Raw genomic sequence first — 55,741 nt, forward strand, 5'->3', positions numbered from 1 at the left:
GTACTCACTTTAACTTCTTAAGTCTAAACTCCTAGTTTATCCTCAACGCTCCTCCCCCACCCCCCAGCACCCTTTCACTATTTTCATCCTGGGCACAGCGCCAGCAGGGGTGACAGTGCCAGAGCCACTCAAACACGAGGTTGGCGTCCCTCTTCTTCTCCTTCACATCTTCCTCATTTTTCTTCTCCTGAGCACTCACCCTTCCCCCCCCCCTTATTTCTTCGTCCATACCCCCCCCCCACCTCTTTTCCTAGACATCTTCGCGATGCCGTGTTTTTGAGACACCTACGTTCAGAGTCTCGGTACGTGCGCCTGCTGTGGACGCGCACACCAGTTCTAAATTTGGCATTCGTGTTCTCCTTTCAGCCATCACAGCGCCACCCTTCCCAGTCCGTGCCGTCAGAGCGTGTGACGGAGAACTCTAATGTCAGTCAGACCTCGACTATGAAACCTCTGGAGGTGAGTACTCTCTCGTTTTCATTCTTTGTTCAGCGTTAAACGTCATCGTCGTTTCGAGTAGTGGTCTTATAACGATGTGATTGAACTCTTAAGTTTTAGGTAGAATTTGACTGACCTAGCTAGCGTTTAAATAAAAAAAAAAGGGGGGGGGGAACTACGGTTTGACCAGCAATGTCGATATCCTGTGTTCTCTAGGACCTGCGCGACTACCAGGTAGAGAGCAGGAGTGAGTGCTATGTTGTGACGATTTAGTACACACGTGTTAGTCCTAGGATAAAATAGACTTAAGAAATTACTTAGTACAAAATGTATTCACTTCAACTATTCCAAAGTACATTCTAGTGTCACATACAAGTCCTGTGTTCCAGTTAAGAAATAAACTTTTGAAACTTTAAAAGAGGGAAAAACGGAAAGAGAGGAGGGGAGAGGTGGGGTGGGGGGAAAAGTTTTTCGAACTTCTGTTGACAAGAAGAGGGAGCAAGACGCTTGGGTTTGGCATCGGATGCCAGAACTCAGAGGCCGGGCGCGCGGTCTATTTTTAGCTCAGTACCTTCTGTTCGGTAGCCGTTGCACGCGCGATGGGCCGACTAGCGCCCGACGCAGTGAAGCAAGCGAACGCTGGCCAGATAAACGGCTAGAGGGGAGGGGAGTGTTAAGACGAAGTCGGCCTCGGTTCGAAATTAAAAAGTAGCAGTCAGGGTGTCAACGAAAACCAAAGCGTGTGGGTTCGATCCTTTAAGAAGCTTTAATTTTATTAGCCATCTTTTTCTTTTCTAATGCATCCAAGAAATTGTGTTAAGACATAGCGACATTGAACAACTTGAGCGTCTGTAAGAGAGAGAGAGAGAGAGAGTGCAGTGTTGGCCAAGTAGCTATACGAGGTCGCTGTTGCCTTGAAGATAAGTGTGTCGTTAAGACCCCCGGGTAATCGGCACATCTCTCAGCATATCTTATAGTACAGTAACATTAGTTTGGAGATGTAGGGCGGTACCCTTTCTTTAGAGTCACAGATATACAATCTGATGAGTACGCTGTGAATGTGGAAATGTTATTTTAAAAAAAAATCGTAGTCTGCTGCGTTATAATTGCATCAATCATATACTTGAATAACAAAAAATATTTTTTTAAATAGCTTAGGGAAGAATTCGAATTTACAATATATATATGTAAATTCGGATGTATATATATATATGTGTGTGTGTGTATACAGTGCTTTTTTTGTGACGGGGGATAAGGGATAAGAGGGATATATTTAGCCATAGCTCTGAATACTTTTGGTATCAAACAAAATAATTAATTATCAGTAATTAATTAAATAGTTTAATTTTATTATTGATTCCTGTTTTATCTTCCTCAATAAATAATTGTGTAAGCTTTCAACTTAATCCGACAATAAGTCTGGGAGAAAAAACATGTTTAAACCTATTACCGTACAGAGTTAGATATAAGCTTTGTATAATGGCTGTAACTTTAAAATTGATTATCCCAAAGCAATTTATATGAAAAAGAAATAAAAAAATACAAGATAATAAGTGAGAATAAATTTGACTACTTAATAAAAATAATTTTATTTTTAAGCGCTGTTAGCAAACAAAATGTAGGCTCAAGGCGCAGTAATAACATTACAAACACAAACACAAGAGCTAACATGACAAACTAATCTACAAAAGTTTTAAACAGGTAGGTTTCAAAGTTCTTACCCCCCCCCCACACCAATTTTTGCCCATTGCCCTCAAACCTGACACGCTACCGCTATTGGACGTGTAAGAGAGAAACAGGAGAAGTATTTCACTGGCCCATAGGGTTCACTACTTACGGAGATAAATCTGGGTACCCTCTTTCTATGCTTACTTGCAGTATTTCTTTCAATCGAGAGTACCCTCTACCGATAAAGATGGACATTAATCAGAAATAAACCATTTCACTGTTAATTTAAATATTTAAAACTCGAGATTTACCCAGAATCATCATGCTCAGCATTTGAGGTTCCAGAACTGTCAATTTTGAGACGTGGAAGACAAAACTATCTGCCTGAGAGAAGAATTAATTTTGAATTTATTTGCTGTATAAGTTCTCTATAAGTTCTCTATAAGTTCCTTTCACTTTTTAAACTAAAATTTTACAAATGCGGTAACGATGAGTTTTTTTTTTTTTTTTTTTTTTATTTAATCAATTAATATAGAAGAGGAAAAGAATTTTGCAAATAAATGGGGATGAAATTTTCTGCTGAGATTCTGTAGTTTGGCGACAGATTCTGTAGTTTGGCGACAGATTCTGTAGTTTGGCGACAGATTCTGTTGTTTGGCGACAGATTCTGTAGTTTTGCGATAGATTCTGTAGTTTGGCGATATATTCTGTAGTTTGGCGATATATTTTTGTAGTTTGGCGATAGCTTCTGTAGGTTGACGATAGATTCTGTAGTTTGGCGATAGATTCTGTAGTTTGGCGATAGATTTTTGTAGTTTGGCGAAAATGTTTTCTACTTATTTTCTTTCAAAGCAAGGATTCATTGAATCAATTAAGAAAACAGAAAATATGGTGAGAAACGTTTAAGTTTAAAGGACACCCTTAAGCCAGTTGACATTTACTAGAACTCTTCACCATCTTCACTGGTACCAGATACTAGTTTTGAAATGAGAGAATTAATTATGAAAAGTTAATATACCCGTTTTCTTTTTCTTCACATGAAGTATTTATTTACTGAAATATATTCCATTCAATTTTCCTCTCTTTAAAACCAAATTCAATCATTATAAATCAAAACTATTTAATGTTACATCACCCGGTACACGTGTTTAATATTACTGTAGACTTAGTCTAGAAAGTTGAAGCGGCAGTCCAGAGTCTTTTTTCCTATCATATTTACTGATTTATAAATTTGTCTCCCATGGCTTGCGATGACGTCACGACTCTCCTGAATGGTGAAATATCTAGGTGTTGATGAGACGCAAAATGAGAAGGGGGAGGGGTGGGGGGGGGGGGTCATATCGACTTTACACATCTATGTGATCTGCAATGACTTTAGTGTGAGTTCGTCACGGCTTTGAAGTCAGTATGGGTGTAAGGTGGTGCGAGAGGAGGGGGGGGGCGCACGGAGGAACAACTTTTAGGCTAACCGTCAACGATAACAGACCGTTCAGATAGGTGACGGGGAGAGGGGGTGGAGATGATTTGGATTGGGAGGGGGGGGAGGGTAGGTCGTAGATAGAAAGGTAGGCGAGCGAGGAGTCTGTCAGACAGGTAAACGATGGAGACTTCTAGAGAGCTGGTGTGGGGGGGGGGGCTGTTTTCTTACTTCCTACCCGGCCCAGCTCTCACTTTGGTTCTCACCGTTTGATGGAAAGACACGGGTGTGACGGATGGATGGAATCACGAGTAATCAGGCACGAGGTGAGGCGGCGGGACGGTGTGTGTGTGGGGGGGGGGATGCTGCAGAGATATGGCACTGAGACACAAGTAACGATCCAAAGTAATACGCTCACTCTCTCTCAACATAAGGTGCTCACTCTCAACATAAGGTGCTCACTCTCAACAGTAGTTCTTAAGTTTTGTAATGGTCAAGAATGTGTCTGCATGGACGCAATATTTATGTCGTATTGGCTTTTGAAAGCGGGAATTGGGCTTCACGGCCATTTTGTTTTAGACTTAATTAAAAGTAACTATGGCAGTTCAATATTTCTTGTAGTCGACAAAGTTTTGTAGTGTCTACCACGCTTTCTTGTAGTCTACCAGGTTTTGTAGTTGTCCAGTGTTCTCTGTAGTAAATACTTTCTGTAACGTGCCATTCTTTCATTCTCTGCTGACCAGAACCTTTTAGATGAAGTGTTTCCACTATCTTAGTGCTTATTTCTTCTTCCTCTTTAAAGCACTTAAAAAACAAAGCTATCAACTTTATCGCTTGCTTTGTGCTGTTTTATCATTTAATTTCTTATTATCCGAAACTAGACCCCCACCCTCCTCTTCCTCAATTTTCATTTACTGTCTTGGGAACTCTCTTCTACCTCTCTGACCTCATTTTCTCCTCTTACAACTCTTTATATTGCCCCCTTCTCTCTCTTTCTCCCCCCCCCCCCCCAATCGTTTCCACTGAACATTCGGAACTACAACAAAATTTGGCGAGTATTTTGTCTCAATTATCGGGATTTTAAGTGTTCTCCCCCGCCCCGCCCTTACAACTCTCTCTCTTTTCCACTTTCAGGACACCTCTCCATTCCCTTGCAGCCCCCCCCCCCCCCCCCGATCACCCTCACTCTCTCACACCCCGTACTCTATTATTTTAATGAGCGCGAGCGCTGCTTTGTCCTAAGATTGCCCATCACCAACGGGACGAGTACATTTCACCGTCCATGGACAGCGAGTAGAGAACTCATTCCTACACCCCCACCCACCCCCCACCTTTTTTTTCCTACGTTCGAATCTCTCTCTACCCCACCCTCTTTTTTTAACATCAGCGGAAACTGATATGGACTTAAGTCGATAAAACCACGGCAACTCCTGGCTTGAACACTGCCTTGTGGGAGGGTTCTTCTGTTTGGACAAGTGGAGAGTGATTACATTCTTAATAAGTCAGATCGTCTCTCATCATCTAGACGACAGTCCCGTATCGTTCAATAGGGACAAACATGAACACAGAATCAGATGGAATGGACAGCTGTATGAGAACATTGTCAAACTTTAGTGTTCCTGGCGTGACCATGGCAACAAGGGCTGTAAATCGCGACATTCTTTCAGATTGTGGGCTAATTTTATTATTCGAGTTGACGCTGTTTGGGCCATTGTGCGTGAGTTAGTGCTGTTTGAATTAGCCAAACAAAAGTAGTGTTTCTTGTTTGTGAGCAAGGTGAGACGATGTTTCACTCAAAGACGACGCTGCATTTCTAGTGTTGCATGGATCTTTCTTTTGACATCAACGTGATAGATTATGCCACACTGTCATGTGACAAACATATTACTGACATACTTAAAACATCATAGAGTTATCCTCAGTACTTTATTTCAAAACTGACTTCTATAAAAACTTGAGCATTATACAGTCTTCGTCTGTGTTAAAATTAATTGACTTCAAATGCTAAATGCAATGTTATATTTACAAAAATATAATAATCAAAATTTTCTGCATTTAGAACTTCGAAAATTTGTCACTACTTTTGTATTTTGTTTTTAAACATTATTTTTAGAAGTTGTCAATATGAGCAAAACACTACACATTTTATTTGTTTATAAGTATGTACTTGGCTGTTTGGTTTGAGGACATTTAGGGGAAATATGAGTGTCCACAAAACCTAAAGAACTTGACACTATGAGTCGAGGGTATTCTGACTTGCACTGCGCCACCAACGCCGCTACGATGGCCTGGTGCAGCAGCAGAGGCAGCGTAAGTGGACACAGTATGAGGGTCAGTATGAGTGACCTATACACAGGTTTGTTCCGCCTCCGGCACACCATCTCACGAGAGCTGGTGTCGAGGGAAACCATTTCCAGACTGTCCTTCACTGGTCAACCGCCTTTGTTATTGTTGCAGGCCATCCGGTGCACCCAAGCAGGTTGCCCCTGCGAGTGTTTCGCCCCTGGCAAGCAAAGTCTTCGCTACTGTGATTCTTGTAACCATGGATGGGTCGCCCATGGTAAGTAACTTTTAATTTTTGTTTCTGATCTCGTTTTAGTCAATATTTTGTTATGTTTATGACTTTTAGAAAGACTTACACTGTCTGTCAGTCTTATGTTGTTGTTTTACATGTTCCTTACACTAATTATTATTTTTACTCTCATTTCTGATGTTTTATATAATATAATATAATATAATATAATATAATATAATATAATATAATATAATATAATATAATATAATATAATATAATATAATATAATATAATATAATATAATATAATATAATATAATATATACTTTATCTCGACAATGGTGCTAATTATTCACTTAAGATTTAGTGAAGTTGTTTTATTTTTACATCACTGGTGGGAGGGATCTTTCGGTCCAAAGCCTTGAGCAGAATTAGTATTTCGGGGCATTACCGAGCAGGTACGACAAATCATATAGATATTTTGATTATTTCGGGATATAGGCCGACGCTAGGCCTTGGGTGGTCGAGCTTTACAATAGCCCTTCCTGACTTATCAACGGCACTGTTGATCTTTGTTTTTGAATGTCCGAATCTACGTCCTTAGGTTACATCAACTCAGGACCAGATATGGCGCATGTTGAGTTAAAGCTGGCGCTTAGGGGCACTGTAAATTGCACTACTTGTTGTACACCTTGTGACGACAGAAAGGTCCCACCGAACATGCAGGCCCCATCCCCGCCCCCTGCTATTGCCGCCCCTGAACTACCACAGACAACCCCTTATATCGAGTAAGATCAGAAGTTCACATCTAGTATCTACTCTTCCAAAGTGCAAATTCAGACAGTGACTTTAACGATTGTAGTCGGCCTTGCTCAGACGCACTTTTATTATATAAAGATCTATATAAATACATGTTTTTATTTAGCAACGCGTATACTAAATATTATAAAATATGCATAGCTTAAGACATATATTTGTCAGTTGTCAGTATAAATAACGTATTCAAATGGGTTAGACTGACATATTATCATTATTTTTCTTGCTGTGTTTTTAAGCACTTTTTGCAGCCAAATATTTTAAATTCGTTTACAGACAACTCCGTACTCCAGCACTGTGATCATGCATCCACATCCAATCAACTCAAAAAACATTATAAACACATTTTAATCGAAACATGACTGGCGTGCATAGGTCTGCATATCAATCATTTATAGATGTTATCCATTCATATAAATGTTCAACTAGTGGCGGCCTATCCCGGATAAGCTGATATTTTGGTTTTAAAATTAATGATAACACATTTTGAAAAGGATAATCCAAGTATGTCAATGTCCCCCAGGCACGACGCACTGATCAACAGCACCAATCTACTGCAGACTTTGGACCAATGCTGTATTTAATTCATTTTAAAATCTGCACTGACATACGAATTCAATTATGCGATACTTACTACACTGAAAGCACTAAACTATCGATTAGCTTGTCAGTATCTGCAAGCATAAAAATAATGTGTTTTTTTTTATTTCACTTTAAAAAAATTTAAAGTTTTTTTTTAATCTTTTTATTAATTGTTTGTCAAGAGGCGCTTAATAACCATTTAGAATATATTATTTGTATATGTTTCTTATTTTAGAGATAGTTTGTTCCCACTAAGTAAAGCTTGAATATCCAGACTATATCTCCTCGTTGGGCCTACTGCTGTTGTCTTTCAATGAACCTCATTCACCAATCGTAAACACCATTGAGTCACGTGCTTCCTAATCTATTCTATACAGCTTGCGACCCAGTTCGAATCACATGGATATCACGTGACCGTCGTTTTGGCGAAAGAGGTCCATTCATTTTCATATTCATTGATACAATAACCAATTTTTTACCAAGTCAAAACTATTATCAAAACAAAGACTTTGCAGGTAATAATGAACATAGAACAGTTCTGTTAATACTAAAACTAGATATTAATATACAGTTGGAACAAACTCACTTTACAATTCATGGTAACGTCCCCGTCAGGTCATATAACATTTCAGTTCGATCTATAGAGAATGGAAGGAAATTTGTCAGGCATCGCTCTCTCATTAGTATTGTTTAAATTGAGTTAATTGAGAGGGCAAACACAATCGTAACAAACAAATACAATCAAACATAAGACTTGAAACATTCAGATTGATTCTGTAGTTGGACGAGAATGTTTTGTTTTGTTACCTAAAGCAGGGATTGATTCAAATAGCACAGAAAACAAGGTGGGGGGGGGGGGGATGATATGTCGCGGATATCCATGAAGCAGCGACTGATTTGAATATTGCAGACGATATTGATTATTGCGACAGAACTCAAAGACCATATCGTCAAAGAGATTATAGGGATGGCTACGAGTCACGTTGAGAAAACTCCGACACCGAGACTAACAAAACAAAACAAAAATAATTCCCTGACATCTTAAGAGTTGAAAAGAGGTGACACAATTTCAAAAAAAAAAAAAAAAAGCGACATTTAGAGAATTTGTTGTTTTCGAAAATAAAAAAAAAAAAAAACAAAAAAAAATTGGTAAAAGTGAGCAGGGTACTGGAGACGTTTTTGAAGTTTTTGTTGATGGCTATAAAATGAAATTCATTTGTTCTCACCCTGTAAACTACATCAGCGCTGCTCGTAGGCGTGTGAATACCATCAAGATGTCTGTGTAAATTTCTGTCATTACTTTTTTTTTTTTTTGAAGAAATGCTCTTTTTTTTTAATAAAAGCCTTTGTAGTTAGATCACATTTCCATTTAAGGGATCAATAAATCTGTCGTAGTCCTAGTTCCCCTGGTAGTGGTAAAATACACGAGACGGGTGTTAAGATAAGCCTCTAAATCGTTCCGATCTGTCCAAGATCAAAATCAAAATGGACATGTTGGTTCGTGTACTCTTCTTGAACAGTTTAAAATCAATGAATGGTCAATGTTAAAGTGAAGATCTATTTGGTTAAGAACAAAACACAGCCGCTACTAACACTTGTTGGCCAAGTTTAAAGAAATACTTGTAATAAGGCACATGTTTTCCTTTGCAAAGATAAGTTAAAATGATGTATGTGAAGTGACCCAGATGTGACCAAACTATTTAGTTACATCTAACGCAGACAAAACCGTTGTAGCCTTGGGCTATTTCAATTCTCTTTTTTAATTAATGCTTGTCTTTGGCGATAGTTTTTCTTTGATCTCTGACTCTCAAATGTATGTGAAGTGATTTCCAGAGTAAATATAACACACACACACACACACACACATATATAATATCACGCCATACGTTATATGTATACAATGCTACCAATACTTGCTTATAGTACTTCTAATACCGCTCCCAATTCTCTCTATTTATTTTTATATGATGTGGTGGATAATTTATGGAAAATAAAACTAATTAGCCACAACTGGCAAATTCTGGTTTGACAGTTATAAATGTGTAAATAATTAAATTAATTAAATCACATCAAAATAGTGTCTGTGACGTCAATTACCTCGCCAGGCGAATTGCCAAGTTTTAAGGAAGAGTGAAAAAAAATGAGCCTCGCATTAAAAAAAAAAGTAACTAATGAAAACTATTTTTAAGTCTTCGTTGTCTCACTATTTCTGTAGACATTATGCCCTTTGATCGTCTTGTCATGCCGATGAAATGTTTGATAGGTTCTAATCAATTATCATTTATTTAAACAGTGGCTATCCAATTTATTAATGTTCACTATTTTAAATTTATTTACTTGGAAACGTTTTTCGAGTTAATGTCTACAAACATTTGAAAACCAAAATGTTTTCTTTTAAACTGGTCCCAACGTTCGCCCCACGGGTCCCTGCTTCCCAACGTTCGCCCCACGGGTCCCTGCTTCCCAACGTTCGCCCCACGGGTCCCTGCTTCCCAACGTTCGCCCCACGGGTCGGAGCGAAACCGTTCGTTATAGAAGGCCTCAACACTGACCAACGTGACTGCCTGTGGACAGTTTTGACCAATAGCTTGTTGCCACGCCACAGGTCTGTACGGTCTAAACTGCCTACAGGTTGTTACGTTGCAGGTTAGTGTCCATGCCTTCTATAAAGATTGGTCTGGGTTGGATATGGCTTTAAATCCGACCCTTTTGTAAGACTTCGCATTATTCTTAAATAATTGTTTGACTCTGCTGGTGTGTCCAGTATTTCTTATCCACGTTTAAGCTCTTCCCGTACGAGGTTTGTTGCTTTGGTCCACTATTGTGATATAAGTTACACCTTACAGCCTTAATCTCACTTCAGCTGTTGATTAGTTGCCTACGAACAAAAGGGTAGCTGTACTAAGTCTTAAAAAGATGTGACTCTTACAATATTGTCATCGACGAATCAAGATCTTATCTTATATAATTCAGACGATACTTCAAAAAAGAATATGATTACGTCCTGCGCGTCATGCATATTAACCATTGACTTAAATTCTGCTAATTCACTGGTTTTCTTGGCTGGCTCAGGCAACCATTCCATGCTCTAATAGCAATAGGGAAGAACGAGTATTTGTACAAATTTATTCTAGCATATGGGATGAGATTCTGAGAAAGAGTTGTTAATGCTATCTATACTATAAAGCAGAAAGTAAGGCGTATGTAGGGTTGTATGTATGTGTGTCCCTAATAGAAATCACAACAGTTTGACTAATCTTGATAAAACTTGGTATAAATGTTCCTTGGGTACTAACGTGAACCGTAACGTATTTTTAGTAACCCTAAAACAAACTTAAGACCCTCAAAAAAAAAGTTGCCTAAATCTATGAAAGTATTACTATTTCATGGATCTAGGCTATGTTTACATGAGACAAGATCGGATCGAGATCTAGATCTAATTTTAAGAACTACACTTTGCACAGATAGTTTTTTACTTATACAAAATATAGTCTACTGATTTCATTATTTAATAAAAATTAACCTTTACATTTTCGTTCCTTATATCTGCGAATCTAGACATCCTGACGTACATTCTTTCATTAGACAAGACTGAAAGGTTAATTATGCGCAGAACTTAAAATCTCTCAAACCCTAGGCCTAGGTCTAATTCGACTCGATAGATGATTCGATGATAGAACTACTCTTCACAAAGATAGTATTATACTTTAACACATGAACATACTAAATATAGTCCATTCGTTTCATATTTTAAAAAAAATTAACCTTCAAATTTGTTTTTCTAAAGCATTTTTGCACACATTCTTTCGCTATAGCTGCGAAGCCGTGTTGACATACATTTTAATAGTTCCATTCATGTGTCGCGAACACCTTACATGCGCAGTGTAAACACATTGTGATTGGACATGCAAATGAGGCTCTGGGTGATATTAAATATTCTAACATAAAATAATTAAAAAGCTCAATAAAGATTCTATGTGCAAACAAATCTTTTTAGCAACAAAAAATGGATTTTGGTCGATTAGCTATTTTAATAGCACTATTCATATTATTTTTTTACATTTACGCATTCTCTTTACTTATAACATTATCATTTGTTTAATTGTTTCTAATACACTATATCAACGACACGCACACCAAGACCCGCGGGTAATATACGGTTAGTTTTAAATATATGAAAGCCGTAATGTTCAGACGAAGTCTTTCATTAAGTCATCAACGCTTACATTTGATGCGGTGAACTGTGAAGTAACTGGTATTCCTTAATTCTATGGCGATCAGGTGGCCGATAAATGCATGACTGATTTTTTTTCTTCTTTTTTTTTGAAGCTGGTTTATTTGTATGGTCACTCGGAAAGGGAAAACTTATCCATAATTTGTTTTTGTGGAAGTGACATGTTTGTTTCTTTTACATGTTTCGGATGTTCTTTCAGAGTTGAAGTTAACGTAGACCTACATACTAGTCCAAACCTCCCGAAGGACGACGGGGGATGGCAGTGGGCAGGGTATGATTTGAACCCGGGACCACAGAGACGACCGAAAGAGAAGTTCAGCGCGCATATCGCTCGGTCAGACAGCCATCCTTGATTATGTAGACGTCTTTGGAAACAAAACTGGATTTGAGGATCGGAATCATCGCACAATTCAATCACATTTTTCAATCATTATCTCAATCACACATTTCAGTCGTAAATTTGGAATGTTTTGAGAACAAGTATAAAAGGATTTAAGAAAAATTGGTTGTCGTCATTTCCCATTTTATTCTCAGTACTTTAAAAACATAGAGTATCTGTTCATAAATATAAAAATATCCTCCTAGCTTTTATATATCTTTATACAAGATGGCCACCTGGTCGTGGGGCATGCGCCTCGGACGACATGGTACTCCTGAGCCTTGCACGCTGTCCTCAATACTAGACAAGAACAGTGTTGTCTTTAGTGCAGTGACGTCCACTGCTCGTGCAACGTTTCTTTCATTATTTAACTTCCATGTAATCATTTTCATTGGAAACAGCTTCAACATTCTACATTTCCTGAAAGGGTATTCAAACAATCTGTAACGAGGCTCTAACAGTATTTTAATACATTTAAAGTTTGGGTTATTGTGTAGATTTATAGGCTGATATCTACTGGTAGATCTGGACGTTAGTGTAGCAAAGCTACTGTAATCACTGAAGTATGTGGTAATGTTGGCTATGTTAATTAACATGGGTTAAACAAACACCGACTCTGGCGATTATTAGTTCACTCCTTGGTTTATATTAGAGCCTACTAGAACGTAGGGCACAAGCCCCAAATCAACGATCTAGAGTTTGAATCCCAGAGTTCATTTGATTAAAATGACGTAATTTCACGTGTCCAAGGATCTTTAATGAGCAGGATCAAAAGTTGGGAGAAACAGGGACTCCTCAGGGATACACGAGAAACAGGTTTGTCAAATGTATTCTATGTTTCTGATGGTCCGTTAGACTTGAGGATAGATACATCTTAAACCAAATTCTCCCAGGAAGACGGGGGAGGACAGCGGGCTGCTTACGAATCCGGTACTAGACAACAAAATGACAGTTCAGAGCGCATACCACATGACCAATCAGCCATCCAAATTAGCACTTAGGCAACAAATATAAGTGCAATTCTCTCCTTGCCTTTTAGTTGTGTACGCAATATAGAAAGACTAACACTAAAGTTTTTTGTTTTTTTTTAAATTGCCTCCGAGAATGTAGTTTAGCAGATAATTGCTGATAAAATATATTCAGCAATAAATAATACCATAATATTCACTGAAACGTCGATGTTAAGTCTGTGAGAAGAATTTATTCTTTATTACTTGTTGCGTTAACACAGTGGCCAAACGGAAGGCAGGATTAGTTAAAATATTGATTTTAGATTACAGGAAATCAATTTTTGAATAGTTTTGATGTTTTAAATGACGGAAAGCTTAGTTTGTTGTTTGTTTGACATGTTTCGGGTGTTCCTTCAGAGTTGAAGATAGTTTACTTCCTAGTCCAAACCTCCAGCAGGACGACAGGGGATGGGAGCGGGCAGGGTTTGAACCCTCGACCGTCGATAAATCCGAACGACAAAAGAATTCGATAACTCTGTCTTTAGACAATCTTAAAATCGAAATATGAGCGTTCATATTGTTCCCTATGTGGGAAGTTTGATTTTTGTGTGTAGACTATTTCTGAGGCTCTTTCTTTCTTATTTTTTTGGGACAGAGGGATTTCTAATTGCTAGTTTTCTACCAAACTATTCATTAAAAATGTTTCGAAAAGTTATTTGGATGACGTCCTTAACATTCATTAATTTCAATTACACTCTCTGAGACTATGTGAGAAAAAACGGCATAGAATTTATTGACAAATTTATCTGCACCATAGACTTATATATATATATATATATATATATATATATTGTATCTAGACTGGACATGGAGTTCTTTTAAAACTACAAAAAATGTCGTGAAATTTTTTTTACAAAGTTGAAACAAGGCGTTGTTTTGTAAAGTTTCTATAAGACGCAAAGTTGCTTTTTTCCACCCTAACCTATGTAACATATAATTTAATTTTTAGATTTAGATCTAGTAATTGAACATCAAAAATAAGAGTACTCTCGTCTCATAATTATTATTTTGCATTTTTTAGATATAAAATCTAGAAAGATCTAGTTAATCAGTCTATTTAAATGAGCATAAGATTATTAAAATCAACAGACATGAATTATTTCGATCTAGGATTTTTGAAACATTATCTCAATGGAAACTAACAGGAAATTACTGTTTCACATATTTGCGTGAATATATAGTTCTGTGATTAATAGCCCATTCTAAAGAAAATCTGAGAAATGATTTTGCATTATTTCTAAACTTTGAAAACTAGAGATCATTACTTTTCTAAGACAGAAAAGATTGACTTGGGCGACTCCCCTTAGAGCTTGAAAAAGAGTTACGTACATAAAATTTATATATATATAGGTCTGTGAATCGATCAATTGCGGATAAGAATTTGTTTTCCGTTTCCAGTCTAGATATAACATATAAGTCTATGATCTGCATTTAATGCAAAGATATAATTTGCAGATTTTCACAATAGACTAAGTAATATCAATGACTCTAAATTGAGCATGTTACCAAATTAGTGTTTTAAAAATTGAGTTACAAACGGAATGGCTTAAAACAATGTTCATTCAGTAGTGCTAAGATATGCACCCAAATTATCAGTTAAAAGCTTAGCTTATAAACACGGTACACACCAGGGGCGGACTGGCTATATGGGCAAACGGGCAAATGCCCGGTGGGCCGGCACAAAATGGGCCGGTCTGGTCACAACCAAAGAAAAAAAATCTTTTCAATGCAGACAACCTTAAAAAAAAAATTGACAGCAGTAAGTCACAGATGCCCGAACACGTTTTCTTGTTTTTTTTTTGTTTTTTTTTAATAACCTACAATTTAAAAAAAAAAATTCAACAAGAATATAAAAAAAAATGTACACTATATATTGTACGTATTATCATTTGCAAAACGTTAGACCGTACTTTATGCTATGCTATGATATGACATGCCATGTGTGTGCCGGTTTATATGGTAATGCCCGGGCCGATTTTGATACCCAGTCCGCCCCTGGTACACACACACACACACACTAAATATTTATACATTTCCCGTCATAGAAGAAAATGTATGATAGAAATAAAAATTGAAATTATTTTTATCCATTTAATCTCTTAGTTTGATTATTATATTTAATTTCAACGTTAAGATTCTTTGACTATTATACTGCTGCATTATAAACTTATGAACAACGTTTAGACCTGCTCAAAATTTGCATAGAAAACGCGCACATTGTAGTTATTTCAAACAGCAGGCAAGAATCTAAAATGAGTCGTATTTTTATTTTACAACAGTATCCTAAAATATAACAATGCAAAAATGATTTCTTATTCAAACTAAACAATTTAATATAGAACATCGGCTTCCGTTTAGTTGATATTTGCAAATGTACGGAAAAAAAGTTTTCTGCTTATCCTTGTTGAAGTCAATGCAACATATTTGTTTGTGACGCTTTGAAACTAAAAGTCAAATTAGAATTTAATTAATCAAATTAGCTTCGTTGCATGCAGTCTACTCGCTTTGCTTTAGACATGTCTTACAGTACACAATGTAAAGAGTTGGATCTATCACTTGTTAATTGTTCGACTTACTCTTAATGTCATTAGATGTCTCAAGTACAAAGTCGGTCATTAATGTGACGCTAATTAATATGATGACAATTAATGTCACGGTAATTAACACGACAGTAATTAATTTGATTGTAATTAACATGACTGCAATTAGTGTGACAGTAATTAATGTGACAAATCAATGTGATTGCAGTGACTATAATACAATTAAATGTGTGTAATTAATGTGACTTAATTTAGGCGATGACAATTAATGTGACGGTAATCAATACGATGGTAATTTATGTGACTGTCAGTAATGTAGATAATAAAGTGGTAACCAAGGTAAACATCGTGGACGCAGTGACTGAGTGGTTAAGCTGTTGGTTTCCGATCCTGAGGTTATGGGTTCGAATCTCGGTGAAGACTGGGGTTTTGAATTTCGGGATTTTTAGGACGCCCCTGAGTCCACCTAACCCTAATGGGTACTTGACTTAAGTTGGGGGAAAGTAAAAGCGGTTGGTCGTTGTGTAGGCCACATGACACCCTGCTTGTTAACGCTTGACCAAAGAAACAGATGACCTTCACATGATCTGCACTATAGACCGCGTGGTCTTGAAGTGAAAATTTACTTTTTTTTTAAGGTTAAGATCAATGCAGGTCTTTTATTTAGACTTATCATATTGTAACTAGTGTTCATCTTGTTTTGAATTAGGGTCTTAAACCTCCAATTGACGTTCTCATTTCATATTATGTTCGCCTTTGCTTTTTGTTCCTAATGCAACTTGTATAAATAATTCACCAATTGTTTGTATTTATTGCTAAGATATATTGTACTTTTTTTTCCCCTTTTCCTCGTCATCTTTGTTATTCTCTCTGTAATAGTTTCCTTAAACATCCAATAAAATGTGAGATCTAACATCACATCATATCCGCAGCCTCAAGACGAGTTCTCCCAACGCTCATCCACCAATTTGAAATTGATCTTCATATATGTACACATATATTGCTCCTTGACTACAAATGCGTGATTATTTCCAGGTTTATTAAAAATCTATATACAATTTTACATAATCATTACACACCTTTTCAATCTCTTTAAAGAATTGAAGAATATCACGCTAAATGGGAGGCTTCTAATAAGAACTATTACGACATCGAATGAAAGATAGACCACGATTGGTTCTATTGTTTCCTCTGTGTGTGTGTGTGTGTGTGTTTGTATGTGTGTGTGCATCGTTTGTGCGTCTTTTTCACCCACACTTCAGCGTAATACTATTATTACTGTCATAACAAACAGTTGAACGTTAACTCATGTGGCCAGTTTGTCTCGTTTAATCACGTCTGCTAAAATGTTCCAAAAGCTTTTTTTTTTCCTTATGCCAGGTAAGCTGTTGGAATTGTGGGGCACCGAAATAATACATATATATATATAAATATAAAGCGCGGGTTTTATTTTTCTTGCATCAGGTAAACATTTCGACATGGTTTCTTTGAACTGTCGTAATATGAGAGGACCTGCCTCAACAATTTCTCAAATTTTTACCAGGCTGGCACCATTTGTTTTCCCCTTCGCCCCCCCCCCTCTCCCCTACATCTCCTGATTAACGACATAGAGAGATTATGGTTGGCCATTTTCCTGGTTAGAACTGGCGTGTGCCTTGTAAGACAATACTCTCCAACACCCAATACTAACTCCCTGCTTTAAATTAGCTTGCTGCTTAGGAATCGAGAAATGCTGAGATGTTGCCCCGCCCCTCCTCCCCCCCCCCCCCAAAAAAAAAAAACACCTTTTAAAAACAGTATGTGTTAATTTTTTTTTTTTCAAAATGCATATTTAAGAAAATTGCAGATTTCTCATTGCAACACGTGCATCTCGAGTCGAGTCCCTGCATCTCAAAACAAGAGATGAAAATGGGCGATCGACAAGGGGCGAGGGGCGGATACAGGGAAGGGGGCTGGGATAAGTCTCAGGTAAACTTCCTGTCTTGACCAGATTTCTGCCCGCAACCTGTCTATGTGGGGGACATTAATCAGTTGTTTTTCTTTGGCCCCAAAAGAAAACTTATTACCTCCACTTCTGCTGAAACTGTTGAATTTAAATTTCTTTGTTGAAGTTACTCCACACCCCGCACACACACACACACACTTTCCAGCTAACGTGAAGTTTTAATTTTCAAAAATAAATCCCCCCAACCCTGTTTTCTCTTCACCCCATGCACACTTTATTTTAACGAATTACATTTTAACTACCCTGACGTCTGCTCTGCCAGGTTGGACAGACGAAATTAACGAATTAATGCTTTTTCTTACCTGGTCATCTCACCTTTTTCTTTTCCTCCCACCCCACCCCCACCCCATCTTTTACATTTCGTGTTATCGATTTAAAATAATTTCTTACCTCTATTGCAATATATACCACCACCCCTCCACACGAATGATGGGTTTGGATAGGCCTGGTCTCAATTAATAAGTAAATCCTTCTTTAATCATTTTTCCTCCCCCCCCCCCCCCATGACCGGAAGTAGATACAACCTGGCCAGACGGTCTTTAATCACAGCTGATTTTTACACAACATCAAGTTTTGTTTTCTTCCCATGCTCCCTTTCGCGAAAAGTCTGGCCACAGACTTCAGACTTTGCTTTCACACAAACATTGAACTCTTGTCTGCGTGTCAATCATTTGGGCCGACCTTCACTGAACAGACAGGCCTGCAACACGTCTGCCACTGTACCATACTTATCCATTTCTGAACACATGCCGTTTAGGAATTTTTTTTTTTTTCTGTTAGCACACAGCCCAATCATTGTCTTTTTTTTTCTTTCTGGAAAGACCAAACATAACTTGATTGGCATTGAATTTCTCGCCCATAATGTAGCTTAAAATTGTTTTCAAAGAGCGCAAAAATAGAAAGTTGGTTTTAAAATAGGTCGATGTGAAAATCTTTAAAGAGGCTGCGAGGCCAACCTGTTCCGAGGATGTTTAATTTTGAGAGAGCAGAAGTTTTAAGCATTAAGTTTCGTTTCCTTCACTGACCGGTTTGACCATCCAATTGTACGGAACTTTGAATTAATATCATTATTTATTTTTGCAGGCATAAATTGAGTGTTGCACTGAGCGTAACGCTATTTTCTTTAATTGGCACGCTTATTTTGTCTAATGATACTGCTCTGTGAGAGAAGTTGCCAATAGCGGATTCTCATAGCCAAGTTAATCGCAGTAGTCTTCTCTTTGTTTACATATTATAAGATCAGGATTCTCCTTTATCTTATCGTATCTTATATATTACAGACATTACTTCCAAAAGAGGATAATAACATCCTACGCATTTCATGTGTCAATTTAGACATACGTGTTAATCAATGACTTAAAGATCCCATGGGGGCGATAGACTTTCGAAATAAATCAGTTATACAAAATATGCTATGTCAACGCTTAAACAATTACTTGGTGCAAGATATCCACTTTATTTTCCAAAAGACACATTGCAAAAAAAAAAAAAGAATTTTATGGTATCACAACAACAAATGTAAAAAACTTTGTTCAGAAATTGTTCATAGTTCTTGCTTTCATTTGCTTGTCCTTTTTCCTGCCCTAGACGCGTGACAGTCCGCATACAACCCACATGGGCTTACAACTCACACAAAAGGCATGAATTTCAAAGTTTGGAAGGTCAATGTCTTTATTCACTAGTAAAATCCAACAGTTCTGGGACACAGACACACACAGACGTTTTTATGGAGAGTGTGTTGTCAGTACTCAGTCATTCTGAAACTGTGGGGGAGGCTTGTGTATACAGGCTCTGTTATCTTGTAGTCGCATAAGCGAGTAGTAAAAATAAAATTGTTTTTCATGTTCATTACAAAGAGCAACATAGCGGAAAACGTAGAGATGCTATTTGGCAAGTTCTAGAAATTAAATTTATGACATTCATTGCTTATTAATACTTCCATAATCTGAACGCAAATATGGTGAATATTAGGATGTTTGTATATTCATTTATCAATTTATATAAACTATTTATGAAATTCACCATAGGACTTAATCATTTCCTTTGAACTTTTCTTTCCCTTCTGTTAATTTATAAATTGACACAAAGATAAAGGCACATCCCATATGCTAGGACAAATTTGTACAAATACTCCTTCTTCCCTAGTGCTATTAGAGCATGGAATGGGTTGCCTGAGCTAGCCAGGAAAACCAATGACTTGGCAGAATTTAGGTCATTGGTATGCATGACTGAATGCATGACGCGTCTGTATTATATAAGATAAGAACTATAATCATTTTTATCGGATTTATCAAATAACAGAAGTGTATAGAGATGTTTGGTTACACAGGACCAAGTAGGGCCGGATTCAAGTAAACGGAGACCCTGGACAGAACTTTAAGGAGGCCTCTACACTTTTTGTAAAGCTTTAATTAAGATCCATTCATTAATAATAATACTTAGATCTAAAAGCATGGCATATTTAAGAAGGAAAGAAATTTAGTACTTTTTTTTAAGCAAAAATTTTGTTTGCATATTTGAGCCTAAAAAAATAGTATAATTTTGAATTTTGAAGGGTAAGGCCCTGGGTTAAAGCACCGACATAAATCTGGAAGCTGCATCAATATTTCACGAGAACACTACAACCAGACACTTCTTAACAATTACAGCTTTGCCAACCGTAAGATTTCGAGCATTGTCTGTAAATATGCGAAAAAAGTTCGAAAAAAAACAACAACTAAACGTTGCTGAAATTGAATATTTTTAAAAGTCTTTAATGTTGGGGGGGGGGGGGGGGGGCCTCTCTTGTGGAATCCTCAGGGAAGTAGCCCAGCCTATCTTCCGCCAAATGGCCCTTGTACCAAGATATTTCCCCTAAAAGTATCCAACAAAATAAATTTCAAGATTAGGAAAACAAGAAAAAATTAAGCTTGAGAAACTAAATGACTAAAAGATTTTATAACTGTTTACTACAATTCCACTACAAATGTTCTCCTTAGATATTACAACTATCATATACAGGCCTACAAAATATCTTCATTGTACCCAACACGCTGTTGTATAGGCCTACAAAATATCTTCATTGTACCCAACACGCTGTTATACATGCCTACACATACTTGGAGTCTACATTCAAAACCTCAAACATATGAACAAAAATCCTCCATTGTGACATCTTGGTATTCTTCTAAACCAGTGTTTCCCAAACTGAGTTCCAGGAGGCCTGAATAGGTGTTATACGAGCTACTGAAATAATTAACTAGTAGGGCAACACATGAATTAACCTCTCTAAAATGTGCGAAGTGTTCCGTTAAGGAAAACGTTTTGGGAAACACTGCAAGCCTAGACTATACCTTGACCATGCATTTGTTTTCAAACTGTTTCTAGCATGATAAACTTTTGAAGTTATTCCAGTATCGACATTTACCCTGCTATAAACCATCGATATTATGCTAAATGTTCTGTTAATAATAAAATTAAGTATTTTTTGCTTTCAACAAACTGAGGTATTTGATTGTGAAATATGTGCACACTAATTTGGAAATCATGCTCAGACTTGTTGGCCTAGGATTATTGGATCTCTTGAGCCCTGACTTCATCGACAAGACAGCATACAACTAAAAAGCCCGGGTGTCACCAAATAAGCCATATATCCATAAATCTAGAACAGCTCGCCTTGGCCAAGTGTTTGTCTTTCATTTGAACTGTGTGAGAGCAAGACGTCTGTAGATATTATAGCATGTCACACAAAGTCAACAAATACAAGAGTGAATCGCTGTTTTTGTGGGAGTTTTTTTTGTTTTTGTGTGCACATTTTCACTGTCGATTCCCTGGGCATGTGGTCCAAGGAAGCTCCTGACCCCCTTCGGTTCATCCTTTTCCTCCTCTTCCCTCTGTCTACATCCGAAGTGCACTTCTGCTGAAGATCGGAACAAACGTCAACACATTGGATAAAAGGCAGGATGCGCCGGCCGGGGACGTCAGGCTCCTTGGTCTACTAGATTGCTTCTGTCACCAAAGATTGTTATGGCTCCAGAAGCCTGTCTAATAAGAGGACTCGTACCTCCTCGCTTCATTCTGGAGGACAAGACTGGCGGAGAGAGAAAGGAAAGCGGACGGGGTGGGTGTGGGGCATTGTTTGGACAGACGCCGCCCGGGAAATTTTGTCTTGTCTGCACTTGAGGGCGCCGTTGTCTTTGAAAAAAAAAATTGACATCGTTGTTGGGTTGGAACTTTAGGCGGGAAAAAAAAAAGTCTTAATTATGCATGGATTGTGTTGACATTTGTTGTCCGTGCCTCCAATGCTGAACTTGCCAAATATGTGAGCACTGATTTGGCACCGGGTTCACATGTCCACATTACAGACTGTAGAGTTGTAGAGACTACGCATTATTGACTGTCTTATATTCTGTATATAACCAAAGCTAAAACATTTTTCTCAATAAAATTTTGTTTCCTTCATTGCAAAACGTTGTAAAAACTATACGTTTTATTTTATTTTATTAGATGCATCTATTGAATTCGCAAGAAAATAATTGAAATGAAATTGTTCCTAATATACTCTCTTTTTTATTCCTTTTCAATATTATACATTTATTCTTTCTTTTAATGCCTGATTTATCCCAATAATAAATGTTTACAACATTGTTTCCTTAACGTTTTCCTTATCGGAAAACTTCCGCACATTTTGATTATTAAGCGGAACACTTTGCTTATTTTTTTCATTCGCGTGGTGGCCTTCTAGTTAATTATTTCAGTAGTTCGTGGAACACATATACAGGCCTCACGGAACACTAGGGTTCCGTGGAGCACAGTTTGGGAAACACTGGTTTACAATATATAATTTTGGACTTGGCCAAATCACATTTAAAATATCTAACATGTTTTTAATACATGATAAAGATCTGTATTTTCCAATTTAAAAATTTAGTTATTTATGCATATTTACAAAAGATGTTATTGAAAGAAGATTTGTCCCTACTGGCATATACTTTCCAAGCTTTACTTAGCTATACATATGTCACCCTGACGAAAGAAATACGAGTTTTCATAATTTAAATATTCTAAATATAAATTATATTAATCGTTTTATTTTGACAGTTTGTCACAAATTTTAAAACAATATTGACAATGTCTGATACTATTAATTCATTTTTTTACTGTGTATAAAGTTGACTTTCTCCAACCCTCATTCCCTCTGCCCCCCCCCCCCCAATATTTTACAAACATAATGTGAGCACTGGTTCTCGAGAGACTTGTTTAATTATGTAAATTGTGACAGCGACCGATGAATATATTACATTATCAAGTGAAGGCTATGTCATAGAACTAGCAAGAAATGTTGAATTGGTCTTTGCTTTGAGAGGTCATAATAGTTTCAATGATCTATTGACTCACTTGTGACTATTGACCCTTGTGTGACCCTCGTGCAACGGAAACGTGGCCTACAGTCACACTAAGACGTGACTGTCCAGCTATTGACAGACATCGACTGACTAAATGATGATACCTGAACAAGATCACTTGGCGTCCTTCTCTGGGGAGAGACCAGTGCTTCCATTAAATTCATCGATTAAAATAGCTCCCGAGAACTCAAGGTTTTCTCTGACCCCATTATGTCAGAAGTCACAGAAGTAAAATAGCTCTCCAGCGGAGAAAATGTGTGAATGATAACAATTTGCACACCTCCGAAATTGTTATTATTTCGATTATTTGTAGATCTAAATGCAGTGTTATGTTTTGGTTTTTATCCAAAGGAATAATTCTCAGATTAACTGTTTGATTCTGTATTTCAGCTATACTCTACGAGAACTATAAATATCATTATTTACCCACTGACATACGTGTTCCGCAAGATGTCTTGCAACTGTAGAGTCCAGAATTTTAGCGGCTAATGCCAGGGGCGAATCGGCCTTATGGGCATTTGGACAAACGCCTGGTTGGCCGGTACCGAAATGGGCGATGGGCTTATGTCAAAAGGGTCGCTTAACATCGCAGTAAGGCCCTTTATGCACAAAGGATTTTAGACTATTTTCTTTACAAATGGGCCCACGAAGTGCGTGATTGGCCTTTGTATTACCTTTTCATTCAATATCTTTACAGACTTTACTGTGCAAAATTAACTTAACACATTATTCGTAACGATGTAATAGCTTATATCCGTATTATTTACTTTAATTAAGCTTCATTCCCTTATAATTATCTCTTGTCATTTATACATAGACCTATGAAGCGATGAACTAACAACGTAAGGCCTCTACTTCATTAAGTCACAGCGCGTTCAAAGGAAACATCAAGGTGCATATATGCATTGAGATAATACAATCCTCCCTACATGTAGAAATACAATAAGTTAAGAAGCCCATGCATGCATGAGTCCAGTTTTCGATGCATTTTCAAACGTAACATATAATGTGGTAGACCCATCATTACTACATGGCAAGCTTTTTGTGGGCCGGATTGTATGGTAATGCCTGAGCCAATTTTAATACCCTGTCCGCCGCATGCTGAGGCGTATTGCAGCGATGCCCAACCGCTTATAGTTTTTATTTCAATACTATTAAAATATGAATTAATTTTTTTAAAAATACTAATGCAACGGATTTTTATCTTTGAAAAAACAACAAAAAAAAAAAAAAAACCGCTGTCTTAGTGCGCTGTCTCAGCACCTTTACAAACATAAACCTTGGCTGCACGGGGTTCACATTTCTCGCTTATGTTAATTTGAGATGTAGGAAAAGATTTTTGATAAAAATAACAAATAGCGACGTGTGTATGTGTCATCCAGAGTAAATGTGTAGCCCACATTTCCCAAAAAAATAATAATTTACTTTTAACGAAATAAGTTTAAAATTTTTATTTTTTTTATTGCTGTTGAATTATAACGTTTCGGGATGTTTATGTCCTCTAATGTGTCTTCGTTGACAGTTATTATTATTACTTTTATTATTATTATTATTATTATTATTATTACAAAAATACTTCGGCTCGCGACTCATTAAAAGAGAAACAAAATTCATTCTAGTCTGTGTGTCCTCTGGTGAATTATTTTGTAATATGGCAGGTCTGCAGCGGTACTGCCCTCTGACAAGTACCTCACAGAAATCTTCTTTAGTTTGCAGGCTTTTTCAGTGTTCGGACCAAATGTATGGATCTCTCTCGGCTTCAGACAACCTGCTTCACAGCATTCAAGAACATTAAAGACCTATCTGTTCAAAACTTCTTTAGATTGGTTTGTCATTTTAACTCTTCTGTTGACGTTATTACAGCGCCTCGAGCCTACATTTTGTTTCTTAACAGCGCTCTATAAATTAAATTATTAGTATTAGTAGTAGTATTAGTAGTAGTAGTAGTATGTTGAGGGCCTCAGTGACACATGAAAGTAGAGTTGTCACCATCCATTCTACTGATATCACAAAATGTAACATGCTTATGATGTGTACTTTTCTTAGCAGTTTGATCTTCAAGCGTATGTTAGGCTGTAAAACAGTGATAGATCTTCATAAGTATTGCGTATTTTCTTATAAAGTAGACAAATGAAACCTAGATCTAATGCCTGAATACTTATTACAGGTGTTTCCTAGGAGTGGACATATTTACTTTGATAGACTCGAGTATCTGTAGCATGGAGGCGCGTAGCTTGCTTTTATTTCATTGTGAGAAGATATTTTGAAGTTTAATCTTCTGTGGAAAGATATGTTTTAATTTCATTTTAACCAATGGTGTGCATGGTATAATTTTGTAGCACACAATCGGGGAGTGGGGGTTATAATCAACTTAATTATGGTGAGGGTGAGCATGAATATTGTTGTGTTTTTGCTTTCTTGCGTGTTTATAGATTTTTTTTTAAAAAAAGGGGGGGGGGTGAAAGATGACTAGTTCGAGTGGAGATAAAAGTATTAATCACTTCGTATGTTTCTTGTTTTTTTTTTCTCTGTCCTCGTTCTTGGTTGTACTTGTAATTTCGTAGAGGCACCAAGCTGTAACTAATATAGTTTGTACTTGTTATTTCATAGAGGCACCAAGCTGTAACTAATATAGTTTGTACTTGTTATTTCATAGAGGCACCAAGCTGTAACTAATATAGTTTGAATCGTTGCCAGATTCCTTTCGGCACTTTTTGTTTTGACTAAACTCTTAACAGTTTCTATATTAGTATGGGTATAATATACATTGGAGAGAGGGGATAAAAAGGAGTGATGAAGCCTAGAAAAAGGCAGTAGATTTTAGAAAGATCTCAGCACTTAACCCTATGAGCAAGGTTCTCACTGGATAAAAACATTCATTCATACAAATATAGTGTGGGAAGGGTGCGTGACTCTCGTGAAGCTCAAACTTGTGGCAGCATGGTGTTTGCTTTGTTGTTTTTTTTGTTTTTTTCAAAGAATAATTGGTATTGGTGGCTGGGGGATATAGCTTGACTTCCGAACCGAGGAATCTCATGTTTGAATTCCGGAAATTTGTATTTCGGAATGTTTAAGACCCGCCACCTTCGCGTCCACCCAACTCAAAGGGGTGTCTGACATTAGTTGGAAAAGTAAAGGCCGTCCTTTGTGGTGCTGGCCACATGACAACTGCGGTCTACCGATTTAACCTTAAATCGCAAGCTCTACTTTACTTTAACTTTTATTATAATTATTATTGGTGGCATTCGAGCTGCATAAGACATTATACATGTTGCATGGACCTTTCCTTCCAAAACAGCAAAATGTATAGATTCTAAATTCTTTACTTAAAATAATGTTATGAGCGTGAGGCCAACACAAATTGACTACGACCCAATAACAGAAATATTCAAAATATGAAAGATGGTTAATAAACTGAAAATAGAAATAATGCCTAATTGAAGTAACCTCTATGTAGTACTGTACTCTTTAGTCGGATGAAAACATCGAATGTATAAACCAGAAATAATAGAAGTGCATAAGTTGTGTACAACACAATACTCTTAATAAATAAGTCATTTTATAGTGTAGATATTTCGTATGTTTGCTTACAACTTTATCAATCGTGTGCCTTTTTTTTTTTTGTCGTGTTTTCCTGGTACCCACCACACTGCCCATCGGTGTCCGGAGGTAAAAGGTGATGCCTGCAAGCGCCCTGCACCTGATGTCAGTTTCCACTCCCCCCCCCCCCTTTCCTTTAGTTCTCCTTACCTCCGGGCGGACGGTGAGCTCAAAGCTATCTTATTTACCTTATCTTCTGGTCCACCACCACCCTGCTTCACCCGGCTCCTGCCCAGCCCCCCCCCTCCCCAAAGCACGCGCCCCTGCAGCCCACACCAATGTCAGTCCGGCTGTGTTTCTCTCCTCCACCAGATCGCTTTCTTACCTTTGTCCTCCTTGACACCCTCTGGTTACCATGGTTACTTATCACCAGTCTACTGCTATCGGGTGATCTCAAGAGTCCCGTTGTGCCATTTTTTTTTTATTTCATTCAACCGGATGGCGTCAACCCTAACCCCCCTCCCCCCTCCTCCAAACCTTTCAGATTGCAACAACATTTGGCTGTCTTTGTCTGAAGATCAGACTTATTGAACCACTCGTTTCCTTTTTTTTTATTATGATTTAACTTTTCCCTCCTTTTCTATCAACTCATTTCCTTCTGGCCCCCACCCGGTTACAACTCCTTCCCCCCCCCCAACTCATGCTTTACTTGTGAGCGACTTCAATCTAAATCGGCAAGATGTCTGCTCAACGGCGCTTTGGTTTTGGAGCTGTTCTTTAACGACATCTTCCTTGCAAATCTCCGTGTCAAGGCTTCCACCGCGGCACCTTGCTCTGCCTTGATCGTTCCCCATTATTTCTCCACTTGCTTTTCCTTCTTCTTCTTCTTCTCTCTCTCTCTCTCTCTCTCTCTCTCTCTCTCTTTATATATATATATACATATTGCAGTCGTACGGTTTGTAGGCGACAAAGCTCGCAACTTCTCTTTGTGATTGAGCCTTATCTCAGGTTTATGTTAGCTTCCAGCGTCTGCTAGTTTATGGTCAATTCAAGTAGCGCATTCTCAAGTCTCGGTTCATTATCATCTGATCCGCGCCTTTGTTGTCGTCTGGGATCTAAGTCACGTGCCAAGTCGCCCATTCGTTACAAACCAATTGAAATCATAAATTGAAAACTATTATTATTATTGAAACAAAATTCATTATTAGTAGTAGTAGTAGTATTGATGCTCAGCTGTTCTTCCCTATTCTAAAACATTTGAAAATCTTCTACAATAAAAATCACTCACTGATCAGTAATTCTCCCAATTACCGTGGACCAATATTACGAAAATTTGTTAATACTAGAAATAATTAATAAACCATTTTCACGATTAAAATCGCAGCTGTTAAATTTACCAAAAACGATTTTTTTTAATCGCAATCTAGACTTATTATGTTTTTGAAAGCCGACAATTAAATGTACAAAAACTATAAATCCTTCCGCTGGAAGCACTGGTGAACACTTTTTTGTTGTTGGTGCGTAATTGTCTTTTGTACCATTTTTTTTTTAAATTTCTACACAGATCTAGAACTTGAATCTCATTCTCCTTTCAATCGAGATAGTTGGCAGAGTGACTATGAGGAATCATTCTCCGATCATTGTGATTATCAAATTTGTTTTTACAAAGAACACCGACCATCTGTGTGGAAGTGTGTGTGGAGACAGTGGCTCAAGTTTGATATGGAAAGACTAATTAATGATAATTCGTGGCATAATTTTAAAAGGACTAGATCTTGACCTACACGCTGCCTCTATTCTAAATCCCAAATTAAAAATTAAAAAAAAATATCACAGTGAATATAAATATATGAAGATAAGAAAGGCTTAGTAAAAGTGAATCAAACCTTTTAAAACAACGAGAACAATTTAAAAACTATTTCAACATAATTATTGCCACAAAGAACAATCATGCTACAAAGGCAGTCACAAGGCAAGAAAATATAAAACATGCTTTTTACAAGTCCTCTGTTCAGGTATCACTTTCGTGGAAATAAATGGATCCTAGTCCCTGGAAAAAAAATACATGGACAAGGTTCTCGAAAACGACTCTAACGATTTACCTAGAAATTTGACAGATGATGTATATCTCTGGGAAAAAATATAAGCTCGTTGGCCACTTGGGAAAACTCTAGTTTGACAGTTATAATTTATCTAAGTATTAAAAAAAATGTAATTTGGCAAGAAGACTAGAAAATCGTTATCTTAAAAAGATTACATCTTCGGATTTTTCTGCATGTAGGCCCGATTCCTTAAAGAGTTTATAAATAATAGATAGGATCATTTTGCGCACCGTCTTCGAAGTCTAGATCTATATAGACCTAGCATTAGAATGTTATAGAGTATTATGCGTTTCCTAAACCAGGATTTTTTTTCTCGGGGAGTCAGAGGGGGGGGGAATAGGACGAATAAAAATGTTCTTTTTAAAACAAAAAAAAAACATTCCTTATATATGAAGGACAACATAATCGCTACTTTATAAGATGTATAAAGTAGGAGTTCTCTTCTTTTTTTTTTTTAAATATATGTAATCTTATATTTTTCATGTTTAAAATTAAGACTTAACAGTCACGTCCAAAATATGGTGGAACATGTAAAAGAAGTTTAGTTTAGATACATACCAGAGAGCTTAGAGCCGAGCCCATACATGTATACGTAGGTTATGTACGTTTTGTTTAGTGTATGTGGATATGTTATATGTATATAAAAAAAATTGAAGCTCTAGGATGTCTTCTATTACTCCTAGGCCTTCTTTCAGCGATCAAATTTTAAGTGTATCATTGGACTCCCGTGTTGACTGCAGTAGCCTACTCTAATATCAGTGACTCTAGTCTTACCCCAGTGTTCCTCTAATAAATTCTAATATCAGTGACTCTTTTATCCCAGTGTTCACGAGACCCTTGTCTTAGATAGTAGACTCAAATCTAACTTATGAGTTGAACATAGGCAGCACTGTCCGACACTGTTAGCATCAAAGGTTTGGAATTTCTAATCCTAACTCACGTCACGTTAGGGTTTTGTTGTTCTTCCTTGTCATACCTGAGGGCGTTTGGGATCTTGGGATGGAGGAAGGTGCTGGTGCTAATTGTTGACATTGCTGGCGAGGAAGCAGGCGAGGGGCAGGAGTGGGAGCGTACTCCCTCCCCCGTTACCCTATGCTAATCATTTACCAGCACGCACTGCTGCAAATGAGGTTGATGTAGGTCACACTCAGATGTCTGCATGGCGTGGAGACTCATCCAAGGTGGAGTCTGGTACAGTCTGGAGGACGATCTGAGATGAATCGGTTGAATTTCTCCAGCTTTGTTTTTTGTTTTGTTAAATATATTTTTTATTATAATTATTTTCTATTTGTTTTCAAAATTTTATTTTCGTGTTTATGTTTTTACAAGTAGCTCATGTTTTATTGTCACAGTTTGAACCACTTTCAATTTAGATCAAGTCATATATGTCAGTTTGGGCTATACGTATGTTGCAATATGGGATATCTCATATATTTCAGCTTGGAGTAGGCCTATATTCCAACAATGGGGTATTTATCCGCTCAGGGGACATTTTGGGTGTGGCCATTTTTGGGTTACGAATACCGTGGAATGAAAAGTTATATAAATGTCAAATTAGTTTAAGAAATCGTAATGTTGTTTTTTTTACAGTTTTCGAGATTTATTGAAATTATGTATATTTATAATTACCATTTTCGACCAGCGTTTTTTTTTAAACAGATAAACATATATGATTGTAAGATTGTAGTTGAACCTCCACAACCAGATTATGATGTATATATTACTTTAGAATGTGATGTTGTAACTTTGCGATTGTCCCCCTTCAAGCCTATGATACATCCATACTTTTAAAAACATTTTAAAATATTTTGTTTCCTAAGACAAGATGTCGATGTGGTAGTGGAATCGTTTGGTTGATGACACTATCTGACCCACACGCTGGGCCAACCCTCGTCAGGGATCGTCTGGAACACTGTTTGTTGTCTGATCCTTAGAAGTGCTACCTCGGGCGTTGATCTGCTGCCTGGTTTCACTACCTCCTCTTGATTCTCGCCCCTTTGCTCGCTCGTACATGTTGACTCCACAATCCTCTTGTGCCCTTTGGCTGTATCGCCATGTGTAGTCTGTGACATGTGATTGATAGGACCCAGTGTGGTGTGTACAATACATGTACTCACTCACTCACTCTATCTTTCTCTCTTTCTCTCTTTCTCTCTCTCTCTCTCTCTGGTCTCTCTCTCTTTTTCTCTCTCTCTCTTTCTCTTTATTTATCCCAATGCTTCCCCTCTTCCATCTCCCCCACCCCAGGTCACAATTCACATGCAGTACTGTCAGAGACAGCATCAGGTAGTTTTGTGAACTTGTGTTTTAGAATACTGGTGTGAAACCCAATAAAAAAATAAAAAAAATCTGGATATTTTAAAATAAACTTTGCGAAACAATTAACTCAACTGTTTTTGTTTAAATCAAAAGTTGTCAAACAGACGCCATAGAAAAAATAAACATAATTAAACAACATGTATACAACCGTTTTTTAAACTAATATTCTTAATACTATTTATAATAATAAGGCTTGTCTTCGACACAACAATCACTTGGCTACGCAGCCCTAACTGTGACCTATTTTGCCACATCCAGGGCAAGCATAATACTAGTGTGCTTGAAATATGTATGTTATTGTATATAGAATAAAATAATTTAAGTCACATAAGAATTGAACAACAACAAAAATAGCCATCTGATCCTCTGCTTTCTCCTCTATACTATTTGAGTGGTTTAAACAATTCGTCCTATTTCTTTGCTTTAGTCTGGAGACGGCTACAGTTTGACCAGTCTCAACACTGAATTGCAACGTTTCTCGTTAATGATAAAAATCAATCAATCAATCAACGTAAGATTGCAAGTCCTTTTTTTTTGTTGTTGTCGACTTTTGTTAACGACGAATTACTGCCTGTACCATGTCAACACAGAGAATACAAAATGATGATATTCTCGTTTAAATTTTTTTAGAAACACCCAGACCTATCTATTGACATTAATTCAGTACCTTTGAAAGTCATAAATCAGTGTTGCTAGGAAGATATACTTTGTTTAGTCGTAATTCAGAAATCTTTCAACTACACACCAGATTACTGTCAAAACTTGGACTCTGCTCTCCCCTCCCAGGCATTACTTCCCCTTGTTTAGTCAGTTCCATCTTTAATCTAAGCCATGCCTTTAAGAGGACTAATTACTTCTTGGAAGAGCCTCCTGACCCCTGTGTTGTTTTCCAACGAAAGAGGTCGTCCAGATTTCTCAGACTGCTGGTGAGCTAGATTGGCTTTTAATGGCCTCCATGAAGTGGTCCAGCACATCTGGGAAAACGTTTTTGATCTGAGCGTGATCAGGACACAAGAGTTCCTTGTAGACATAAACTGTAAGGGGACCTCTGTGGCGGCGCAGCAGGGCGCTTCGATAGGGCGCTTTCAATTCTTAGGACTGTGTGGAGAGATATCAAGTAGAATTTTTTTTCTTGCATTTCAATAAATGCCCTAAGAATATTTTTTTTCTTGCATTTCAATAAATGCACTAAGAATATTTTTTTAGCAAACGAAACGCTACGTTGTTATTTGTTCCGCCTACTTCACTCCCAAAAACAAACATATTCCTCCTCCTCTTCGACATTTTTTTTTTATTATAAAGACATTTCTTTCACATTTTTTTTTATTATAAAGACATTTCTTTCACATTTTTTTTATTATAAAGACATTTCTTTCACATTTTTTTTTATTATAAAGACATTTCTTTCACATTTTTTTTATTATAAAGACATTTCTTTCACATTTTTTTTTATTATAAAAACATTTCTTTCACATTTTTTTTATTATAAAGACATTTCTTTCACATTTTTTTTATTATAAAAACATTTCTTTCACATTTTTTTTTATTATAAAAACATTTCTTTCACATTTTTTTTATTATAAAGACATTTCTTTCACATTTTTTTTTATTATAAAAACATTTCTTTCACATTTTTTTTATTATAAAGACATTTCTTTCACATTTTTTAAATTATAAAGACATTTGTTTCACATTTTTTTATTATAAAAACATTTCTTTCACATTTTTTTTTATTATAAAAACATTTCTTTCACATTTTTTTTATTATAAAGACATTTCTTTCACATTTTTTAAATTATAAAGACATTTGTTTCACATTTTTTTATTATAAAGACATTTCTTTCACTTTTTTTTTTATTATAAAGACATTTCTTTCACATTTTTTTAATTATAAAGACATTTCTTTCACTTTTTTTTATTATAAAGACATTTCTTTCACATTTTTAGCGGCCCCCGAAAGGGGAAAAGACGCTATTAGTTTTGTGCGAAATGTCTGTCCGTCCCGTTTAGATCTCGTAAACTAGAAAAGATATTGAAAATCCGACATCACAATATTTTAAACCATTCAAAGTTGTGATGCAATGGCTACTTTTTTTTTCCGAAAGCGAAAAATCTAATTTTTAAAATCAGTTACGCAAGCAGTTTTTTAAAGAGAAAAAGCTAATTAGTATGCATTATAAGTTAGACCTAAATTAAAAAGAATAGTAATCTTGTAAATGTCATTTTCTTGAACTTTCCTTTTTATTGCGAGAATATACATATTTTTTTTTTTTGGAGCATTCGAATAAGAGTTTGAGCCTTTTCAAAAAATTACATCAATTATAAGACTTCAGTTAGGCCAGGAGAGGCGCGGTAGCTGAGCGGTAAAGCGCTTGGCTTCCGAACCGGGGGCCAAGGGTTCGAATCCTGGTGAAGACTGGGATTTTCTACTTCGGAATCCTTAGGCGCCTCTGAGTCCACCCAGCTCCAATGGGTACCTGATATTAGTTGGGGAAAAGTAAAGGCGGTTGGTCGTTGTGCTGGCTACATGACACCCTCGTTAACATTAGGCCACAAAAACATGAATTTTACATCATCTGCCCTATAGACCACAAACTAGTTAGGCCAGGTTCACATCTAACTTTGCATTCACTTGCACCTATTCTTTGATCAGCTGTACCGTTGGGGCACTACACAAGATCTGTCAACCTTCTTTCTCCATTCTTATTTCTCATTTGTCTTTGATATAATTTCATTTGGATGTTCTTTCTGAAAATATTGAAGCCTGCCTGGGTGGACCACTTCGGGGGCCGATTTTGAGTTTGTGTCTCCACACAAACTGTCTTTGTAATCTTGTTTTTATTATAAAGACATTTCTTTCAAATTTTTTTTTATTATAAAGACATTTCTTTCACTTTTTTTACCTGGCCAACGGACAACGAATCTGTTGTATCGCCATCACTACATCCACTACCTATTATGAGCTTGAGCTCGGAGACTGACATTACTACTATTAAAAAAAAAAAAAAACAACCTCGAACTTCGAGTTCATCAAATAGGTTTAGGGATTTGGGAGGGGGGGGGGCTAAAGCTCATAATCTTCATGTCGCTTTTTTCACCATGAGCCCCCCAAAATACCAATAAAACCATTTCTTTTTCATTTAAAGTTTTTAAAAAATAAATTTAAAAAAAATCATTGAACGATGAAACTCTTATGTAGACTCCATTAAACTGTTAAACTCTATGTAGACTCCATTAAACTGTTAAACTCTATGTAGACTGTATTAAATTATTGAACTTTATGTAGACCAGTGATGCCCAAACTACGGCCCTCGGCCAGATCCGGCCCGCGAAGTGTTTCCATCCGGCCCGTCTAAACCTCGGAACAAAGTGAAGAAATTTCTTAAAAGTTTGAAAAATGTATTTTTCCTACGTTAGGACTCTGTTTTTCTTGGATGGATTTCATTCTAATCTATGGTATTCATATTATTTTTTTTTTAATGAACACGACATTTTTTTTTTTTTTTGGTGACAAGTGTTGACAGTTGTTTTAGGTTCTTGAATAATTCCGCTGCTGTCTTGAGCAAGTTGTGTAATATGTTGTGTGTAACACAGGGAGTCAATTCTGCATCAGTTTTTTGGTAAAGTTCTTTTGATATCAAAGAGAATGGTACGTACCATTTAAATATTTGAGCGTTAATGAAATGAGAGAGTCATAGGAACGAAAACTAGAATGTGAATGTAGAAACTTCGGGAAAAAAGTGAAGATATCTTTGCTTTTGTGGAAAATATGCCAACAAGATTTGTACAGAAATGTGGCTGTTTTTAAAACTTATAACAAAAGTCATTTGCAAATCAAAACATTAAAAAATATGGCGGCATTGTTGGTTTTAACCGCCAAGAAAAAAAGATCGCTAAGCTACGCCTAGTTGAATGAGTAAAGTGACTGACGAGAACAAAGAGACAAGAAATGAGTGAAATGAGTCCAGGGTAAGAACAAGTTACAGAGTTGCTCAAATTATGAGAAATGATGCGTAAAAAAAGTGCTTTCTATCAGTGGTGAAAGAATTAGTCCTGGGTAAAAAAGCAGTTAACGCATCGCAAAACTAAATGACAGAGTAGCAGATTTTGAAATGTTTTCTATTGCCACTGTGGATTACTCCGATAGATCTGCAACTGGAATTGATTGACTTACAAAGCCAGACATCCCTGTTTGAGAAATTTAGAGTGATGCAGACAGTTCATTTCTTCGCCTGATGAAACTTTTCAAATGTCCGAAATGAAGTGTTAAGGACGATCCCAATGTTTACAAGCACTTCATTGAGCAGACAAACCTTTCAGTAGTAAAACGGATGAGACCTATCTTACGTAATCGCCCTACGTGTGTACGTAGGCCTAGTAGTGCTACAGGTTTCTAATAAAACTATTTAAAATGGAATTATTCTCTATTTCATTTTTTTTATCTATTCGATGATGTGGCCCGCGACACGAGTGTCGGAAATGAAAATGGCCCGCCGGGCGAATAAGGTTGGGCATCACTGATGTAGACAATGAAATTCTGTCTAGACTATATTAAATTATTGAACTCTATGTAGACAATGACATTCTGTGTTGACTATATTAAACTCTGTTTCAGCTCTTACTTGTTCAGTATCTCTATTATATTATGAGATTCTTTAATCGAAGTATATAACTCTGGTTTTTATATTTAGTGGTACTTATATCTCATGAACATATAGAGTATTTAATGCACACATTTCACATACACACTAACCTGCGAACACCCACACAAAGGTACACGTACAGATAAACACATAATTTCATTTCTAGCTTTCTCCTTCACACTCCCTTCACGTCTCTCCAACCTTACCCACCCCGCCACACCAACACACACACACACACACACACACACAGCAACATATACTTCTCTAAGACCAAAAAAAAATTTTCATTGGTGCCAGAAGCGTTAGACTGATGTTGTCTGTCTACCTGGTCGCGTCAGTCCCACCTACGGTACTAGCAGACGGCACGTGCTCTGAGGGGATGAGCTTGACCTGCTCTATCGGTGGGTCATGTAGAACAACTGCGGTGTCGTTAGTGAATCGGCTTTCCCGTTGCAGACGATGTCGGAATTTATGCGACATGTACTAAACCAAGAATAAATATCGAGGGAGAATTAATAAATATCACAAAGGTTAAATCTAGAGGAAGGTACCACACCGATCATAGGAAGAAGGAAAGAAACCTAGGGGGACCTCTTGCTAACAAAATTTCGTGATCACCTGTAGCTAGAGGGACAATGCATCTCAAACATGTCAGCCTTACCAGACCTTACATTCAAACACCAGATACACCTTCCCCCCCCACCCCCACCCCGAAAGCAGCCTGCCGAATGATTGTATGCAGAAATGTGCATATTTAATTAATATTAAGTGCACACTTTCAGAAGACTATAAGAACGCGTGTTTCCTATTTTGAGTTCGTTAACTGCGATGGAAAATGGAATGATACTAAAGTGATTCCCTTACTGTTATCGTACATATTTCAAAGAACCTGTTATCTTCCCTTTTAAATCAAGAAATCATCAAAAATGACACTGATATATTATGATTATTAAAAAAAACACCGTGTGTCTATAAATGTGTCCAAAAATATTAATCTCTACAGTATATTTCATTTTTCTCCTTTGATCCACAGCTCTGGACAAGCTGGGCACCAATCACGTAATCAATCTGGGTCTCCAGGTGGAGGTGGTCCAGCCAAACATAGTCTTCGACATTGCCAGCCTGATGCTCTACGGCGCTCACGCCACTCCTGTCCGGCTCAAGATTCTGCTGGACCGACTCTTCTCTGTGCTCCAGCATGAGGAGGTCCTCCAGGTGCTTCACGGCTTCGGCTGGACCTACGAGGACTATGCTAGAGGATATATATTACAGGTCAGTCTCACTCTTTTGAGAGCCTCTGTGCTTATATTTATGAATCTTGTTTTAAAGTGGGTGCAGCTTAATCTTCTCATTTTATAAATTACAGACGTTACTTCAAAAGAGAAGACGATTACGTCCTACGCGTATCCGTGTGTCAATCTAGTCATGCGTGTTAATCATAGACTTAAACTTAGTAATTGATTTTTGCTGGCTGATTCAGGCAACCCGTTCCATGCTTTAATGGCACTAGTGAAAAAGGAGCACGTGTATGAGTTTGTCCTCGCATAAGTTGAACAATAAGAGACACACATTGTCAAAATGCACGAGGAATTTGGCAACCCAAAGAGAGAGGGAGAGAGAGAGACACACACACACACACAGAGTCAAATTGTCATTTCACAAAATGTCATTGCTGATATGTGAGCGATTAAACGCCTTCTGCTTGTGCCATTGTCTGATGCGTCAACAAAAGAGAGTGGTTGTTCTTTGTAGGTCGAACTCTGTGAGACTTGACTTTATAGACTCAGTTCCTCACCTAACGACTATAACCGTATTCCATGTTACATAATGTACTGACGAACTAGTAAGTAGACGAGGAGAATTTAAAAGTAATCATTTTTGTTTTTTGAACACAATACCTCCTTTATACAACTAAGAGAGCGATTAATTTAGTTTTAATAACTAATGAATGCTAGATTATATATATATATAGTTTATCCCGCCCTATTGTCCCCTCCTGACCGAGAAGCCGAAGACATGTCATCTGTTCAAAAAATATTTCCAAGTTCTTTTCCAAATTTACATTATTTTCTCTTTTATACTATGTTCATAATGCTCAGTGCGTGACCTCCGTGATCAACGAGCTAGGAATTCTTCTTCCAACGACATCGGTTGTCAAAATTCTAGGAAAATCCGTTAGAGCTGTTTTCGAGAAATGTGTCCGCCCCACCCACCCATTCTGAAAGTGTGGCTTGAATAGAGGTATTGTAATAGTATAAAACATTTCCAGTATTCCTTTATACTATAACTGTGTTCATACTAAAGGTTATTCACAGTAATCTGATCCTTGATCACGTTTTGGTTTTTACATTTCATTCTACTGGAATTTTCATTGAAGGTGGTAAAACTTTACATAGCTGACGTTTGGTGTATCCGGGGAACAAACTGAAGGATGTGTTGATAAACTAGGTCTTTTTAAAGGTCTATGAAAGATTGCTTGGAATTTTGAGCCAGTGAACAAACAAAAATCCAAGTTCTTCCATTTGTAGCACAAATTAATGTCAACACGAAGGAACCATTAGACTTTGACTTACAAATGTAAAACAGATAGGCAGCTAATTAGCGATAATAAATGCAATTTGATACGAAAATCAACTGCCATGCATTGAAATTTTTGTTAAAAAAAATAGCTTACTTCTATTTTATTTTGTCAGCAACTTTGACGTTCAATTTAGCTCCCCTGTACTAAAATAGTTGGAAAGGGGGGGGGGGGATTACATGGTTTTAAAAGAAGTAAAATTTATCAATGGGCTGCTTCAAGTGCCTTACAGCGAATACCAAAAAGCTTGTTATTTATGGATTTTTATTAATATCCTTTATTGTACTTTGATTGTCATAGAACACTTACACTGATTGGGAGTCCCATCATATGTTTATGTTACAATTCGTTGATCTATTTAACCAAATAATCGTCTCTCAACAAGCTGTACTAGAACCTTCCACTTATACTTATTACAAAACTTCTGCAAGCTCCTTAGGACATTGAAAATTCTTGTGACGATACGAACGTAACCTACCCCGTCATACTTTTGGGGCATCACTGCTGCTTCTATAACGTTCTCAGTCCCAAAAGATGATTTTTACTATTATCATATAACGTTATCATGTTATATATAAACTTGCACATTATCCTACACATTTTCTAACGTACACATAGCTTTCTTTTAAGTTGTGCTCAAGATTGAGAGATACGTGTATATTAGACTATATATTAGACTATATATTAGACTATATTTTAGACTATATATTAGACTATATATTAGACTATATATTAGACTATATATTAGACTATATATTAGACTATATATTAGACTATATTTTAAAACAGCGTTTCCCAAACTTTTGCCTTAACGGAGCACTTCGCACATTCTGGGTATTTACTGGAACAATTTGCTTATTTTTTAGGGAGGTTAGTTCACGTGGGGGGGGGGGGGGAATACTAGATAATTATTCCGTTAGATTTTGAAACACCTATTCAGGTCTCTTGGAACACTAGGGATTCCGCGAAACACAGTTTGGGAAACACTGTCCACATCAACATATACAACATGTCTAGCCTTTTTTGTGTGTGTGTGTAAACTAAATCTTTTCATAACACTTCCTTAAAGTCAAGATGACATGTGCCATTCCCTGTCGGTGTGACGTAATCACCGCCATCTCACTCAGTAAGACCCATACCCTCACCGGGTCACTGTGACCAGATTAATCTTGTATACACAATGAAAAAACAACACAACAAAGTGTCGACTTGAGTTCCCTTTGACTTGACCAGGAATACACAGAACTAATGTGAACTAGATACATGGCCGCAGATAACGAAACACAAGGAGTAATAAGGTCTAGATTTAATTCGTGACACTAATGAATGTTTTAATGTCAAAGCCACGCTCAATAGATATAAGTGTTAGTATAGGTCTAATGTATTCACAACATCAGGCATTAGGAATCGAGGTTATTTATTATATTTTCCTCAATTTTCTATCAAAATTTCCAAGGGCTGTGATCTAAACTATGACATTCCATAATATTTCTGAGAAAGACGGACGTTAGACTGATATAAGTCTAAATCTATGACATTCTAAGACATTGTTAGTTATGACTGACTTCAGGGTTCAGGGTATAAATAATGACATACCATGAGGTTTTAAAGAAAAATTGAGTTAATATATCTAGGTATAACATTCCTAAAGATTTCAAAGAGAAACTGGCGTAAGGACTGTGGTATAAATTATGACATTCCAAAAGAAAGACTGATTCAATGACTGTGTCACTGTGATATAAATTTTGACTTAAGGACTGTGATATAAAATACGAATTTCAAAAAACATTTTTAGGAAGACTGCCTCCAGGACAACGATGTCAAATGTCGGCCATATAAACGACGACATTCCCTTGAGTATAAAAGAGACGGTGATATGACAAAATGTTACCGGTAAGATAAGATTAACCATTACACTGAAGCGCCCCCTAGCGATAAAAGCTTGAAGAAAGACTACACTCCTGTATCCCAGCCATGAAGGGGCGGCTACTGGGTTCGGACAAAGACTGGGAGATAACCGTGGCTAATATCCTTGTTTCCTGACGTGTCACGGACTCATGGGTCTCCTGCAAGATAAACACGTCCCGGCCCACCGCCTGATGGTTAAAGCAGGCCTGCTCACAGCGGCACAGTGCTGTGTGACCTCTGACGTACTCATCTAGATTTAGTCGCGTACCGGTAAAGACGGAACACATCTTTAGTTCCGCGAAGCTCTACACGACAATATCTCAATGTGAGTAGAGACATCCGTAATGTGGCCCACGGTGCCGGAGCTAGATAGAATCACGCCCAGGTGGAAGTGGGAAATTCAATAGGAGAGCTGTGAAAATGTAATCAGTACTTTTTCTTAACTTGCTTTCAATCCTGATACTCCCCCCCCCCCCTTAGCTCCCCCAAGGAATGACATTTTTAAGGGATATACATTTTCAGAACCTTGTTTTGTCTTCTATGAAGTTCACATTCAGATTTGCATCTGTGACGGAAAAACTATAAACGGATTTTTGGTGTATTGAACTTCAAGTTGTCAACTAAATACTATGATAAACTAAACATTAATAGTTTCTCTGTCATTATAAATAGTTTTAAAAAATGGTTCTGAGATCGTTATTAACACCACAATCTAACAACTTAGGTCAACCACTAATCAGTTGTACTGCTAGGTGCGAAATTTCAGATTATTGAAATTGTTGTGTTTCTTGTGGCTTTGACAAAAGTTGTGCTACTAGAGAAAGTGAACAAAAAGTATAGCTCCGCCTCCATTATTTCCCTGTAAATATGTAGCACCAAAGAAATCACAAAAATTTCTTCAACAATCAATGTTCTTTTTCTTCAAATGGAAATGTGTTATCCATTGTCCTAATCACATCCAATTTGTATCCTAGCGTAATCTTTAACCTAATAAATCGTCATTTCATATCTACACAAATCTAGTTCTTGGTTCTAGATTATAACATGTCCATTACATAAATCTGTTTCCTATTCCTATGTACTCAGCACTATTTTAGCTCTAGACCTTAGTTTGAACAGACTCATCAGACTCACATAACCTGCAAATCCCTTCAGCCGGATCTACAACAGTTTGTAATTTTAGTCTCGGAGATATTTTCTAGAACTTCAGGGGGGGCGGCGGTTTAAAACTTGACGTCACATTAGTATCTGCTTTACACTATATGTTCCTGACGAGATTGACGTGTCCACATCTTGCTGTGTAACTCTCAGTGTTAACTCAGGACGTGTTACCATGTTACTAAGTATCTGCTTTAGCCAAGTTCAATATACAAAATAACCTCTAATCTAGACATCCGCACAAAGGGATTGAAAACAAACAGACGAGGAACAGATATACTACTGAGATAGCTCACGTTGTGTATGTATGTATGTATGTATGTATGTATGTATGTATGTATGTATGTATGTATGTATGTATGTATCTATGTATGTTTGTATGTATGAATGTATGTATATGTGTGTGTGTGTGTGTGTGTATGTACGTATGTATGTATGTATGTATGTATGTATGTATGTATGTATGTATGCATATATGTTTGTAAGTATGTTTGTAAGTATGATTGTATGTATGTGTTTATGCATACATGTTTGTAGTATGTTTGTAATAGTTTGTATGTATGAATATCTATGTGTGTGGGGTGTATAGGCCACAGCTACTGTTGATCGCCGTTGACCCATTTATTTCCTAGCAATGCGTTCTCCGAAACAAACCTACAGTGTTCAGTAAAAGTCTACCGGACTCCCTACCTGGGACTCAAATTATGACAATATTGTTGTCAGTATCACAAGGTACAAAGGTAAACGCTGTACTATTGGCTTGGGAACGAAATGGTTTATCCATGTTTCCCCCCTCCTCCCATTAACTTAACATAAGCCACCTAACCAGGTACACCGAGCGCGTGTGTATGTGCGGGTGAGTGGATAGGTAGGTGAGTGGAAAGGTCAAGGGATGCCTGGTCCTAACACCTGGTCCCGTTCAGTCTGTTCACGCTCACCAATGCCGATAACAATATGTAACTATTTCATTCAGAGACTGTCTGCATCCAGTCTTCATGTCAAGTTAAATGATTGTCGTGCTATGACTTAAAACATTATCATTTTGGAGAAAGGTTTTGTCATTTTTCGGAAACCTACTATCATGTTTCGTAAAGCTATTGTCATGTTTTGGAGAATCTGTTGTCACATTTGGGCTAGAGAATTCTATTCTCTTTGAATGCCCCAATTTAATTCACCTCAGACAGTCTCTATTACCAGGGCCTACTCTAACCCAACACGTCCATCACTCTGTATAATCGTCCATCACTCTGTATAATCGCATTGCTGAAAAGCATAAAAAAACAGCACGTTATTTTTCCTTGGCACAAACTGCGAAAGAGCCTACAGCTCAACAGCAAAACATCTGGACATGGGATAGAAATAGTCGTCTAGGAAAGCTATTGTCAGGTTTGCGAAATCCCTTGTCATGTTGTGGAAATCTAGTGTCATGTTGTGGAAATTTAGTGTCATGTTGTGGAAATCTATTGTCATGTTTTGGAAATCTATTGTCATTTTTGGAAAGGTCGTGTGTGGTTTGTGTCAAGTTATTGTCAAGTTTGGGATAAGCCATTTTCGTGTCTTCGGGATAGACATTTCTGGGATCAATTTATGCCACTACCGAAATCATTTACTGTCATTTTCAGGAAAAGCCATTGTCGCATCAATATTAACTTTTATTTTTCATTTGTTTGACAAGTTGATATGCCTGAAAGGCTTTCGATGATAACATTTGCTGAACTGTAGCTATTTAGTAAAACCCTCCTTCTGTCAAATGTACTTAGATTTATGCATTTTGAATACGCTTGGTGTTGATGAATCAACCATGAAGTTCATGTCATTAGTTGGGACTTAATATCCTTTTTGGCTCGTATGTCTGCTTGACATTTTAAAACAGGTGTTCTGTCGTTATTTTAAGATCTCTAAGCCCAAAACCAAAATTGCTGACTCCCTGGTCAGGTATTTCACCATGACCTTTGACCGCTCTGGTCTGCACAATAATCTCGATGGTGTGAAGAAAATAAAGGACCACGTTTTGTCGCCAACAAGACGTGGACATTTAAAGTTAACTCCTTCGAAGGTGACCAGATGCCGACTCCCTGTAACGTCCGGTAAACAAGGGAAACAAACATTTCTTTCTAAATGCGCGAATATTTTGTGCTCTCTCCTGGCCCTTCCTCACCCGCATTTGTCCGCTGTCAGGCACCGCTGGACCCGAGGCACTGACTCCTGATGAGAAACACATGCTGGAAACAGTCAAGAACGACACTCCACATAAAGGGAGGTGGGTGGGGGGAGGTGTAGGATGAGGGGAAAGCGTGGGGGCGAGAGGGGGGGGGGCTTATATATGACGGAAACCGCGGCAAGGACGCATGTGTGTAAGATTGAAAGATTTCTGTGAGGAGGTGAAAGAGAGGATGGAGGTGGAGGGAGGGGGGAGAAAGACGTAGAGCTGTGTGTAGATAGATGTGCAACTTTCTTGAAGCTGCTCAGATGCAGAATGCTGCCTGGGACATGTGACGAGTCCCATGCTAATAGCAGTTTGAGAAAAAAGGCGGAAATGGCCATTTGTATAGCTTGAGCTGAAGTTCAAATGACATTCTGTTATTTGGACAACAATTGTGTGCTATAGTCTAAGCCCTAAGCTTATGTGAATGTAAATTAATTTAATTAATGGTCAATTGTAGGTCTTCATAAAGTCACATATAATTTTAAAATCTTCGGACAAGACAAAATAATAATTATTATTATTAAATCTCATGACTATATGATGAAGGTCAAAGCACACCCATTACTGATATCTTTAATAGAAGAAAACTAGTTCCAAGCAAAGCGACCTGTATTGAAGTGACGTGTATTGCTTCTCTAACATTGGTTCCATCAGTCATAGGACAAGTCGTCCATTACCTTACGTGCTGTCCTATATTCTTGCTCCTCTTAACGAACGAATAGGAAACCTTCAAACCTATTCCAGTCCATCAATCGTTCATGTCTTCTAACAGTTCGTTAGCTCAACATTCTAGTGAAGCCAAGAAGATATGTTTAAAAATATATAAGATAAGAAGATAATAAGACTAGCACAACATTAGTATATAACAACCATCCGTTTATGTTAAAATACTACACACGGGAAACTTTAAAATTTCGTTTCATCATAACGGTCCACATAGTAATATAAAATCCGCTAAAACTAACAATACGGATAGACCTAGTAACCACTAAAGTAACAATACACAAAACTACTTTCAACAAGGGCAAGTTAAACGACACCATTTAAAACACTAACATTGGAAGAGATAATTTGGCGACACTATCGCATTGTTAAGTTAGCCGTAGGTTGATTTACAATAATTGGTTTTGAATACTTTCAGCTCTACAGAGAACTACAGTAATTGTAATCTTATACATTGAAAGTATTGAAAGCTACTTGCTCTCCCAATATATATCTCACATCCTAATGCAATGCAATTTAACACTTTCTCAATTTTGGGTTACGCCTTGCCCCTTGGCTTAATACTTATTCGTAGTTTCCACCACCAGGTCTCTGTGTCAACTACTAACAACTATTTGTTACTCCCCCTTGAACTTACTTCCCCTTCCACCCCGCCCCTGCATCCATCGTCTTTGTCTTCAGTTTCTTCCATCAGGTCATCCAAATGTCTCGCCCTGTCTTAAGTTCCAGCACCCTCTTTCATGTCTCCCTGGCATTTACTGACACATTTGTTTGGACTGGCCGTGCGGGTGAGTGGTGGTGGCAGACAGTACTCACACCTCATTAACCTGATGGACTCTGGTCAGTGGTGCAAGCTTTCTAAGACGCTGTTGGGTTGTAAAAGTTACAATTACTAAAAAAAAAAAAAAAAAAACCACTCAAAATAGAGTCATTGAGTATGCTGTTTGACTTGAACTGGACCTTTAAAAGTGTGACTGAAGAAATGTCTAGAAAAGATTTGGGAAAATATGAGACAAACCGTGCATAGTTCTGTAGTGAAAGGAATAATATAAACCACAATTGGTTCTTATTTTCTTTTATGCTACGTAATAATCTTGTAAAATGAAGTACAACTTTTAAACGATTTAATGAATGACTTAATGAATAGAGCAACAATCACTGTCACTATAACCTTGCAATAGTAGACAAAAAATCAAGGGATCTTCCATAGGAATGTGAGGCGTACGGCTAAGTGGTTAACTCCCTTGGCTGCCTAACAAGAGACCTCTTCTATCCCATTTTTATGAAGGGTTCAGACAAAGGAATCCTATATCTGAGATGAACTGCGCAGTGGTTTCCAGATCTGGCAGTTCTTCATATAGTTTTTTAGCGGCCCCCGAAAGGGGAAAAGACGCTATTAGTTTTGTGCGAAATGTCTGTCCGTCCGTCCCGTTTAGATCTCGTAAACTAGAAGAGATATTGAAAATCCGACTTCACAATATTTTAGACCATTCAAAGTTCTGATGCAAAGGCTACTTTTTTTTTTCCTGAAAGCGAAAATTCTAATTTTTAAAAATCAATTATGCAAGAAGTTTTTTATAAGAAAAAGCTAATTAGTATGCATTATATGTTACACCTAATTTAAGACGAATAGTAATCTTATAAACATCATTTTCGTGACCATTTTTCTATAGTACAAATATTTTTTGAGAATTCGAAAATGAGATTGAGCTTTTTCAAAGAAATTAACTTATTTAGTTCGAACCGAGGGTCCCGGGTTCGAATCCTGGTGAAGACTGGGATTTTCAACTTCTGAGTCTACCCAGCTCTAATGGGAACCTGACATTAGTTGGGGAAAAGCAAAGGCGGTTGGTCGTTGTGCTGGCTACATGACACCCTCGTTAACCGTAGGCCACAACGACAGATGAACTTTACATCATCTGCCCTATAGACCACAAACTAGTTAGGCCAGGTTCACATCTAACTTTACATTCACTTTCACGTATCCTTTGATCTGCGGGACGGTTGGGGCACTACACAAGATCTGTTAACCTTCTTTCTCCATTCTTATCTCTCATTTGTCTTTGATATAATTTCATTCGGATGTTCTTTCTGAAAATATTGAAGCCTACCTGGGTGGACCACTGGTCGTGCGGTTTGCGCGCTGGACTGTCGTTTGGATTTATCGACGATCGAAGGTTCAAACCCTGCCTGCTCCCATGCCCCGTCGTCCTGCGGGAGGTTTGGACTAGGAAGTAAACTATCTTCAACTCTGAAGGATTATCCGAATTATGTAAAACATTTTACTTCGGGGGCCGATTTTGAGTTTGTGTTTCCACACAAACTGTCTTTTGTAACCTTGTTTTTTTTATATTAGGGTTTTGGTGCCACTGTCTTTTTCGGTTGTGTCTGGGCTCAGATCGCGATGTTTTTGATTGAGCTTTGACTTGATCTTTGTTTGCTGAGCGCTCAATGGCATCACGGAAACCTTCTCACAGTTAGTACTCCCCAACATTGGCCAAGAGCGCAATAGAACTCTACTAGAAGTAGGGATGAAGCGCTACACAAAATAGGAGCCACCTTTAGTAATTGTCTAGAAAGACAATGGATGAATCACTGGTTTTGGCCTTTTTTGTGTCGGGCAGAGTTAGGTGAGGCTAAACAAGCCGATTCTTGAGTTTGCCACAGTTCGTGCATGTGAGTGCACCTGTTTCAGGGCTATCTAATAGGGAAACATTAACAAAATATTCCAATCCATCAATTGTTCATGTCTTCAAGCAGTTCATTAATTCAACATTCTAGTCAAGTAAAATAAGACACATTCTTTCATCTTCAATGAATAGGTAACAGTCTCCACAACATTAACATTACAAAAATGATCAGTTTAGATTAAAAACATAACAACACTAGTATCAACGTTAATTGCAAATACAATTCGTTCTGGTAAAATGTTTCCCACTTTTCATTGCAAGATATTTCGTTGGAATTGAACGTTGAATGTTTCTTACTTTAGTGTCTAAATGTTGACAACGACATTCTTCTCATTGCAGGACAGCTCAGGTCGTGTTCTGGACAAATGGTGTGTCGCTACACGAGAAGAAGAGATGGTGGTGCTGCAACAGTTTCTCCGGTTTGGGGAAACGAAAGCCATCGCCCAGGAGATCATTCTCCAAGACACTAAAGATAGGCACGAGGTTCTTGTCAAACAGAGCACACGAGCCGAGTCAGACATTAAAAAATTCATTGAGCGCAGCAACTTATCCATGCAATCGTACATCAAGTCGTATGAATCCACACGACAGCTGTTCGGATCCAGACCGGTTCCGTTTATCCCTCCACCTGGCACCAGAATAATGACCACGCCTCTTATTTCTCCAAGTTATACGCCGACGCGAGATTCCAGAAGTCTCACCCTACCTCAGACACCGACCACCTCCTCCACTCCTCTGGTCACTCCACCTGTCAGCAGGATTCAAATCATGCAGCCTTTTGATGCTCGAAAAGAGCACCCCAGTCCTTCCATCAGCCTTAGCCCAGGTAGCTTGGAGAAAAGCGTGGTGACTGTAGCTGCTCTACCTGCTAGAAGATCCCCTGTCTGTGACAGCCCTAAAAACCTAAGCACAACTCCGTCAACGATCTCCTCCACCGCTGCTTCGCCTTCACACCAACTGATTCAACCTCAACAGCTGCAGCAACAGTTACAACAGCAGCAGTTACAACAACAGCAGCAGTTACAGCAACAGTTGCAACAACAGCAGTTACAACAGCAACAATTACAACAACAGCAGCAACAACAACAGCTTGGAGGTTTGGACGAAGTTGATGGGAGCGACTCTGGCTCCGAAGACAATGATGAGATCCTTGATTATTCCAACAAAGACAACCCGGACTCACCGTCGGACCCAGACAAAAAGAACAAACAGCACATGAGAAAATCCTCCAATCCTATTAAGCGTCAGTGGACGCCGTCTGCCAACTTCGGCAGCACTTTCGTCGGGCCCAACGGAAAAAAGAGAGTTCTGTGCACAGCCTGTAATAAAACTTTCTGTGATAAAGGCGCACTCAAAATACATTACAGCGCCGTGCATTTAAAAGAAATGCACAAGTGCACAGTTGAAGGATGCAATATGATGTTCAGTTCCCGGCGAAGCAGAAATCGCCATAGCGCAAATCCAAATCCTAAACTACACATGCCACAGAAACGTAAAGATGATCTTGATCAATCAGACGAGATGGATCTCTCGTCTAACAACGGCAGCGAGAGGCTTACCCCTGTTGTTTCTACCCCAGCCCTGGTGGTCCCTAACACAACACCCATACTCACAAACCCAGCCCAAATCATACCCATCATGGAGTCCCCACGCATCCCGAGACCAGAGTCCAACTTCTTCATAGAAATGTCCGCACAATTTCCGTTCATGACTCCACCAGAAAAACGCATCAAGCTTGAAGACGATCTGCCGACAGACTTAAGTAAAGTCAGCAGGGCGCTAACTCCTGACGATGAACCATGCGACCTCAGCAAAAAATACGACGGCGAACTGAAATTAGAAATAGATCTGGACGCAGCTAGTGACGAGCGCGAAGATCTCAAAAATGACGACGAAGTAGATTCCGAAGGTTCTGGTGCCCGCAACGATATTAACTTAAGAGGAGGAAAGCGAAGGAAAAATGCAATCCCAACTCGCTGTGCACAAAACGCGGAACAACATGCAGGAAGCGACGATAATGACGAGAAAGAGGCCAAATATGGCCACCCTCCAAAAATTATCTACACCATTGGGAAAGTTGTAGATATCAAGCAGACCAACCACAGCTCTTACAGCAATGCTGACAGCCAATGCAAGACATTTGCTGACATTAAACACCAGACCAATGAAGACGTTTCCATTAACTTGGATAACATGATCTGTCACGACAAAAACCAGGAGGGCAACGGAGCAAAGCATTTTCCTAAAATTGCTTCTTTGTTGTGGTCGGGAGGCGTTAATGCGGAGGCATCAAATCACCAGGACACTCTGGAAGATGATGAAGAAATAAAAGGTGGCGTCAAAACTAAGTCTCCTAAAGAAGACAACGAATTAGCGGAAGAGAAGAAAAACGACTCCGAAGATAATGACGAGGATGAAGACGACGCTTCAGGCAGAGAAAGCTCGGAAGAATATATGGACTCGCTTCAGGATTATCCCTCAGAACTTTACCTTGATAAAGAGAACCCTTTAAAGTGTAAACTTTGCGGGAAAGTCTTCCAGAATACTTTCACTGTGAAAATACACTTCCAGAACGTGCATCTGAAGCTGATGCATTCGTGTACAGTGGATGGCTGTCTTGCCACTTTTCCTTCCAAAAGAAGCCGAGACCGACATAGCGCTAATGTTAATCTTCACCGAAGACTGCTCTCGGGTGATGGGGCTTCTGAGGAGGAGATGGACGACGCCCTAAGGGGCAACATCCTCGCCAAACTGTACGGCCGCGATTTGGTTGGTACCTGTGCATCTCCCGTAAGAAAATCTGTGAATGGAGACGGTGAACAAAACATCGCCAACAACAACAACAATAACAATGAGCAGGACGCGCCGAAGATCTCAGCTGTGCCAACCAGTGAACCGCTGAAGATTACTATCCAGCACGCCCTGAACGGTCATATCAGTAAGCCTGGCTCGGCAGGGTCAGAAGCCCTTTCAGACAGCGAGGGCAGTGAGGCCGCCGAGAAAGACATCCACGACTTTGTAGACAATGAGACACACAAGACCCCTTGTTCCGTGTGTGGAGAAAAATTCAGCACCCCTCTGGTCTTGCAGGAACACGTAGCACTTTCTCACCCTGATCTGAATCTCATGACCTTCGACCCGATGGTCTTACGAAAGTCTGTATCTCCCAGAAGAAACCGAAGCCGTCAGAAGGTTCGAAATGGAATGATAACCCGTAAATCTTCAGCGTGCTAAGGTATTTCATGTACCTGACATATGCTAAGATGCCTTTAAAGAGTGTCTCAAAACTTAAAGGAACTTACATATACATTCTAGGACACATTTATGAACTCTACCATTGCTTCAGTATTTTGAAAGAACTCACAAGCTGTTCAATAGACGGAAATGGATTATAAAATCACTCTCAGTTCTTTGACCTTTTTTACACATGTAATTATGTTACAACTCATCTGTATGCATTATAGTTGTTTATTTATGTTACTTAAAAAGCAATTTTGTTATTTAGCCTAAACTAAATGCATGTCCCTTTCGTTCCTATGCAAATGCAATTTTCCTTTTCAGAACAGTCAATGTTCTGATGGCCCACAGATCGAACAGTCAGTCAAACGTAAAATTTATATTAAAAAAAAAAACATTTGTAAAATATTTATCAATGAATGCTATTTTCAAATGTATAGATATGTGTCTCAGATATGTTTAGACTTATGTGCACTACAAAGATCATCAAGATGTTTCAATGTAGCTTTACAGTACAGATAAAGTCTCCGGACACAATGTCTTTCGCCCACAACTCGAACAGCTTAAAACGTTTTTTCAAATATATATTTTTTTTTAATAACTGAAATACAAAGTTTAATGCCATCTCTCAAATCTAGTTTCTTTCTGTGGGCCATAAAAAACTATTTGTTTATTTCAAATGCAGGGATAATTATATGTTTTGAAAATATGTTTATAGTAGTATGCAAATTGATTTCTATTGACTTATTTTGCAAACAATTAACACAAAAGTGCTTCATTTATTAGCTCCCTTTCCTTGTTACAATTTTGCCTTAGTCAATGGGAATTTTTTTTTCAATACCATAATGTATGCATATCTAAGTGACCTATTTTACTTTTTATTTTTTTTTTACACCTATTTATGTAAGTATGTATTATAATTTCATGTACATTACTATTTTTAAGGCTGATTCAATTTTTATATATCATTTTTATTACTGATGTATATAAGAAAAAGAATATTATTTCATGAAATTTCAAACTTTAAAATTGTGAAAAAAAAAATCGATGGCAATAACTGCAGATCATAAAATTATAAATAATAACCGTAGTTTCACAAAGCAATAATTGTTTTCATTAATAACTCAAACAGAAGCTCTTATACCTAGCTATGAAAATTGAATAGTTGGCAGTATCAACGGATGCTCAGCTGCAATGTCCAACTTTTAGTATTAATTGTTAAAAGATTAGGTGCCAATGTTATTTGGGGAGCTTAGTAGTGTGACATGTAGTCTACGTATAAGCTAAGTATTAGTGATGGTCGCGGAAGTGTCACCAGGTTGTCCCCCCATTGTGTCCAGGCCCATTTACGAAGGACAGCATCTAAAAAAAACAAAAAAACAACAATCAGAACTGAATGTCTCTAAGAGCAATGTACCTCGCCCCCTCTCTCATTGCCTCATATCGTGTCTGTTGGGGCCCTATCTCAATACTTGATAGAATAGGACTAAATGTATCTGTTGTATCCAATTCTTCCATCGTAGTTACTGAGCTAGAACAAAGTAGTGCACTACATTTGTCTCCACAATTTTAGAAAGTTGTTACATTCAAAGAGCTCTGTGTGAAAATGTGTACATACAAATGTGTACAAAATCAGTGGTGTGTGAACATAAGCTCCGAATCTTAATAACCTGTACATAATCCAATGAATCACTTTGAATCACTCTGTATCATAACCCTCACGATTGTATGTAAAACGCTATACAAACTGCTCTAAGCATGTTTATCTATCAACACTTTCAATTTATGTTGTTCTGTAACCTCTAAACTAGTCAAAGTTTAAAAAAAAAATGGTTAACACCTTTTCAGTATTACAGTCATGTGTTCTTTATTCTGTTCCTATGCATGCCTTTATAGCCTATATTCTACCTAGCTAGATCTTAATGCTGCAAGTTTTATATCCGATATTATTTTGCCTTCCTTTATTTTTCAGACTATAAAAAAAAATATTATTTATAAAATGTATGTGTACATAAAAAGATCATATTTATTAATTTATTCTTTTTTTTTTTTTGTTTGGTTGGTACTACATTTTATTTTGCGTGCTCAAATTCAGTATTAAACAATTCTAGAACTTTTTAGTCCTTTATGTCACAAGGAACTCAGGAAATCAAAATATACCATTTATCTCTGGTGACTTTTTTTTTTCACGCTTAGTATGTTGTTAGTTTGTGTGGAAGTTTATTTGAAATAAATATCTCCTTAGAAGTGTGTGTGTGTTATTTGTTTCTCACTCTAGGCCTATATATGTTCTAGAAAAAAAACAGATGTGATGGGTGGGTGAGGACGGGGATAGTTTTCTGCTGATCGGGTCAAAATCATTTGGTACTCTCTGTGGCCTGTGGTAATTATATGTGGTCAGTGGTAATTATCTGTGACCAGTACTATCACATGTCGTCAATACTTTTTGTTTTCTCAATTAATTCAATTAACTTATGAAAGAAGAGGTTCTCAAACTTTTGTTTCAAATAAACACTCAGACAGGATTAAGGAGGATTAGCCCAATGCAAACTTAGAAAATACAATGCTTGGATTATGCTTGTGTGTGTTTCTGTCAAAGTGTATGCTATGTAAATGCGTATGTTTAGTCAATGTCTATGTCAATATGTTTGCTGTGTGTGCCAAGAAGAAGGCTTGGTTAGGAAAATCTCCATCTAATTGTCTTTTTTTTCGTCTTGATTCTGTAGAGATATGTAGGTTAGTTTTTGTGTTATTCCAATTGTCACAACTGTGTCACAGCTGGTAGACTTTAAAGTCAGCTGGTAATTTGATTGCGATTACATTAAACCTCTTTAATCTCAGTTGTTGTTTTTTAAATAACAAAATGTAGTTTCACTGATTAGCTAATTATTTCTCCTGTACATCTACAGTCCGATCTCAATCCTCTAGGTGTTGAGCTACTGCAGAGCGAGATTGAATTCCAAATAAAACATAGAAGTCTTAGGTCATTTTAAAAAAACTCAGTTAACTAAAATGACATTATGTTTGAGATTCACTACGAACTTCTATTATCTCATTGTTCTAGTTTTCAAGTCAGAGCTCAGTGACATCTCGGTGATAATGACGTTAAATCTTAAAGGGCCGGACGTTGCTATAGCAAAAAGTACTGACTCAACATGTGACTTTAAAGAGCTATTCGTAACTGCAGATATAAAAGAAATACACTTTTAAAAAAAAATAAGATTTGAATAAAATATAAATCTAGATCTAAATTCTTATAGGTTAAAAACAATTTTTTTTAAATAATAATATTTGATATGTTCCTTTTTTACTTTATGCACAATTTAGTTGAACCTTTTTTTTATTATTATTATTTTGGGGGATTAAAAGAAAACACCAAATTGTTCTTTCTCATCTTGGATGATCTAAAAAAAAACGTATCTGCTCTAGTAAGTTAAATAAAGGGAACTATTTCTATTTTCATTATTTTCTAGCTAAAAGTGTCATTGTTGGCTGTTAGCTACAATTACCGCTTCATTTTTTTTTTTTCACCAAAATTGTTAGACTAGATCTATGTTTACTTTAGATTTTTACTGATTTTTAAACCATAAGCAATTCTTGTAAATTATAATTTTGTTGCAATTTTCCGTCTATGGGTGCTAATTTTATGAATAAAATCGCCTTTTTGTACTTTATTTACATTCATTTGTTTACCCTTTTAAAAAAAATGTATTTATGTCTGGTGTATGTAAATGAATTACGATGAGTATTTAATGATTAATGAATATTTTTTATACCCATATATTTAGTTGCGTCATTTTGCTAACAATTGTATTAATTTCATTTACATTGTTTCATAAATGTGTTTCATTTTGTTCAAACTTACAAATAGAGCCCAAAAAAGAAAGGATTAAAGTAACCAACTTTTTGGAGAAAGTTTTTATGAACACAATAGTTTCAATGTACCACTGAACTAAACCACTGTGACTATTGGTGGTGGTTTAGAATGGACAATTATTTCCAATTTAAATAAGTCTTATGCTATTGTTTAGTTGGTCTCAATAAATGTTCCGACTACCATCGACATGCCAACCATTCCAAAAACCTAAAGCACCATCAATTTATTATAGTATTGATCAAAGAGCATTGTTGTATTAATACGCTAGGTATAACTTGATGTCACAGTCAGAGATGTTGCTAACAGATTATATTCTATTTTGTCTACACTAGTCAGCAAAGAGACAACTAGTCCTGCAATGTTGCCACTGATGTGGCCGTCATTATCAAAACAAAACATATCTCATGTTCAATCTGTTCTCATGCCAACTTTAAAATCACGAGTTTGTTGCATTGCAGTTAGTCTTCCTTAGCATCACTTGTATATAAACCCTCTGAATGGAAGAGTCTCAATGCCCTGTCGTGTACAAACTTTGTCTGTTCTATTATGATGATATTATGGACGTTTTAATTCCTACTTCCACGCCACTTTATTTTATCAAAGACCTTCATCTTGGTAAATGCACAAATTGTTTTAATTGCTTTAACTGGACGTTATACAGCTCCCAATACATGGGGGGGGGGGACATCACTATCCCCTATACCCCCGCCCCAAAATGCAACAAATTTGTTTCGCCATCAATAGAATATACTCCTGACTTAATCTACACATTTTATTGATGAGAATAACAACCAATTTTGTGTTATGAATAAGTTTATTTTATTTGTAACTTAAGTAAATCTGAATAGCGATATTCATTCGGAAGTTTTGAAGTGTAATATTGGCAGGTCCGAAGTACAATTAATAATAGCCTTCATCCTTGCTCTCTAAACAAACATTACAATGTATTGTATATGTCATGTCTAATTGTATAACTACATTTACCTGGTTCATTCGACAACGTTGCTCGACTCCTATCATACAAAATGTGTATACAAAATCATGTGTAGAAAAAAAGCCTCCTTACGGAATCATTACCTAAAGTATTATTTCACCTGTGTTTTTACTTACTATACAATTGTGTTTTATAAACTCCACAGATTTTCACTTTAAAAATATAATGATTGTCCTCCACAAATCTTTTATGTTGACTTATAGTATTATAAAGCTGATGCAATAGAGTATTATAAAGCTGATGCAATATTTCAAATGTTTAATTTGTTTGTCTTTTTTTATTTTTTATTAAATATATTTTTGTTTTCTTTTATACAAATGAAATATTTTCAGTTTGAAGTCAATAGGCTAAGCCTTGCAAAAGCATTTAGAAACCAATGTAATGTATAGCCTAAATAAAATTGTTTATAGCATAATTTCATTCATCTTATTTTGTTTCTTTGTTGTACATGTTGTATTTGAATTAATTTATAAGAATATGGTAATGATTACGCAGAGATACTAATATAAATCTAGACAAATCTTAAGATCATGAAGAAAAACAGACTAACAAACTTACAGATCTAGATTGACGACTTACAGACATAAAAGACCTACAACTAAAACTAGTAAACATTAAGACATAGAATTAAGATTAGCAGACATAAAGACCTAGAACCAATGCAGAAAAAAAAAGTCCAAGAACGAAGACTAACAAACAGTAACTCCCAGAACTTTGACCAGGCCCGCCTTAGGCATAAGCAAACTAAATAGCCGCCTAGGGCCTCCAAATGGTAGGGG

The 55,741-nt window shown here is 37.2% G+C and overlaps 1 protein-coding gene across 1 annotated transcript; it reads left to right on the forward strand.

Annotated features, from left to right (window-relative positions):
• Positions 1 to 317: 317 nt before the first annotated feature.
• LOC106068698 (zinc finger protein basonuclin-2-like) lies at positions 318 to 55,382 on the forward strand. Its single transcript, XM_056035243.1, has 4 exons — positions 318 to 459; positions 5,981 to 6,083; positions 36,625 to 36,863; positions 47,194 to 55,382. The coding sequence occupies exons 1-4, from the start codon at positions 445 to 447 to the stop codon at positions 50,086 to 50,088; spliced, it is 3,252 nt and encodes a 1,083-aa protein (XP_055891218.1). The 5' UTR covers positions 318 to 444; the 3' UTR covers positions 50,089 to 55,382.
• Positions 55,383 to 55,741: the final 359 nt, after the last annotated feature.

The sequence above is a fragment of the Biomphalaria glabrata genome, chromosome 1, assembly GCF_947242115.1.
Source record: "Biomphalaria glabrata chromosome 1, xgBioGlab47.1, whole genome shotgun sequence".
NCBI lineage: Eukaryota > Metazoa > Mollusca > Gastropoda > Planorbidae > Biomphalaria > Biomphalaria glabrata.

Excerpts from the sequence above, each read along its gene's own strand:
- LOC106068698 (XM_056035243.1), top strand. Across the intron at positions 6,084-36,624 it reads CCATGGATGGGTCGCCCATG|CTCTGGACAAGCTGGGCACC; the intron begins GTAAGTAACTTT and ends TTTGATCCACAG. Across the intron at positions 36,864-47,193 it reads CTAGAGGATATATATTACAG|GACAGCTCAGGTCGTGTTCT; the intron begins GTCAGTCTCACT and ends TTCTCATTGCAG.